Source organism: Emydura macquarii, unplaced genomic scaffold (genome assembly GCF_026122565.2).
Source record: "Emydura macquarii macquarii isolate MOO-44397 ecotype Brisbane River unplaced genomic scaffold, CSIRO-AGI_Emac_v2 contig_916, whole genome shotgun sequence".
Lineage (NCBI taxonomy): Eukaryota > Metazoa > Chordata > Testudines > Chelidae > Emydura > Emydura macquarii.
The window spans coordinates 73,664-144,893 of record NW_027131053.1 but is presented as its reverse complement, the minus strand read 5'-3'; the positions used below and the strand labels follow the sequence as shown (position 1 = coordinate 144,893).

At 49.6% G+C, this 71,230-nt stretch overlaps 3 protein-coding genes across 3 annotated transcripts; 1 reads left to right on the top strand and 2 right to left on the bottom strand.

Moving 5' to 3' along the window:
- The first annotated feature begins 23,185 nt into the window (after positions 1 to 23,185).
- On the top strand, positions 23,186 to 33,910 carry LOC137149938 (olfactory receptor 52P1-like). Its single transcript, XM_067543588.1, has 2 exons — positions 23,186 to 23,979; positions 33,766 to 33,910. The coding sequence occupies exons 1-2, from the start codon at positions 23,186 to 23,188 to the stop codon at positions 33,908 to 33,910; spliced, it is 939 nt and encodes a 312-aa protein (XP_067399689.1).
- A 9,786-nt stretch (positions 33,911 to 43,696) lies between these two features.
- LOC137149930 (olfactory receptor 52P1-like) lies at positions 43,697 to 44,635 on the bottom strand. The gene has a single exon (XM_067543582.1). The coding sequence runs from the start codon at positions 44,633 to 44,635 to the stop codon at positions 43,697 to 43,699; it is 939 nt and encodes a 312-aa protein (XP_067399683.1).
- Positions 44,636 to 65,477: 20,842 nt separating this feature from the next.
- Positions 65,478 to 66,416, bottom strand: LOC137149929 (olfactory receptor 52P1-like). The gene has a single exon (XM_067543581.1). The coding sequence runs from the start codon at positions 66,414 to 66,416 to the stop codon at positions 65,478 to 65,480; it is 939 nt and encodes a 312-aa protein (XP_067399682.1).
- Positions 66,417 to 71,230: the final 4,814 nt, after the last annotated feature.

The following is a 71,230-nucleotide window of genomic DNA, read 5'->3' as shown; positions in this document are numbered from 1 at the left end:
CACTTTGAGACTTGTTAGAGTTGTTCTGCACTGCCTAAACTCCAGAGAGAAAAGATAAGCCAAGTGTTAGATGTGCTCATTTATCTACCAGCATTTCTGTGCTGTTGCTCATTGTCATAGAATCAGGGCATCTACTGCTTCTCCCGGCTGATGAGCCTGTTCTGAATCCCTGAGACCATGATGTGCACGTGGACAGGCTCTTGAGCATTTTTGTTTCAAACGTAGTATTTCCACACACAGTAACAGTCCCTCCCATCCGATAGCCTCTCTCTGACAGAGTGCAGCACAGATTACCCCAGCTGAGTCATAAACCGTTCCGGGTGCAATATCCTGCCATGGGGAAGTGCAGCTTCCTGAGCCCTCTTTAGTGATCAGCACGTGCCCTGAAGCCTGTGGACTGACGGCCTTTGTCTCTTTATCTCAGCTAAAGTAACTGTAGGTGCTGTCATTGGGGTGGGAAGTGTGGAGGGAGACGTTTAGAGGCGAGTGAGGTGCCCATTGTCCATCCACATTCAATGGGACTCTGCTGGTCACTGCCCTTGTGCCTTTGACAACCTCCCCCTGGGGTCTAGTGGATCATGTGCTGGTCTGGGACTCTAGAGACCTGGTCAATTCCTAGCTTGGGCCCAAGGGTCCTGTCTGACCTTGAACGTGTCATCTCATAATCTACTCTGGGCCTCAGTTTCCCCTCTATAAAATAAGGAGAATACTTCCCTTTCTCAGGAGGTTGTGAGGATGAAAACCTTTTGATTATTGGGCACCCATATGGGGACCAGCAGTGAGGAGGGTCATATGAGGTCCCAGAGGTACAGCCATGCTTCTTTATCTCCACCTATTTCCTTTATCTTATTTCAGGAGTACACCCCACAGTGATCTGGATACTGCACACCCTTCCCCACACACTGTGCGTTCCTCCCCCCATCAGTTCAGGAACAATCCTATGCCCCTGTTCTCCCCCTCCAAAACTCCTGCTAAATCCCCAATCCAGTCACGTGTAATTTTATTTAGTCTACAAGTTTGAGAGTCTCCTCGTATCATTTTCACTGGCTTCTCAGCGTCTGTGCTCCCATTTTCAACTGTCCATAATGTATGGCTGTGGGGAATGACATAGCCCAGGGGAAAAAAGGTCAGTAAATTTTTGTAACTGTTGTTCTTCAGGAGGCGTGTCTAATGTCCATTCTAATGTAGGTGGAAGATTTCTCCATTAGTGGTATCCATTGGATCAACTCTAGTGCTCACTTGTTTCACGCACTCATGGCATTGGTACATGGAACTCTTCTGACCCTCCGCGTGCTCAGATCCTTCTGGCCAGCTAACTCCAACAGAGGAGCAGCCAGGGGGGTGGCTGTCTTGGAATGGACATGGGCAACACAACTTGAAGAACAACTGTGAAGAAAGTAGAGAAGAAAGCACCTCACCAGGGGCTAAAATGGGGGCCCCATAAGCCTTGATAGTTCTAGAGTGAGATCCCAGACTAGGATCTGCTGGCACATATGAGGTTACAGCCTGTCCAGGACCTTGAGAAAATGGCTGGCAATTGAGTTGGTGAACACAGATCAGCAGTTGACTAACAAATGGAATGCTGAATCACAGCCAGGTGGATGCTCATCGATGACACCGATAGCCCCTGCTATTTAAGTGTAGTAAGCAGTCCAGGATGAATGGCGTGGATGACTGCAAGGGTAAAACACCTTTATGCACAGGCTCGATCGAGAACCTCTTCCACTTTCCCAGGTACATCACTCTACTGGATTTTTTTCTACTCCCTAGACGGATCTCTCTAGTGGGTCCAGACCAGACCATGTCTAACGAGTTCAACCATGGAGCTTCCAGAACTAAAGATCCAGAAGAGTGGAGAGCCAACCTCGATGAGGCCAGGCTGGGGCTTTATCACGATCATGCAAGTTCCTTCCCTCCTGACCTTTAGCAGAACTCTGTGTATGACTGTAGTTGTTGGAAACACACAGAAAAGAAATATGGAGAGCAATATCCCTGCAACCAAGCCCAGGCTAAAGGTTCAGAAAGAAGCAGAACTGCAGATACTTACTACTGTGGCTTGTTTTAAACAAGCCTGGATGGGAAACACCCCATCTTTGGAAGATGTTCTTCACGGTGTCCCAGTGAATGGACCACTCATGATTGGAGAAGGATCTTCTGAAATGATCCGTTTGAAGTCTCTGTGTGCCCAGAAGACAAGAAGTCTCAAGATGGATTGAGGGGGACACACAGAATTCTCACAGAATGGGATCCCTGGACAAACTGACCTTGGGTCCTGCCACCAAAAGACAGTATCGGTTACTTGAAGGAGGAAGTGTGACCACCATGTCTAAGCATTCCCTGTCTTAGAATCATAGAATATTAGAGTTGGAAGGGACCTCAGGAGGTCATCTAGTCCAACCCCCTGCTCAAAGCAGGACTAACTTCAGCTATATCATCCCAGCCAGAGCTTTGTCATACCTCAGCTTAAAAATCTCTAAAGATGAAGATTCCACCATCTCTCTAGGTAACTCATTCCAGTGCTTCACCACCCTCCTAGTGAAAAAATTTTTCCTAATGTCCAACCTAGACCTCTCGCCCTGCAACTTGAGATCGTTGCTCCTTGTTCTGTCATCTGCCATCACCAAGAAAAGCCTAGCCCAATCCTCCCTGAAACCCTCTTTCAAGTAGTTAAAGGCCGCTATCAAATCCCCCCTCATTCTTCTCTTTTGCAGATTAAACAAACCCAGTTCTCTCAGCCTCTCCTCATAAGTCCTGTGCTCCAGCCCCCTCATCATTTTTGTTGCCCTCCGCTGGACTCTCTCCAACTTCTCCACATCCTTTTTGTAGTGGGGGGCCCAAAACTGGACACAATATTCTAAATGCGGCCTCACCAATGCCGAATAGAGGGGAATAATCACTTCCCGCGTCCTGCTGGCAATGCCCCTCCGAATGGAGCCGAATATGCCATTAGCCTTCTTGACAACCAGGGCACACTGCTGACTCATATCCAGCTTTTTATCCACTGTTACCCACAGGTCCTTTTCTGCAGAGCTGCTGCCTCGCTCGTCGGTCCCCAGTCTATAGCTGTGCATGGGATTCTTCCTTCCTAAGTGGAGGACTCTGCACTTTTCTTTGTTGAACCTCTTTAGATTTCTTTTGGCCCAATCCTCCAGTTTGTTTAGGTCACTCTGTATCCTATCCCTACCTTCCAGGGTATCTATCATTCCCCCCAGCTTAGTGTCATCCGCAAACTTCCTAAGGGTGCAATCTACCCCATCGTCCAGATCATTAATATAGATGTTGAACAAAACTGGCCCCAGGACCGACCCCTGGGGAACTCTGCTTGTGACCGGTTGCCAGCTAGACATGGAGCCATTGATCACTACTCATTGAGCCCTATCCTCTAGCCAGTTCTCTATCCATTTTATAGTCCATTCATCCAACCCATACTTCTTTAACTTGCTGATAAGAATACTGTGAGAGACAGTATCAAAAGCTTTGCTAAAGTCAAGGTATATCACATCCACCACCTTCCCTACATCCACAGAGCCAGTCACCTCATCATAGAAAGCAATCAGGTTGGTCAGGCATGACTTTCCCTTGGTGAATCCGTATTGACTGTTCCTGATCACCTTCCTCTCTTCCAAGTGCCTTAAAATGGATTCCTTAAGGACCTGCTCCATGATTTTTCAAGGGATTGAAGTGAAGCTGACCAATCTGTAGTTCCCTGGATCCTCTTTCCTCCCTTTTTTGAAGATGGGCACTATATTTGCTTTTTTCCCCAGTCTTCAGGGACCTCCTCCTATTGCCACGAGCTTTCAAAGATAATAGCCAATGGCTCTGAAATCACCTCAGCCAACTCCCTCAGCACCCTCGGGTGCATTGCATCCGGCCCCATGGACTTGTGTATGTCCAATCCTTCTAAATAATCTTGGACCTGTTCATTCAGGACTGCGGGATGTTCGCCTCCTTCCCATTCTGTACCACCCAGTGCGGCAGTCTGAGAGCTGATCTTGTCTGTGAAGACAGAGGCAAAAAAGTGATTGAGTACCTCAGCTTTCTCCACATCCTCCGTCACTAGGTCGCCTCCCTTATTCTCTAACGGGCCCACACTTTCTATAATCTTCCTCTTGTTGGCAACATGCCTGTAGAAACCCTTCTTGTTCCCCTTCACGTCCCTTGCTAGCTGCAACTCCAGTTGTGCTTTGGCCTTCCTGATTTCATTCCTGCATGTTCGAGCAGTGTTTTTATACTCCTCCCTAGTCATCTGACCAAGCTTCCACTTCTTGTAAGCTTCTTTTTTGTGTTTAAGTTCGCCAAATATTTCTTTGTTAAGACAAGCTGGATGCCTACCATATTTGCTATTCTTTCTGCACATCGGGATGGTTTGCTCATGTGCCCTCAATAAGGTCTCTTTAAAATACAGCCAGCTGTCTTGGATTCCTTTCCCCTCATATTAGACTCCCAGGGAATCTTACCCATCAGTTCCCTGAGGGAGTCAAAGTCCACTTTTCTGAAGTCCATGGTCCATATCCTGCTGTTCTCCTTTCTTCCTTTTGTCAGGATCCTGAACTCGACCATCTCATGGTCACTGCTGCCTACGTTGCCACCCACTTGTACTTCCCCTACCAAATCTTCCCTGTTTGTGAGCAACAGGTCAAGAGAAGCATGGCCCCTAGTTGGTTGCTCCAGCACTTGCACCAGAAAATTGTCTGTCATACTCTCCAAAAACTTCCTGGATTGTTTGTGCTTTGCTGTATTGCTCTTCCAGCAGATGTCAGGGTGATTGAAGTCCCCCATGAGAATCAGGTCCTGTGAACTGGAAACTTTCCCTAGTTGAGTAAAGAAAGCCTCATCTACCTCATCCTCCTGGTCTGATGGTCTATAACAGGCACCCACCATGACATCACCCTTACTGTTCTTGCTTCTAAGCTTAACCCAGAGACACTCAACTGACTTATCTCCAGTTTCATACTGGAGCTCAGAGCAATCATAGTGCTCTCTTACATACAGTGCAACTCCTCCACCCCTTCTCCCCTGCCTGTCCTTCCTGAACAGTTTATACCTATCCATGACAGTGCTCCAGTCGTGTGAGTTACTCCACCAAGTCTCAGTTATTCCAATCATGTCGTAGTTTCTTGACTGTGCCAGGACCTCCAGTTCCTCCTGCTTGTTTCCCAGGCTTCTTGCATTTGTGTACAGGCACTTGAGATAAGTAGCCGATTGGCCTACTTTCACAGTATGAATCAGGAGGCCTCCCCTGCTGCACCTTCCTCCTTCTGCTTCCTTGTGGTGTCCCTCTTCCCCACTTTCCTTTGGGCTTAGGTGTCCGTCCCCCGTCGAACCTAGTTAGGTTAGCCAGCCTGTCTGTGAAGATACTCTTCCTTGTCTTCGTTAGGTGAATCCCGTCCCTTCCTAGTAATCCTTCTTCCTGGAGCAACATTCCATGATTGAAGAATCCAAAGCCCTCTCTTCGACACCACCTGCATAACCACACATTTACTTCTGCAATACGACGGTCCCTACCTGGGCCTTTTTTTCCTGAACAGGGAGGATGGATGAGAACACCACTTGCGCTTGAAACTCCTTTATCTCCTTTCCCAGAGCCACATAGTCCACAGTGATCCGCTCAAGATCATTCTTGGCAGTGTCATTGGTGCACACGTGGAGAAGTAGTAAGGGGTAGCGGTCTGAGGACTTGATAAGTTTTGGCAGTCTCTCTGTCACATCCCTAATCCTAGCTCCAGGCAAGCAGCACACTTCTCTAGTTTCCCGGTCCGGACAGCAGATGGATGACTCCATCCTCCTTAGGAGGGAATCCCCGACCACCATCACCCTTCTCTTCCTATTGGGAATGGTGATCGTGGAACCTCCGTCCCTAGGACAATGCATCCCTTGCCTTCTGATCAAATGGGTCTCCTTCTGATCTATTCCCTCTGAAGGGTCCTCCAAATTATTCTCCGCCATAGTACTTGTGCAGAGAGGATGAAAACGATTCCTTACTTCTATCTGCATGGTGGGCACATAGGTTCTCTTTCTTCGGGAGGTCACATGCTGCCAATTTTCTTCCCCGTTCTTCAGTTTTGCCTGCCTGGCCTTCTCTGAATCTTCCTTACAATCTGCCTGTGCCCGATGGAGAAAGACATCGTTTTCTTTAATGCAACACAGGGTTGATATTTGGGCCTCTAGTCCTTTAAACTTCTCTTCCAATAAGAAAACCAGACTGCACTTGGTACAGATGAAGTCATCTCTGGCCTGTGGGAGGAAGACAAACATAGCACATCCAGTGCAGGTGACAACAACAGATCGCTCCCTCTCCATATCTTTCCTCTGAGAGCCTCCTCAGATGCTGTATTTCGTGCTCAGCAACATCTGAGAGGCAAAAACCCGCTGTGGGCTCCCTCCTCAGGCAAACTCCCTCCTTCTGTTAGCCGCCCGTCTGTTCGCCACTCAGCTGGTTCGCAGCTGGCTGCTTTTAATGAGGCTGGAGCAGTTGCCCCACCCCTGCAATTACCCCTCAAAGCCCCGCCCCTGTAATTAATCCCTCAAAGCCCACATGAATGAAAGCACTCCCAATCAATCAATCAATAAATCAATCAATCAAACACACCCTCAACTGCCAAACGGTCCCTGTAACTGCACCAATCACAAGCACACACACACACGCACACAGTCAGCTGTAACTTGCACCAGTCACACAACTGGTCTCTCAGATACTCCCACCTCTAGCACAGCACACACAACACAGCTCCCCTCACGTAGCACTCACCTGGGCTCCTCTCAGACAGATCCCAGGCAAACTCCCTCCTTCTGTTAGCTGCCCGTCTGTTCGCGGCTTCATAACAAATGAAAGCAAGGTCCAGCAACTGACTATACAATTTATCAACAACTAGCATGAATTGCTCCTTCCTCTCAGATTTCGGTGTTCAGACATAATGAAGGCACCCTCAGAAATAATTCTTCTGAGCAAAAATGCTCACCCAACACGCAGAGCAGCCACCTTTTGTGTGCTCACCTTGTGCTCCAGGAGGTGAATCCTGCCTTCCCCCTACATCTCTTCTGTATCCCTACTGGCCCCTAGCCTTTCTTAAGTCTTACAGTGTGTGGCAACCACCTCTCACAGGTCCCCATTGCCAATGGTTCTCTTGGAGGTCATTGGTGACCCAGCCCTCCGGCCGAGCCAGATACGCTGTCCCCCATTCCAGGGTATACAGTCTTTAGTTCTTTTCACGGTCCTGTTATGGGGGCATAGGACTAAGGCTTCCTTTTGGAGGCACTGCCTTCATCGACAACCCAACAGGGGCCCATCTCGTTCCCTCACTTCGTCTGTCCTTTTGGCAGTACTCCCTGGGCTCAGTCTGCAACCAGAACATCTGGGCGCATCACGGTACCCTCGCCTGGAATGGCTAGGTTCTGAGCTTAGTACCCTGGGCTAAGTGTTCCCGCACTGACATGTTCATGGTCCTGCCACTCTTCTAGCCAGTCAGGCACCCAGTCTTTGGCAGCCTTCTTTACCCTCAGTTCTGTCTGCAGTGACCTGTCTCAGGGCAGCCGATCTTCTAGCCAGCCAGACATGAGGTCCTCCCTCTTTGAGCTTCAGGCAGCAACTGAAGGAAGGCTCTGCCTCTGCTCCTTCCTTTTATATGCATATGGCCCTTCTGGCCCCTGATTGGCTGCTCCTCTGCAGCCATTCTATGCTGCCTGGAGGACTTCTTTTCTGCTCTATCCTGGGACAGGGTGAGGTGGGGCCTCCAGACCTAGTCCACTCCGTTACAAATACCATGCATCATCAACATCCCCTTCCTCTCTCCCCTCTAGCAGAGTCCTTGTTTCCCTGACAAGGCTGGGCACGGGATTCCTGGGAGGCTCGACCCCAATTCTCGTCATACTCACTTAGGACAAAGGCTAGGGTGGCTCTCTCCTCCCTGGCCATGTCCCTGAGCCACTGATCACTACATTCAGTTCAAACCTGATACAACTTGTTAAACAGCAGCTGTAAGAAAAATAAGGAAAAAATGGGGAAAGTTAAAAGAAAGAAAGAGCCCTGCCCTGTGGGCATGGGAACCTCCTGATTGGCAGTGTCTTGGATGACACCCTACCTATGCTGCTGTGCTGATGCCAGGAATAAGATGCCTGCTCTGGTGGTGGCCAGACGCCCTCAGACTCTAGCCGGGTCACTGAACGTGTGATAAAGAAGTTCAGCCTTGTAGTTGCTTCCTTTGTCTTTGATGAACTGACGCTGCACTTTCAGACAGCCAAACTGAGCAAGAACCCTGCTCACACGGGGATCGATGGAAAGCCACCAAGAGTCAGAAAACTGCACTATCGTCAGTGCCGCCTTCTCCCCAGCATCGGCCCCCCATTAGGGTAACATCTCCCCCCACTGCCCATTCAAGTCCAGCCAACAAGGCTTCTGCTGCTCTCCCCAGCCGCTCAGCTGCCATGTTACTTCTGGCCCCTCTGGTTCTGGCTGCTGCTGCTCTGCCACCAGCTCCACTCGGGCGGCTGCTCTCTCACTAGCTCTGCCCTAGGCAGGGTTGCCAGATTTCTACTGCGTCCATGGCTTAAAGTCCCTTAAAAACTAGCCCGAAACTAGCCCAAGCTAGTCATTAAAACAAAGCTTTTGTTATTAACACATTGCTCTGTACATCAAAAAATAAATGAAAGTTTTCATTACAGACGCACCTTTATTTATTTTATCCAAACCGCAGCAGGAGTTGCTCCACATTAGGACCAAAACTTTGAGTGGACAATCACATCCAAAATCAGAACCTCAGTCCTGGTACTTGCATCCTGCCGGAGGGTTGGCGGATGTTTCAAACAAAACAGCGAATGGCGACAGCCTGGCTACTCATGAGCGCCCCTTGTGGATTTTCCCAGCTCTCCTGAATTCAGGACCTGCCCCCACAGCCTGATTACTTTAAACTCCCACTCCTTCCTGGGCAGTAACGTCCTTCCCCGGTAATAATGTCATGTAAAGAATATCCTCCACCAGCATGGGAGGAAATGGAGAACACTCAAATGTGTTTGTCATCACTTCTGGAACTCCACTTGATGGGAATGAGGGGCAATGGATTTGCATAGTATATCCTTGCAAGGAATCAGTTGGCTGGTGGAAGCCAGGGTGAGGCCACGATGCTTGTGGGCTGGTTACTGGTGCAGGGCCGTGAGCCATAACAGCACCGTGTTTAGGTCCCTAAGATTACAAGGCAGGTGGTGACAGGCCCCTTCACTGCTCTATGTGATGCCCAAAATGTCACAGTTTATGCCACTGTGCAGCAGCTAAGCATGGTGCTGTCTGGAAAACACCGAATCCCCTTGTTGACAGAGGGCATATGGGAAACTCTTCACAGACAACAGGTAACAGAAAAGGGAACTTGGATAGTATAGATGTGGAATGCCTGAGCTTGTGTCTTTGTTTATTTTTTGTGTGACTCATTTATGTTTTCTTTTCCTCACTATTTCATCTTTGCACCTTTGATTTTTCTATTAAATAAACTTTTGGTTTATTTTGACCCCAGTCTCTGTCCAATGTGTGTCCCAAAATGAACTGATAATTGAGGGCAGAGTTCATGGCTTTTTTGGGGATGAAGCAGAGGGGGTAATTCCAAGTGTAATTCCAAGGCAACTCACCAAAATGCCTTCCAGCAGAGAGAAAAAAACTCTGGACTGTGACCTGACAATGAGTATATGAATCTCACATCTGACACTTCCAATGCTGGAAAGAGACCTTTATGATTCCCCCGTACAGTCCCTGCAGACTCTTAGGTTGGCCAGGAATCGGGGACAATTCCCTGCATTACGTGAGCAATGGGAAATGCTGAAAATAGACCCTGGAGAATTTCAGCCTAAGTGTCTCCCCTGGGAGAGACAAAATGATTCACTGATAACAGAGGCTCAGAATTGCTAGAGTTGTCCCGCGCTGCTAAAACCCCAGAGAGAAAAGAAGAACCAAGAGTTGGACGTGCTCATTTATCTATCAGCATTTCTGTGCTGCTGCTCATTGTCATAGAATCTGAGCATCTGCTGCTACTCCCGGCTGATGAGCCCTGTGCTGAATCCCTGAGACCGCAACGTGCACGTGCACAGGCTCTTGTGCATCCTTGTTTCAAATGTAGGATTTCCACACACAGTAACAGTCCCTCCATCCGATAACCTCTCTGACAGAGGGCAGCACAGATTGCCCCAGCTGAATCATAAACCCCTTGGTGCAACATCCTGCCACGGGGAAGTGCAGCTTCCTGAGCCCCCTCCAGCGACCAGCACGTACCTTGAAGCCTATGGGCTGACGGCCTTTGTCTCTTTATCCCAGCTACAGTAACTGCACAGGCTGTCACTGGGGTAGGGAGGGTGCAGGGAGATGTTCAGAGGCAAGTGAGGACTCTGCTGCCCACTGCCCTTGTGCCTTTCACAACATCCCCCTGGGATCTAGTGGATCATGCGCTGGTTTGCAACTGTGGAGACTCAGTCAATTCCTGGCTCGGCCACAGAGCTCCTGTGTGACCTTGGACGTGTCATCTCATAGTCTATTCTGGGCCTCAGTTTCCCCTCTGTAAAGTAGGGAGAGCACTTCCCTGCCTCAGCGGGTTGTGAGGATAAAAAACCTTTAATTGTGGGGCACCCATATGGGGACCAACAGCGAGGAGGGCCATATGAGGACCCAGAGGTAGAGCCGTGCTTGTTTATCTCAAGCAGCATTCCTGCTTATTTCAGGACTCGGCTCCACTGTGATCTGAATACTGCACACCCTGCCCCGCACACTGTGCGTTCCTCCCCCCAACAGTGCAGGAACAATCCTGTGCCCCTATTCCCCCCCCCCCCCCAGGGTCCTCACAACTCCTGCTAATATCCCCAATCCATCCTTGTGGGAACTTTATTTATCTACAGCTTTGAGAGTCTCCTTGTGTCATTTTCATTGGTCTCTCAGCATTCATGCTCCCATTTTCAACTGTGCATAAAATACAGCTGTGGGGAATCATGTATCATCCAGCCCAGCAAAAACAAAAACAAACAAAAACAAAAAACAGTTCCTGACCTTTCATAACTGTTGTACTTCAAGATCTGTGACTCAGATACATTCCAATGTAGGTGTGTGTGTGTGCCATGTGCACCGCTGAGAGAAGGTTTTTCCTCTAGTGATATCCGTGGGTCAGCTCTCATGCTCTCTGGAGTCACCCCCTCATGATACTGGTATATGGGACCCTGATGACCCTCCACCTGCTCAATTCCTTCTTCCCACCTAACTCCAACAGAAAGGCAGGCAGGGGGATTCCTGAAATGGACATTAGGAATACATCTGGAAGAACAACTGTCACCAAAGGTTAGGAACCATTTTTTTTTCTTTGAGCGCTTGCTCAGGTCGATTCCGGTGTAGGTGACTCCCAAGCCGTTGTGCAGGAGAAGGATCGTTGTTCATTGGCACGCAGACTACAGAACTGCTCTGCCAAACATGGCATATCTCTGGCTTACCAAGTGAGGGTGTAGTGCTATGCAAAGGTGAGGTATGAAGACCACTTTGCAGAGGTCCTGGACCGGGACCTGTGCCAGGAATGCTGCTGAAGAAGTTTGTGCCTTTGTGGAATGTGCTGTCAGGTTAGAAGCAGGTACGACCTCAGGTAAGCTGTTCTGGTGCCTAACTCTCCTTATACTCAGAAAATGTTTCCTAATATCCAAGGCTAATCCCCCTTCCTGCAAAGGGAGCTCATTACGTCTCATCCCACCCACTTGGAGTACAATTAATTACCCTCCTTTTTTATACCAAACTTTTACAGATTTGAAGTCAGTTATGTTCCCCTTCAGCCTGCTCTTCAGAAGATTAGACATGCCCAGTTCCATCAACCCTTTCCTCAGTGGTCAGGTTTTCTAAACCACTTGCCATTTTTTGTTGCTCTTACATTTGTCCATCTCTTTCCTAAAGCACGGTGCCCAGCTCTGGACACAGCACTAACTGTGGTCTCACTAGTGTGGAGTATAAGTGAACAATGGTCTCCCATGTCCTAGGTACAACACTCCTGTTAATACACCCTAGGATGGCATTGGCCTTTTTCACAACTGCATTACATTGTCGACTCATATTCATGATTCACTATAACCCCCACCCAGAAGCCCTTAAGCAGTACTACTGCATAGTCAGTTATCCACACTTTATAGTTCTACATTTGATTTTTCCTTCCTAAGTGTAGTACCATGCATTTCTCTTTATTGATTTTTATTCTATTGAATTGTTTTCTGAAACAAATCTAAACATGTGTAAGGAAACTTAACACCAAACACGATATTCTTCCCTTTTTTGTTGTAAAGTTATTGTGTAGTTGCTGTGCACTGTGTGGCGCGGGTAGCTAGTTTAACCCTCTCGTGGGTACTCTGCCCTCTTCGGCTACAACTATGGCATGCGTGGGTGGGAGCAAGGGGGGAGAGGGCCTGGTCCCACCCTCTGCCCCGGGCCCTGACCCAGGGACCCTGTGTGGAGTAGTCTTCAAACTGCCCAGTCCATGATTTACTCCCTTCCCTGGGTCGCCTGCCCTTAGCCCACTGCTCTCAGTCTGCTTCCAGGAACTGGGTGGGGACGGGTTCTCCCTCAGGCCTGTGCCTTGGGTCCCTGGCCGTAGCCAGATAAGTACCCCCCCTCTCATCTCTGGTACCTTTGGGGTTGCAATATGTGGCAGTGGTTGCTCCAAATCCTGTAGCAGCTCCACTCTACTCTGTCTCCTAACTCCCTTCCAGCTGTCCTGTCTGCCTGACAGGGAGGCTTTTAACTGCTGGGGCAAGCTCCTTGATTGGCCTCAACTGGCTTAATTGGCCTAATTGCCCCAGAGTAGCCCCAGCTGGATCACCCAGGAACAGGGATTTGTTCATTCTGGGGCTAATATAGACCCCCTCTACTACTCTCCTGTAGCTATCAGGTCTGGCCCTGTCACAACTGTTAAACATCACTTTCCACCTATGAAGAGGCTGCATTTCAGTGGGTTACACAGAGCACTTTGAGACCTAGACAAGAAGTAGCTATTTTTGTTTTTTCAAAGTCCTGAATATGCCACTGAGTGTTGCACTAAAATGAGATGCAGATTTCTCAGATTTCCTATGAATGAATCATCACAAACTGACTTCCAGTTAGTGAGGAAAATCCATCCTTGAGGCCAAGAGTTTGGGTGTTTCCCTCAACAGATAAATAATTAATGACAACACTATCTCCTTTCTCTAGCAGCCAGTGTTGAATACTGTAGAGGAGGACCTCAATAAGACCCCATGCAGAGGGAGCAGGTTTGCATCCTGACCCCAGCTGGCACTCAGTTTATGCCCTGAAGTGTGACGATAGTTCACCCTTCTCATCACATCCTACCTAAACTAACTACGGGTGTGTATATTCATAGAACTGTGTCATCCTTTTCTGGAATTACCTCAGAAGAAACTCAGTTTCCCTGCACAGACAACTGGGACAGGACGTGCAGAACACCTTGAAACCCCAAACACACACAGAAAAGAGGAGGAAGGTGGAAGGCAAACACCCAGCGCTGCCCCTGCCCCGACCCCGGCCCCACACACGGCGTCTGTGGGGTGTGAGGGATGCTCACAGTCTGGGTCACACATCGCAGGCCCTGCCCAGGCCTGGCTGTGGTCCAGGGACGCCGTGGGTCGCACATGGGCTCTGGGGCAGCCACACGCCCCAGGCGCTAGGGGCAGGGACCTTCTCCCAGCATCAGCCCCCCCGTCAGGGTCAGAACCCCTGAGTCCGGCCTGCGCGGCCTCTGGGCTGGGGTGTCTCCCTGCGCCGGGCCCTGCCCAGGGCCAGCCCCACGTCGCTGCCCAGCCGCTCACTGATGCACCCGGCCCAGACGGCCCCAACCCAACCCCAGCCACAGCCCGGCCCGGCCCCGCTCTCTGCCCAGCCCCTGACACACAGAGCGGCTCCATCTGAGGGAGTGACAGCCCCTGACACACAGAGCGGCTCCGTCTGAGGGGGTGTACAGCCACTGACACACAGAGCGGCTCCGTCTGAGGGGGTGACAGCCCCTGACACGCAGAGCGGCTCCGTCTGAGGGGGTGACAGCCCCTGACACGCAGAGCGGCTCCGTCTGAGGGGGTGACAGCCCCTGACACACAGAGCGGCTCCGAGGTGGTGACAGCCCCTGACACACAGAGCGGCTCCGTCTGAGAGGGGGGGTGACAGCCCCTGACACATAGAGCGGCTCCGTCTCAGGGAGGGGGTGACAGCCCCTGACACACAGAGTGGCTCCGTCTCAGGGAGGGACTGACAGACTCTCACATGTGGGAAATCCCAGCCTGCTGCTTCTTTACAGGCCTGAGTCCAAGGCCTTTTAGTGCAGGGCAGGGCCTGACTCCCCTCACTCCCTGCCACCCTGTAGCCTGATTTTATGGGTATTAATTTATTGAATAGGGTAATAGGTTTGCCAATTAATATGATTAAAGGATTATGAGGTTCGTATCCTTAATCAGGCTTCAGGTGAGTTTTATAAGGACCCCGGGTACAACACAGGAAAAATTCCAGTGATAACCAATATTTGTATAATTTATAAATGTATTAAGATAACATAAAATAATAAACAAATGACTGATATAGAGAAAATAAAATGAATAATCAAATGGATAATGGATTAATACAATCTCAAATGTAAAGACTTATTTGATAGATATATCTATGATATGCTTTAAACTAGTATACTCACACCCTTCCTGGACTTGGAGTTGAGTGGAATAAGCACTGCCTCAAAGCTAAGAGCTATAAACTAAGTCTAATATTACAACATGACAACTTTAAGAATATAAAATAAAGAATGAATCTTAACACTAAATAAAACTTCAAGCAGGGGTAGCTGACAGTTAACTGCCCTGATGAGCCCATACTTGGCCTTTCCACCTCCAAACTTTTGGGGTACATATAATCTATTGGCTACTAGGTTCGTACGTATTATTGACTTATCCACATCCTTTTCCAGGTGGTCTTTTATCTGACCTTTGCTATTTCTAGCTTATTGTGGATTCTGTGGTGTTTTTGTAAAGTTTCTTGGGCGTAACCGGGGACAGCCCCTTCCCCTTTTACTGTCCCTTGACTTGTCTAGGGTAAAGTTTATCACCATATATGTCTTATCCTGTTATACATTGATACTTATCTAAGCCAAAGGTTGAATATATATATATATATATATACTAACGGTAGCTGTCATCCAGGATGTGGCCTGGAAGGCACTTTGCATTACAGCTGAATAAGATATCTAATTTTATTATTTAATCACACAATCATATCAAAATATATATGAAAAATATCTCTAATAATAATGCAAGCGAGCAGGCTAGTTCTATAGGCTACAAATCCCACCATTGATGGGGTGGTTGCATAATAAACCCCATCACACAATGTGGGTCTGAATGGTTAGTTGTTTGAGGGAATAATTTCCTCATTTCTTCATACTGCTCGCGGAGGAGGAAGAGTATCATAGTGATCTGCACTCCGGTACCTGACCATCATGGAGACATATTTGTCTTGATCAGAATTTTGTCCCTGATTGGTTCTGAAATTTTGCTTGTATTTATTAATTTTATACTGCATGAATCCCAATAGGATGAAGATAATTTCTATTGCAATTCCCGTAATTTGAATTTTACTCAGGGAACTTTAAGTTTTAGTAGCTCTATCCCCCCTGGAACTCTATGAGGGGAGCAGTACTGTCTCCTGCCTTGGGGGAAATCCCTGGAGGATCCGGGTGCTCACTCCGTCCCAGCCTTCCTCCCCAGAGCTGCCCTTCTGCCTCTCTTCTTCCCCCCTCTCTGTGATTAGCCCTATTCCCCTCAGCTGTATGGCCCACACGTGATGGTGAGGTGCTTGAGGGGCTGTTTCTGGTGCCCCATCAAGGGGCTCAGTACCAGGTCCTTTACTCAGTGGGCAAGGCCCGATGCTATTTCTACAGGGCGATGCCCTGACCTGGAGGCCTGGATGCCTGGGACCCCCGAGACCCTGGAGGGCGCTGGCCCGGTCAGCAGCAGTGACCCTAGCCAATCAGTCCCTCTGGTCACCCCTCCTCCTTCATCGCATGATGGCACCCCCACTCGGGTGCTGAGGGTGGCACCCTCGGAGCACCCAGACGAGCGGGTGGGCCCGCCAGGCCTGAGAAGGCGAGGGAGCCAGGGCCAGCACTGTTGGGTGCCGGTGGGGACTTCCCCCAGGGGGATCCCTCTCCCTCCCCACTGCCCTGCCCCTGCCTTCCCCAGCCCCAACCCCTGTGCCCTTGCCCCCCAGTGCTGTCCCCGCTAACCAGGTGCTCGTGCAGGGCAAGTGTGGCAAACGCAAGGCTCTATCCCAGCCCCCCTTCACTGCGGGGTGCTGGGGGAACTCCTGTAAGACCACGCAAGGGGCTGCTGGTGCCGAGCCCTTCTCCACTCCCCGGTGGGTGGCAGTGGCCAAGGCAACCAAAGCAGCAGATGTAGGCCGCACCATCTCTCTGGGATCCGTCTCAAGGGGGACCCGGCAGGAATCCCCTGACCCCTTTGTTACCTGGGCCCCCCATTGGCACCGCGGTAACCGTCACCGCGGCTGCTGCTGGGGAAGCACTTATGGTGGCGGGAAGGGATCTCTGCTCTGTATTGAATGAGATCAACCCCTAAGTCTGGACCCAGATTGCTGGGGGAAGACCATCCTCCCCCTATGGGGTGTCCCAATTTAAAACGGTTCCTTTTACCATATCCTATTTATCTGCAGAATGTTTTGTTGAAATTGTAGGACTTTTTGTGTGAAATCAGTGAATCCAACTGCAGGCCAGTTCTGAACATATTTATACGTTTATAGTAAAGCTACTGAAATGGTTAATGGATCAAACCATTTTCATTAAAAACGCCTCATTATGGATTTATTTTTTTTAATGGAAAAAAAATGAAAATAGAAAATAATGAATCTCCAAACCCACAATAATAAAACACATTTCATAGGGCCTAGGTATGGCTTCCTGGGACTGTGCAGAGAGGAGCATCTGCAGGAACAGCTGTGGCATTCCCAGGGGAACAGAGCTACCCCCAGCAATGCAAAACCTGGGATCCACCAGGACGAGGGACAAAGAGGCAGGAAATGAGGGAGTCCTGCTGACGTGTTACGGAGCAGCACAACAAGGACTATGGATTTTCCTCAATAACTGGAAGTCAGTTAGTGATAATTCATTCATAGGTAGTCTGAGAAATCTGCAAAGTCACCACTGTCAGATTGACTTATCTGGATCAACTGAGTGGTCAGTGAGGATCCGCTCAGTCGATCCAGAAATCGACGTTAGTAATCCACCCCCGCAAGTGCAGCAAAGACGGCACGCAGAAGAGAAGTCAACGGGACTTACGCAAGTTCTTTGTGTTCTTTGCATAACTCCCGCCAACTGTCGCCGAATCACAGAGGTAAGTGTAGACCAAGCCTAAATAAAGTTCCCACGAGACTGGATTGCGGATATTAGCAGGAGTTGTGGGGATTGTGGAAGAGGAGTGTTCCTGCACTGACTGGGGGAGGAACGCACAGTGTGCGGGGCAGGGTGTGCAGTATCCAGACCACGGTGGAGTGGAGTCCTGGAATAGGCAGGAATGCTGCTTGAGATAAACGAGCACGGCTGTACCTCTGGGGCCTCATATGGCCATCCACACTGCTGGTCCCCATATGGGTGCCCCAAATTAAAGGATTTTTATCCTCACAATCCCCTGAGGCAGGGAAGTGCTCTCCCTATTTTACAGAGGGGAAACTGAGGCCCAGAGTAGATTATGAGATGACACGTCCAAGGTCACACAGGAGCTCTGTGCCCGAGCCATGGATTAATAAAGTCTCCTGAGTTCTAGACAAATGCATGATCCATTAGATCCCTTGGGATGGTTGTCAAAGGCACAAGCACTGCAGGGAGCAGAGTCCCATTGAATGTGGAAGGACAATGGCCACGTAACCTGCCTCTGAACATCTCCCTTCGCCTCCACCCTTCCTTCCCAGTGATAGTCTGTGCAGTTACTCTACCTGGAATAGAGGCAAAAGCCATCAGTCCAGAGGCTTCAGGGCACGTGCTGATTACTGAAGGGGGCTCAGGAAGCTGCACTTTCCCATGGCAGGATATTGCACCATGAGGGGTTTATGACTAAGCTGGAGCAATCTGTGCTGCCCTCTGTCAGAGATGCTATCGGATGGGAGGGACTGTTACTCAGTGTGGAAATCCTACGTTTGAAACAAGGATGCGAAAGAGCTTGTCCACGTGCACGTTGTGGTCACAGGAATTCAGCACAGGGCCCATCAGCCGGGAGTAGCAGCAGATGCTCAGATTCTATGACAATGAGCAGCAGCACAGAAATGCTGAGAGATAAATGAGCACGTCCAACCCTTGGCTCTTCCTTTCTCTCTGGGGTTTTAGCAGTGAAGGACAACTCTAGCAAGTCTGCAAGACTAAGTTTCCCCTGACAAGCTGAGCCTCTGTTATCAGTGAATCGTTTCTTCACTCTCGGGGAGGCTCTTAGACTGAAATTCTCAAGGGTCTATTTTCTGCTGTTGCCACTGCTCATGGAGCGCAGAGAATTCTCCCAGAAACCTGGCCAACCTGAGAGTTCACAGGGACTGTACGGGGGACTGATATAAGTCCCGGTTCAGCACTGCGAGTGTCAGACGTGAGGCTCATACACTGATTTTCAGGTCACAGTAAGGAGATTTCCTCTCTCTGCTGCATGGGATTTCGGTGAGTTGCCTGTTTCTGCAATAAAGTTAGTGCTAAGGGCTTGGTTAATGTTCAGGTCAAGAACCATTTGGGCAGGAATTCTCCAACATGGAGACTAAAACTGTTTAGTATTGTCAGAAAAGCCAAGTGATTTAAAATTGGAACTAAAGATTTGTTGTAAAGAGTTTAGACAAATATTTGTTTTTAAGATTACTTCCGTCTCTTTCATTGTGTCATTCTCTCTTTCTCAGTATCTTCCTTTTTTTGGTCTCTGTCCTTTTTCCTCTGGTTCGCTCTCACTTCCCAATTCAGCAACTTTACTGCCTTGTTAAGACTCTGCCCTGTGTATGTGTGAGAGCAGAGTTTTCACAACACAAATGAGTCACACAGGGTTTTACAGACTGGCCAGATTCTGCTCTCACATTCTGTCTTCAGCAGCTCACTCCAGATTCACAGTGGCATCATTGAGAGCAAAGTCACGTCCCCTTGTTTTGAAATCCCCATCATTGATGCACTGTCTCAGAATGTCACATAAACCGGGGCTCTTCCTTATCATAGAATCATAGAATCATAGAATATTAGAGTTGGAAGGGACCTCAGGAGGTATCTAGTCCAACCCACTGCTCAAAGCAGGACTAACCTCAGCTATATCATCCCAACCAGGGTTTTGTCAAGCCTCAGCTTAAAAACCTCTAAGGATGGAGATTCCACCACCTCCCTAGGTAACCTCTAAGGATGGAGATTCCACCACCTCCCTAGGTGACTCTTATGACTCTCCCTAGGTGACTCTTATGACTCTTTCAGTATCCTAACAAAATAGCTCTCGCTGTTCCCGGAGGACCTGACATCAGAATTTTCATAGCAGGGAGCCTAAAATTCCACGCTTAAGGGTGACATCTTGAGATCAGTGGCAAAACTTCCATCAGGGCCAGGAATTCACCCTAAATCCACACGGAGGGCCTTAAATAAATGGACTGATTTTCACTAGCCATGAGCCTCTAATAACTTCAACTTCTGTCATCCTGCAGCCTCAAAGGATGGGTGAGGTCATCTGGATCAGGGAAGAACTGACAAGAGAGTAGCTGAAATCTTAAACTCACAGCTTAGAGGTTCAAAACCGTTAGAATGAACAATTTTTGTAGGGGGGGTCTGCTCTCTCTGTTCCCCGGCATCTCTGCTTCTATAGAGTATGAAAAGCAACATAATGCAATAAAAATTAAAAAATGTTTTTGGGTAGAGGAAACTAGGCAGTGTTGGAAATCCCACTGGGGTAGATTCAGGCACACACAGTGTGTGTGTGGGGGGGTGGGGAAGGGGACGGGAGGACGACAGGACATGCAGTATCCAGATAGCAGTGGTGCAGAATCCTGAAACAGGGTGAAATAGGGAATGGACATGCTGCCTATCTCACACACCAAAGAGGTGTAACTACTAGGCCTCCTGCAATCTCCCAGGGCAGGGGGGTGTCTCAGATTGTAAGGTAATGTGGGCATACTGTAGTAGATTGTTTCTGACACCTTCTCCATTCAGCCCATCCACCCTCCTGTGACCAATCCCGCAACATTTTCCTGGGAACTTTAGCAATTGCCAACTTGGAGAAGCAACATGAGGAAGGTGTGTCTGGGTTTCTAACTGGCAGGAATTCATTAAAGGTTTATGTTGTTTTGAGGAGGAGTTACTCACACTGGCTCTTCCGCCAGTGCTAAAAAATGAATTAAAATAACTTCTCTCTCCCTAGTTGAGATTCATCATTTTTAGCTAATTACCCCTTCATGCCATCAAATTTGTTCAGAGTCACTGCTTCCCACGATACAGTCCCCCATTGTGTAAGCATCACCCACCTTATTTATTCTTCGACGTATATGTATATGTAGCTCTATTAGAACATATTTTGTTTGTCTCGACCCAGTTTACTAAACAATCCTTATCGCTCTGAATCAGTGATCTGTCCTCTTCATTATTTACAATCCCCCACTTTTTTTCTGACATCTGCAAACTTTATCAGTATTCAAGCATGAGAATACAGAGAAAGATCGGGATATCACACAGGAAGATCTGGATGACCTTGTAAACTGGAGTAATACAAAAAGGATTAAATTTAATAGTGGAGAGTGCAAGGTCATGTACTCAGGGACTAATAACAAGAATTTCTGTTATAAGCTGTGGATGTATCAGCTGGCAGTGACAGAGGAGGAGAATGATCTGGGTGCATTGGTTGATCAGAGGATGACTATGAGACAACAATGTTATATGGCCGTGAAAAAAACTAATACGTTCCTTGGATGTATCACACGAGATATTTCCAGTAGAGACAGGGAGGTGTTAGTCCTGTTATACAAGGCGCTGGTGAGACCTCCTCTGGAATACTGTGTGAAGTTCTGGTCCCCCATGTTTAAGAAAGCTGAATTCAAACTGGAACAGATGCAGAGCAGGGCTACAAGGATGATCTGCGGAATGGAAAGCCTACCTTATGAAAGGAGACTCAAAGGGCTTGGCTTGTTTAGCCTAACCAAAAGAAGGCTGAAGGGAGATATGATTGCTCTTTATATATACGTCAGAGGGATAAATACCAGGGTGGGAGAGGAAATATAAACTGGCCATCAGGAAGTTTAGACTCCTGTTTATAAACATCAGAGGAGTAAAGTTCTGGACTAGCCTTCCAAATGGATCAGTGAGGGCAAAAAACCTTGCTGGCTTCAAATCTGAGCTTGATAAATGTATGGAGGGGATGGTACGATGGGACAGCCTAGTTTGGGAATTGACTGATCTTTGACTACTGGTGGTAGATATGCCAATACTCTGTGAAGGGATGTTAGATGGGGGGTTCTGAGTTATTACAGAGAATTCTTTCTTGGGTGTCTGGCTGGTGAATCTTGCCTACATGCTCAGGGTTTCGCTGATTGCCATATTTGGAACTGAGAAGGAATTTTCCGTCAGGGTAGATTGGAAAAGGCTCTGATGCTCTTTCACCTTCCTCTGTAGCATGGGACACAGCTCACTTGCTGGTGGATTCTCTGCACCTTAAGGTCTTTAAACCATGATGTGAGGATTTTAATAACTCAGTCTTAGGCCACGGGTCTATTACAGGAGTGGATGAGTGAGGCTCTGTGGCCTGCGTTGTGCAGGAAGTCAGACTAGATAACCATATTGGTCTCTTCTCCCCTTATCGTCCATATGTCTATGAGAAGGGTAAGTAGCTGGTTTGCTGATGGGTGTCTCTGGTTACCCCTGTCATTTAACAAAGCAGAATAATGAAACCACTGTACTTGTTACTTTCTTGAAGGCACCCAGGTTCGGTCAGGGCATCCCTGACCATGTTCATACCCTCTTGGCCAACCTCTCAGAGATATGTCTCACCAAAAGCAACAAGGGAAGTAACGGAGCACAAAGTCGTAGCCTGGCATGATAATATCTGTTTACATGGGGAAAATGTTGCTCCTTTCCAAATAAGGAAGTGTATCGTGGAACAGAGCTAATGTCCATCCAGTCCAGTGTCCTCTGTCTCACAGTGACATTCCAGGAACTGCCGAAGAAGGTACGGGTGGGATAACCTGAAAAACATGAGGGTCTCACCTTAACGCCTAACAGCCAGAGATTTTCTTGTCCCCTGAAACACGTGGGCATACAGGGTTCCAAGATGTCCTAAACCTTTCCGATTATTGCTTAGCTCCTGGCCTCAACTTCATTTTGTGGCAGTAACATTCTCTGTCTAATTATGCACTGAGTGAAGAAAGCATTCTTTTTTTAATCAGTTTTGAATTTGCCATGTTTCAGTTTAATTGAATGTCCCCTTGACCTTGTGTTATGAGACAGAGAGAACATATTCATCATATACACTCTACCAGTCAGTATTTTATAGACTCTTCTTAAATCCCCTTTTATTCCTTTCAGTTCTAAGGAAACAATCCTAATCTTTTCAAGCTCCCTTTCTAGGAAAGTTTCCCAAGCCTTCCCTGAACCCCTTTAGTTCTGCAATATCCTGTTTCTGAAGGGTGCTCAGCACCACACAGAGACGTCCGGAGGAGGTTGAAACATTGACTGATTGATCTCATGGCATTATATTTTCGGTATTATTCCCTATTCCACTCCTCCTCTGTCCCAACGTTTTCCTCAGTTTTGTCCATGCTGGCACTTTGAGCAGGGTTTCACAGAGCTGTGTACTGTGACACCAGGTCCCTACCCTGAGTTCATACAGTTAAATTAGAACCTTGTTAGGTGTTTGAGGAGTTCACGTTTTTCTCTTCAATGGGCATATACATTACACTTATTGACATCGAATGTCATCTTCCACCATGCTTCTCATTCACCGGCTTCATTAGCTGCTTCTCAGGACATCTCTGGACTGGATTATGGCCTAAAAAATTTGGTGCCATCTGCAAATGCTGCCATCTCACTGCTCACCCCCCTTTCTAGATAGTTAATAACTATAAAATATTTACCGTGCTGTTTGATACCAAGTGAGCCCCTCACTAGGCTTCTCTCCCTTTACAGGTATCCTGAGCATTCCTGAGCCTGATCGGCACTTTGATCATCTTATGGCAGCTTTTAACCTCACCCACTCTGATCCGTCAACATTCATCCTAGACGGCATCCCGGGCCTGGAAGCTGCTCACATCTGGATTTCCATCCCTTTCTCTATGTTCTTTCTTATCACCCTGTTGGGAAATGTCACAGTTCTGTTTGCTGTAAGCAAAGAGCAGATCCTGCACAAACCCATGTTCCTGCTGCTCTGCATGCTGGCGCTCACAGACATCGGCATGTCTACCTGCGTTGTGCCGAAGGCACTGTGCATATTTTGGTTCGGTTTCAAAGGCATCACTGTGGATGGCTGCCTCACCCAGATGTTCTTCCTTTACGTGTTTGCTGTTACGCAGTCAGCCGTCCTTGTGACAATGGCCTTTGATCGCTATGTCGCCATATGTGACCCTCTGAGATATGCCACCATCCTCACCAACATACGAATTGCTAAGCTAGGGCTAGTGGGTTTGATACGAGCTGTTCTCTTGATTCTGCCCATGCCCCTGCTACTGCGCAGGCTGCCATTTTGCACCAACCGCATTATCCTCCACACGTACTGCGAGCACCTCGCTGTGGTGAAGATGTTGTGTGGTGACACCACAGTCAACAAAATGTACGGCCTGGTGATAGCATTTGTGATCATCGGGTTAGACCTGACACTCATTGGCCTGTCTTACGGGCTGATCATTAGGGCCGTCCTCAGGATCTCCTCCAAGAACGTCCACCGGAAAGCCCTCAACACCTGCACAGCCCACATCTGTGTGATGCTGATGTCTTATACTCCCAACCTCTTCTCCACCCTGACACACAGGTATGGTCAGGGCATCTCTGCCCACGTTCACATCCTCTTGGCCAACCTCTATCTCCTTGTGCCCCCCATGCTCAATCCTATCATCTATGGGGTCAAAACCAAAGAGCTTCGTGACAAAGTAGGAAAATACATCTGCAGAATGTGATCGTCTGGGCCACTCACTTTCACCTTGTGTGACAGGAGGGGGAAAGGATGTCTCCTTGTTAATCAAGGGTGCTTTGTCCCAATTTATTTGAGCTCAGTGTTGAGGAATTTACGAGTTTCAGAAATTCCTCACACCTAATATCTTAGCGCTGCCCTCTCCGTTCCTAAGTTCCATCTCTCCAACTATCATCTGATCTCTTAAAAAATCAGCTGCCCTCCCCGAGCCCTACATATCCTGTCACTTGGCTTTTCTGTGACTTGCAGACCACCAGCTCTGATGACTTCTCATATGATCTCAGACATATCTTACAGGTTCGATCAGGGCATCCGTGCCCGTGTTCCAATCCTTTTGGGCAACCTCTATCTCCTTCTGTCCCCCATGTTCAAACCTATCATTTATGGGGTCAAAACCAAAGAGCTTTGTGACAAAGTGGGAAAATACATCTGCAGAACGTGATCGCCTGGGACCAAAGACTTTAAACCTGTGTCACAGGAGGGGGAAAGGATGTCTCCTCATTAATCAAGGGTGCTCTGATCCAATTTGGCTGAGCTCAGCCTTGTGGAAGTTCACAGTTTCAGAAGTTCCTCACACCTAATGTCTTATCACTGCATCACCAAGCACTGCCCTCTCCATTGGTAACTTCATTCTCTCCAACCATCACCTGAAGTCTGTCAGAATCACCTGTCATCCTCCAGCCCCACATACCCTGTCACAAAGCCTATCTGAGACTTCCACAACACCACCTTTTTCCATCAGTATGCTTGTTGATTCTCACTATTCCTCACTCTCCTCCACATTTGACTCTTTTGCCCCTCTCTGCCATCACAAAGTCCCCAGCTGTGCCATCCACCAGACTCCAACAATCCCTTCCAATCCTGAGTCTGCCCAAATCAGTCTCTCTGAATTCTTAAATAGGAGATACTTAGACTTTTTCCCTTTGCTTCGTACCCCCAAAGGCATGAAATCTCCCCTCAATTATCAGTTTATTTTGGTACACACATTGCACAGAGACTGGGGACAAAATAAACAAAAAGTCTATGTAATAGAAAATCCCAGATGCAAAGATGAAGGATGGAAGAGTCCCATGCACTTTTAGAGATAGGGATGGCTGGCTAGGCAGCAGTTTGGCAGAAAAGGACATGCTGAAATAGTGAGGATAGATAGATACATAGATGAATTACACAGAAAATAAACAAAGACATAACCTCAGGCTTTCCAGTTCTATACTCGTCAAATTCCCTTTTCTAGTGCAAGTGACCTGTTGTCTCTGAAGAGTTTCCCACATGTCCTCTGTCATCAAGGCGATACGGTGGTTCCGACAGAGCACCTCACTTACATGCTGCAACGGGGCACAGTCTGTGACATTTTGGGCATCAACTAGACCAATGAAGGGGTCTGGCACCACCAGCCTTTTAACCGTGAAGATGTGAAAGCTGTGCTCTTAAGGCTCACGGCCCTGCACCAGTAACCAGCCCACAAGCATCATGGTCTCACCTTGGCTTCCAGCAGCCGACTTACTCCATGCAGGGTGATGCCAACAGCCTCTGCAAATCTGTCTCCCTGAGTTCTCAATAAAAGAAAGTCCCAGAAGGGAAGGGAAACATTTTGCTCCCATGCTGGTGGAGGACATTATTTGAAGGACATTACTGCACGGGAAGCAGTGGGAATTTAAAGAAATCTGGCTTCAGGGGTAGGTCCTGAATTCAGGAGAGCTGGGACTATCCACAAGCGTCGCTCTGGAGCAGCCAGGCTGTTGTCATTCACCGTTTCTAGTGTGAAACATCTGCCAACCCTCCGACAGTGCACAAGTACCAGGACTGAGGCTCTCATTTTGAATTTGTTTGTCCCCTCAGAGCTTTGTTGCTAATGTGGAGCAACTCCTGCTGGGGCTTGTAGCACAGCTTGGATTAAATAAAACAAGCTGCGTGTCTGATGAAAGCTTTCCTTTGTTATTTGATGTAGAGACCAATGTGTTCATAACAAAAGCTTCGTTTCAATAACTAGTTTTGGCTATTTTGGGGCTAGTTTTTAAGGGATCTGAGCCATGGACGCAGTAGAAATCTGGCAACTGTGTTAGGTCAGAGCTAATGAGAGAGCAGCCGCCCGAGTGGAGCTGGGGATAGAGCAGCATCAGCCAGACCCGGAGTGGCCAGAGAAGCAGCCCAGAAGGCAGAGCTGGGATGGAGGCAGAGCAGCTGTGCTGAGCCAGAGCTAGGGAGATGGAGCAACCTCTGACCGTGCATGGTGAGCAGCTGGGGAGAGCAAGGCCCAGCGCAGGGAGACATCGCCAGACAAGTAGGCCTTGTAGGCTGGCCTTGGGTGGGAAGAGACGTGACCCAAAGGGGGGCCGATGCTGGGGAGAAGAAGCCACTGACGATACTGCAGTTTTCTGACACTAGGTGGCTTTCCATCGGTCCCTGTGTGAGCAGGTGTCACATGGGCTGGCTTGAGTGGGGGGCATTTAGTAATTGTGTGACATCAGTATGGCAGAATCATGATAATGCGTGTGAGATACGTCATGTCAGGTACAGTTATAAAGAATATATCGTGCTGAGTAAAATGCTAAGACTTATGTTCATGTATTATATGTAAAATGAAAATTATGGGTGTATTGATACTTCTGTATGTCAATTTGGGCTGGCTGGGACACACCCCAGGCAGAGAGGCGGTAAGACAATAGCCTGCTTAATGGCCCATTGAAACACTCACAGATGGGAGGGGCCCAAGCACACCTGAAGAGTCAACAGGATTGGCCCATGTGACTCTGGAATCCAGTTTAGTTTTTGTGACTTTCCACAGGCCGCATGGCCAGGGCCAGAGGGTACATAAGATCAAACCACAGAATACACTTTATCTACATTCCTGTTCAGCTGCAGATACACACCTACCTCTGGATCAATTCATTTTGCAGCTGAAGGACTTAGATCCATCCAAGTACTGGATGTGAACCAGAGGAACTGAACAAGCCTGCAACTCTACATTTCTTCCAGAAACCTGATGTACATGGACTTTTAATCATCTGTATGTATGTGATTGCTTTAATCTTTTAACATTTCTCTTATGGTTTCTTTCTTTCATTTTACAAAAAACCTTTAGTTTTAGTTATTAAAGGACTGGTTGGCAGCATGGTGTTTTAGGTAAGATCCAAACTTATATTGATCTGGTGCTGTGGCTGACCCCTGGGGGTCAGAGGGAACCTTTTTAGTATAGAGCATAGAGTTTAAAGAACTGGTGTCTTTATTGGACCTAGTGTTGATTTGGGAGCCAGGAACTGGAATGCAGTAAAGGGGGCTGTGGACAGTTGTGAACTGGCTTTTTCATATCCAGTGTGGGGAAATCAGAAGCAGTTCATGGCTGGTTGGGAAGTCTCGCTTCAGTATCACCCACCAGCGCTGGGAGAATCTGCTCTCCTTTTACAGCCTGCCCTGGCCTTGGCATAATCAGTTGGCTACCCTGGGCACAGACGGGTCACAGCAGGGTTCTTGCTCAGTTTGACGAACTGACGCTACACTTTCAGACAGCCAAAGACAAAGGAAGAAACTACAAGGCTGAACTTCTTTCTCACACGTACAGTGACCCGGCTGGAGCCTGAGGGCCTGTGGCCACCTCCAGAGCAGGCGTCTTATTTGTGGCATCAGCGCAGCACAGCCAGGGCATGGGAGGGGGGCCTGTAATGTGTAAGGGACAGACTGTGACGTTTTCTTACATCCCAGAGACTATCAGTTGGGGGGGTCCCCGTTCCCAAAACGCAGGGCTCCTTCTTTCCTTTAACCTTTCCCATTTTTTCCTTATAACTGCTTGTGACAAAGCTCTTCTCTACTTCGGTGGGTCCATCACTTCCTTCTAGCAGTAGGTCAGGGAACTGCTTCAGCATTTACTGTTCTTCCACCCTCCAGTGGTGGGGGAGGGTAATACAGCTGCTCTAAGATGGCCACTCCCTGCTGGCTCCCAGTCTTGTCTCTGGTTCTCACAGGCCCTTGGCTCTTCCCTGGGGCTCTTGCCCCTCCAGTGAATGGCTTTTCGGGGGACTGGGACAAACCCTCGACTACAGGCCCCAACCCAGGGACCCTACAAGTAGCAGCCTCACACTGTGGCTTCAGGAAAGTTGCTAGCTTCCCTGGCGTAGCCTGTTTTTGGGTGTTTTAGTAATTTGAATGGGGTTATAGGCTTGCCAATTGATCTGATCAGAAGATAAGGAGGTCCTTGTCCCAGAATCAGGCTCCAGAAGAGTTTTATAGGGACCCCAGGGTGCACAACAGGAAGGTTCACAGTGATAGCCAAATTTGCATAATTTTATAAGCTTTTATTAAGATAACATAACTGAAAATACACCTGCAGAATGTGATCGCCTGGGACCACTGACTTTAAACCTGCATGTCAGGACGGGGAAAGGATGTGTCCTCATTAATCAACGGTGCTCTGTCTTAATTTGGTTGAGCTCAGGCTTGAGGAAGTTCAGTTTCAGAAGCTCTTCACACCTAATGTCCTCTCACTCCATCACCAAGCACTGCTCTCTGCATTACCAAGTTCCATCTCTCCAACCATCACCAGATCTCTTTCAGAATCACCTGTCATCGCCCAGAGTCACGCACCCTGTCACTCGGCCTTTCTGTGACTTCCAGGCTCCAGCAATGTCATCCAGTCCTGAGTCTCTCCAAATCAGTCCCTCTGAATTCTTATCTAACAGACACTTGGAGTGTTCCCTCTGCTTTCTCCCCGACAGAGGCATGAAATCTGCCCTCAATTATCAGTTCATTTTGGGACACACCTTGCACATGGACTGGGGTCAAAATAAACAAAAAGTCTATTTAAGAGAAAAATCCCTGATGCAAAGATGAAGTACGGAAGAATCCCATGCACTGCTACCAACTGGGGACTGACTGGCTAGGCAGCAGTTCTGTCTCAATCTCACACCCCCCTCCATAGACATTTGGGACACGATGTGCAGAACAACATGAAACCTTTGGCACTGGACTGTGGGGCTGATCTGTTGACCCTCAGAAGCTAAACTCTTTGGTCCCAGCTGGAACACTTGCTAATGTGGAAAAGCTCCCTCTCAGTCTGGCCATGTCAGGGCTGCCTCCTTTGGCCGGACAGGCCTGGGGTCAATCTGCCCCACCTGGATGAGTCTTTTTGCTTCTCCGCTTAGTACCTCTGTCCTAGAGTGTTGGGAGTGGGCCGTGGTTTGGGCCTGAGGAATGTCCCTGTGACCCATGGGGAAGGTGCAGGCATTGTTAGTCTGACCACCCAGACCCCAGCAGAGTACCTCTCCTTGGCTCCTTCAGTGGAGCTGTAGTCGTGGTGGTGCAGCCCTAGGGAGGAGCCGTATCAGTCCTGCCCCCAAGCTGTACCTGGGTTTTCCTCTGTGGTTCCCCCTGTGGGGAGCAGTGCTGTCTGCTGCCTTGGGGGAAATGCATGGAGGACCTGCATGTATGGGTGATGCTCACCTCCGTCTTCTCCTTCCTCCCCACTGCTGCCCTTCTGCCTCTCCTCTTCACCCTGGGGAAGCCCCTCTCTGTGATTAGCCCTATTCCCCTCAGCTGCAAGGCTTGCACGTGACGTGAGGCACTTCAGGGGCCATTTATAGTGCCCCATCAAGGGGCTCTCTATTGGGTCCTCTACTCCGTGGAGGAGGCTCGGTGATACCTCTACCTGTGCCCAGCAAAGCAGGATGCTTGGGATTCCCGAGACCCAGGAGGGCGCCGGCCAGGTCAGTGGCAGTGACCCTGGCTGTCCAGTCACTATGGCTGCCCCTCCTCCTCCATCGCATGGTGTCACCACCACTCGGACCCTGAGGGTGACCCCCCTGCAGCACCCAGACGATCTGCTGGGCCCCAACAGGCCTGCAGAGGAGAGCGAGATAGGGCCAGCTTTCTTGGGCACCAGTGGGGGCTCGTCCCAGGGGGAGTTCTCTCCCTCCCCAATGTCCTGAAACTGCCTTCCCAAGCTGCATCTCCTGTGCCCTTGTTCCCCTGGTGCTGTCTCCACTGAATAGCCCGATACATTGGGGGACCGGGTGCTCGTGCAGGGGAAGTGCAGCAAGCACAGGGTTCGAGCCCAGCACCTCCCTTCGCTGCGAGGGGCAGGGGAATCCCCTGTAAGAGCACACCGGGGGGTGCTGGTGGCGAGACCTTCAGCACGCCCCGTGCTGGGTGCCAGCGGGTGGCACCAGCCACGGCAGCCAAAGCACCAGATGTGGGCCACACCTTGTCTCCCTGGAATCCCTCTCGAGGGGGCCCCTCCAGGAATCCCCCCGCCCCTTTGTTACCTGGCCCCTCATTGGCACCACGGCAACCGTCATCTCGGCTGCTGCCAAGGAATCCCTTATGGTGGCGGCAGGGGATTTCATCTCCATAATGAATGAGATCGACCCCCTGGGTCTGGCCACAGATTGCCAGGGGGAAGATGACCCACCCCCTATGGGGGGCCCCGATCTCAAACCCCCAATAATAAAAAACATTTCATAGGATCTAGGTCTGGACTCCCTGGGGCGGTGGAAAGAGGAGCATCTGCAGGAACAGCTGTGGCATTCCCACGGGAACAGAGCTACCCACAGCAATGCAAAACCTGGGATCCACCAGGACGAGGGGCAAAGGGGCAGGAAATGAGGAAGTCCTGCCAACGCGTTACGGAGCAGCATGACATGCTGTAGTCGCTCCCAACACCTGTCCTTTTTACAAAGAGCTCGATGCTGTATTGAGCAGGGATTCTCCCACTGCCCCTGCAGTCACCGTGGACTGTTCCCGCCCTGTGAAGAAGGCCATCCCGGGACTGGTGGACAAGGCGATAGCATTCAGCACTGCTCAGGCAGGGGATGACCAGGTGGTTGGGAGGACACTGCCTGAAAACCAGGTGCCTGCTTGTTGTCAGGGAAAGAGAAGACAAAGAACATTCGCCGAACTTGCCTGAAGTGACCTAAGAAGTGAACAATTTTGTACAACATCTTCATTAATGATCTGTACAACAGGGTGGATTGTATCCTCAGCAAGTTTGCAGATGACACTAAAATTGGGGAAGTGGTAAGTATGCTGGAGTGTAGGGATAGGATACAGAGTGACCTCGACAATTTTGAAGATAGGGCCAAACTAAACCTGATGAGGTTCAACAACGACAAGTGCAGACTCCTGAACTTAGAATGGAAGAATCCCCTGTGGTGCTACAGACTGGGGACTGACTGGCTAGGCAGCAGTTCTGCAGAAAAGAATCTGGGGTTTACAGTGGACAAGAAGCTGGATATGAGTCAGCAGTGTGCCCTTCTTGCCAAGAAAGCTAACGTAATATTGGGCTGCATAAGGAGGGGCATTGCCAGCAGATCGATGGAAGTGATTATTCCCCTCTATTCGGCACTGGTGGGGCCACATTTGGAGTACTGTGTCCAGTTTTGGGTCAACCACTATTGAAAGGATGTGGACAAATTGGAGAGAGTCCAGTGGAGGGCAACAAAAATTATTAGGGGGCTGGAGCACGTGAATCATGAGAAGAGACTGAGGGAACTTGGCTTGTTTAATTTGCAGAAGGGAAGAATTAGTGGGGATTTCATGGCAGCCTTTTTAAAAGCTGAAGAGAGTTCCAGGGGGGATGGAGCTAGGCTATCAGTGTCCGCAGATGGCAGAACAAAGAACAATGGTCTCAAGTTGCAGTGGGGGAGGTCTGCGTTGGATATTAGGAAAATCTTTTTCCCTCGGAGGGTGGTGAAGCACTGGAATGGGTTATCTAGTGTAAGGGTCTATTAGCATCTTACTGAAACTGAGCAGGTCTTTTTGGCTGGTATCTCTTGCATCCATTGCCCAGGAGCCCCCAGGCTCTCCTTGCTTGATTCTGCATTGGTTCAGGCTAGCAGCAGCTTTCCTGGCTCCTCACCAGCTGTCCCCTCGGTAGCTGAGTCCCTTCCCCCCTGGCTGAGCGAGGGCAGCCATCCTTCCCCTGTTGCTGTGGCCATGTTCTGAGAGAAGAGGCAGCTGGCCCTGCTCCCATGGCTCCTTTGAGTGGCAGGGAGTGAGGGGAGCCAGGCCCTGCCCTGCACTACAAGGCCCCAGTCTCAGGCCCGTAAAGAAGCAGCAGGCTGGGCTCTCCCACACGTTAGGGTCTGTCAGCCCCTCCCTGAGATGGAGCCGCTCTGTGTGGTGGTATGTCTGGAGAGAGCAGGGCCTGAAACAGACCCAGCCCCAGAACCAGTGCAGAGATGCCAACTCAGGGCAGTGCTGAAGGCAGAGCAGCGGGGCTGGGGGCAGAGGAGAGGCCCAGGGAGCTGAGCCGACCCACAGCAGCAGAGCCAGAGGGGCACCCACAGAGCAGCGCTGAGCCGAGCTGCACTGAGCTGAGCCGAGCAGGGGCTGGGGCTGGGGCTGGGGCCATCTGGGCCGGGTGCGGTCAGTGAGTGGCTGGGCAGCGACGTGGGGGCCCTGGGCAGGGCCCAGCACAGGGAGATGCCCCCAGCCCAGAGGCCATGCAGGCCGGACTCAGGGGGGGATCCTGACCCTTACGGAGGGGCTGACACTGTAGACGCCATGTGTGGGGCCAGGCCAGGGGCAATGCTGGGTGTTTGCCTTCCACCTTCCCCTCTTTTCCATGTGTGTATCTGCTGTCCGGTTGCTGCCTGTGTAACACGCTGTGTGGCTGTGTACTGCATGCACTGATCAGTGGGGCAGGGACGCGCCCGGTGCAGAGTTAGTGCCCGCGGTGGGGCACCCTCGCCCCTGCTCTAAGGGACCACGGCAAGATTGGGGGGTTCAGCCCCAGGGAACCTGGGCCCAGCCTTGTCAGGGTTACGGGGACCCCACCACAGACGAGAGTGGGCGGGGAGCCCTCGAGGTCAGGCCGGCCTCTAGGTAAAGGGTGTGGGGGCGAGGACTCAGATCCTGTCGCTAGCCAACTGCATTGGGATCGTGTGTGAGCCAGGAAAGTCCCCCACAACAGCGGGTCCATTCCCCGCTTTCACTAGGGAGGTTCTGGAATTTCCATCCTGAGAGATTTTTAAGGTGTGGCTTGACAAAGCGCTGGCTGGGATGATTTAGTTGGGGTTGGTCCTGCTTTGAGTAGGGCATTGGAGTAGATGAGATCCCTTCTTGATCCCTTGAGATCCCTTCCTGAGGTCCCTTCTAAGCCTCATATTCTATGATTTTGGGGCGTAGGCGCTGTGCTGGCTCCTAGAACTGCTTCTGCTGCCGGTGTAAATAATAAGCGTATGGATAAAGTGGGAAAGGCAAAGGCAGTGAATATGGGGTTTCAAGGTCTTCTGCACATCCGGTCCCAACTGTCTGTGCAGGGGGAGTGTGAGTTTCTTTTGAGGTAATTCCAGAAAAGGATGACACACTTCTATGAATATGCACACCTGTAGTTAATTTAGGTAGAATGTGATGAGAAGGGTGAACTATTTTCATGCTTCAGAGCATAAACTGAGTGCCAGGTGGGGTCAGGAAGGATTCTTGCTCCCTCTTCATGGGTCGTATTGTACAATTTGGTACATGGCAACGGCTTGAGGTCCTCCTCTGAAGTATTTAACACTGGGTGCTAGAGAAAGGACATAGTGTTGTTATTAATTAAAAGAAAGCCCACCCGAAAGCCTTCAACACCTGCACAGCCCACATCTGTGTGATGCTGATGTCTTATACTCCCTTCTTCTTCACTGCCCTGACATGCAGATTTGGTCAGGTCATCGCTGCCCATCTTCACATCCTGTTGGCCAACCGCTATCTCCTTGTGCCTCCCATGCTCAACCCTATCATTTATGGGGTCAAAACCAAAGAGCTTCGTGACAAAGTGGGAAAATACACCTGTAGAATGTGATCACCTGGGGCCACTGACTTTAAACCTGCGTGACAGGAGGGGGAAAGGATGTGTCCTTGTTAATCAAGGGTTCTTTGGTTTAGCTTAGCCTTGAGTAATTTACCAGTTTCAAACGTTCCTCACATCTAATGTCTTATCACTGCATCACCAAGCGCTGCTCTCTCCATTGCTAAGTTCCATCTCTGCAACTATCACATTATCTCTTTCAGAATCAGCTGTCCTCCCCTAGCCACACATACCCTATCACTTGGCCTTTCTGAAGTCACAGCCCTGATGATTTCTCATATGCTCTCAGACCTATTTTCCATCAGCATGCTTGTTGATTCTCATCATTCCTCATTCTCCTCTCTATTTGACTCTTTTCTTCCTCTCTGCCATCACAAGATTCCTATCTCTGCCCTCCACCAGGCACCAATAGTCTCTTCTAGTCCTGTGTCTCCCCAAATCACTCACTCTAAATTCTTACCTAGCAGACACTGGGAGTTTTCCCCTCTGCTTTGTCCCCCGCAAAGCCATGAAATCTGCCCTCATTTATCACTTCATTTTGGTACACACATTGTACACAGACTGGGGAGAAAATAAACATAAAGTCTATTTCAAAGAAAAATCACATAGGCAAAGATGAAGGATGGAAGAATCCCATGCACTGCTACAGACTAGGGACCAACTGGCTAGGCAGCAGTTCGGCAGAAAAGGACCTGATGAAATGGTGAAGAAAAGCAAACATAGATGAGTTACACAGAAAATAAACAAAGACACAACCTCAGGCTTTCCCATTCTATTCACATCAGATTCTCTTTTCTAATGCAATTTACCTGTTGTCTCTGAAGAATTTCCCACCTGTACTCTGTCTCTCTGACTTCTTAACTAGAAGATACTTGGAATTACCCTCTCTGCTTCCTCCCCAAAAAAGCCATGAAATCTGCCCGTAATTATCAGTTCATTTTGGGACACACATTGGACAGAGACTGGGGTCAAAATAACAAAAAGTTTATTTAATAGAAAAATCACAAGTGCAAAGATGAAATAGTGAGGAAAAGAAAACATAAACGAGTTACAGAGATAATAAACAAAAACGCAACCTCAGGCATTCCACATCTCTACTAGCCAAGTTCCCTGTAGTCTGTGAAGAGTTACCCACGTGCCCTCTGTCAACAAGGGTATTCAGTGTTTCCCAGACATCATCCTGATTAGCTGCCACAGAGTGGAATAAATGTGACATTTTGGGCATCGCCCAGACCAGTAAATGGGTCTGTCACCACCTGCCTTGTAATCTTAGGGACCTTAACGCTGCGCTGTTATGGCTCACGGCCCTGCACCAGTAACCAGCCCACAAGCACAATGACCTCACCCTGGCTTCCAGCAGCCAACTAAACCATGCAGGGAGGTACTAAGAGCCTCTGCAAATCCTTTGCCTCTCGTTCCCATCAAATGGAAGTCCAGAAGTGATGGGAAACATATTCGAGTTTTCTCCATTTGCTCCCATGCTGGTGGAGGACACTATTTGAAGGACATTACTGCCCGGGAAGTAGTGGGAGTTTAAAGAAGTCTGGCTGGAGGGGCAGGTCCTGAATTCAGGAGAGCTGTGACTATCCACAAGGGGCACTCTGGAGCGGCCTGGCTGCCGTCATTTTCTATTTTTAGTTTGAAACATCTGCCAACCCTCCGGCAGGGCACAAGTACCAGGACTGAGGTTCTGATTTTGAATTTGATTGTATGCTCATAGCTTTATTGCTAATGGGGAGCAACTCCTGCAGGGGCTTGTAGCACAGCCTGGATTAAATAAAAAAAGCTGTGTATCTAATGAAAACTTTCTTTTGCTTTTTTTTGATGTAGAGACCAATGTGTTTGTAGTAAGAAGTGAGAGCTTAAGACCTGTAAAACAGGCTAAAGGCCTAAGTGAAAAAAGCCAAGTGAACAGGAGTATAAGTGGAAAAAAACAAGCTGACTGAAATTGGCACAAAAAAGGGCTGATACTGCAAAACATATATATTGCCAAAATATTAAAACGAAAATTATGTAGCAGGTATAGGAGGTACCAAGATACTAACTCCCGAAAATGACACTTTGATTAATAGAAATGACTAAAAGGTGATACATGGAGTTGTTTCGCCCGAATCAGCCAAGTAATGGAAGAAGGTGGGATTAGACTACGTCAAGAGGGTGGCAAGTACCTATGTCAAAGGGGACAGAACAAAATTGTATGAAACAATGTATAAAAGAGGGTGTCAAAGGGGGCAAAGCTGTCCGGTCTAGGGGATAATGGAAAGTCCTGCCGTTGGGACGTGGCCATTGTAACGCCACCTATACGAAACTTATACTCTGAGATACTCTGTAGGTCACTTTTTATTGTGCCGCACGCAATAAACCTGGCCTGGGTGCCTTCGTTGCTCAGGTAATCCGTGGTCGTGTCGATTCATTTGATCGTGAGAGCCGTCTTGGTTTCCTGATCAGAGCTGGGACAGCATCTGCACAGGGACACACGCACACAGGCTACACTGATAAACACCCGTGGCCAACACACCATACCACAGTGTTAATAACAAAAGCTGTTTCAATCACTAGCTTGGGCTAGTTTCGGGCTAGTTTTAAGGGACTTTAAGCCATGGATGCAGTAGAAATCTGGCAACTCTGCGTAGGGCAGAGTTAGTGAGAGAGCAGCCACACGAGTGGAGCTGGGGGCAGAGCAGCAGCAGCCAGAACCAGAGGGGCCAGAAGTAACATGGCAGCCAAGCGTGGTGAGCGGCTGGGGAGAGCAGCGCAGGGCCCTGGGCAGAGGCCCCACTGCAGGGAGACATTGCCATATAAGAAGGCCTTGTTGGCTGGACTTGAATGGGCGGTGGGGGGAGACGTTACCCTAATGGGGGGGCCGATGCTGGGGAGAAGAAGCCACTGACGATACTGCAGGTTTCTGACTCTAGGTGGCTTTCCATCGGTCCCTGTGTGAGCAGGGTTCTTGCTCAGTTTGATGAACAGGTGCTTCACTTTCACACAGCCAAAGACAAAGGAAGAAACTCCAAGGCTGAACTTCTTTATCACACGTTCAGTGACCCAGCTGGAGCCTGAGGGCATCTGGCCACCACCAGAGCAGGCGTCATACTCTTGGCATCAGCACAGCACAACCAGGGCATCACAGGGGATCCTGTGACGTGTAAGGCACAGATTCTGAATTTTTCTTACATCCCAGAGACTGCCAATTAGGGGGTCACTGTGCCCACAGGGCAGGGCTCTTTCTTTCTTTTAACTTTCCCAATTTTTTCCTTATTTTTCTTACAGCTGCTGTTTAACAAGTTGTATCAGGTTTGAACTTAATGTAGTGAGCAGCGGCTCAGGGACATGGCCAGGGAGGAGAGAGCCACCCTAGCCCCTGTCTTAAGTGAGCACGACGAGAGTCGGGGTCAAGCCTCCCAGGAATCCTGTGCCCAGTCTTGTCGGGGAAACAAAGACTCTGCCAGAGGGGAGAGAGGAAGGGGATGTTGATGATTCATGGTATTTGTAACGGAGTGGACTAGGTCTGAAGACCCCACCTCATCCTGGCCCAGGATAGAGCAGAAAAGAAGTCCTCCAAGAAGCATAGAATGGCTGCAGAGGAGCAGCCAATCAGGGGCCAGAAGGGCCATATGCATATAAAAGCAAACAGCAGAGGCAGAGCCTTCCTTCAGTTGCTGCCTGAAGCTCGAAGAGGGAGGACCTGATGTCTGGCTGGCTAGAAGATCAGCTGCCCTGAGACAGGTCACTGCAGACAGAACTGAGGGTAAAGAAGGCTGCTAAAGACCAGGTGCCTGACTGGCTAGAAAAGTAGCAGGACCATGAACATGTCAGTGCGGGCATGCTTAGCCCAGGGTACTAAGCCCAGAATCTAGCCAGACCAGTTGAGGGTACCATGATGGGCCCAGATGCTTTGGTTGCAGACTGAGCCCAGGGAGGACTGCCAAAAGGACAGACGAACTCAGGGAATGAGATGGGCACCTGTTGGGTTGTCAATGAAGGCAGTGCCTCCAAAAGAAAGACTTAGTGCTATGCCCCCATCGCAGGACCATGAAAAGAACTAAAGACTGTATACCCCGGAATGGGGGACAGTGTATGTGGCTCAGCCGGAGGGCTGAATCACCAATGACCCTCCAAGAGAACCATTGGCCAGGGGGACCTGTGGGAGGTGGTTGCCACCCATTGTAAGACCTAAGAAAGGTTAGGGGCCAGTAGGGATGCAGAGATATGTAGGGGGAAGGCAGGATTCACCTCCTGGAGCACAAGGTGAGCACAAAAGAGGTGGCTGCTCTGCATGTTGGGTGAGTGCCATGGTAACTATCCCAATTCTGGTGACGTCCGCCAAGACCGACTCCCAGCAAGTCTCAGTTATTCCAATCACATCATAGCTCCTCGTCTGTGCCAGGACTTCCAATTCCTCCCGCTTGTTTCCCAGGCTTCTTGTGTTCATGTACAGCACCTAAGACAACGAGCCGATTGCCCTACTTTCTCACTATGAGTCAGAAACTGAAATGCCAAAGTTTCTAAGAGAGCCCTGCGCGGGACTAGCCCTCCAGCACCCCATGTGGGTGTGGGATATCATCCCATAGTGGCGGGGGAATCTGGTTCTCTCCTTTAGCCGCTCCGTCTGGGTGTGCACAGCCCTTCTGCATGAGTCCCAGTCACCCGGCGCTGACAGCTGGAGATCTTAAAAGTAGAAACCGACACAACTTGCTCCACCCTTTACATTCTCCCACGCCTCTCGTAGTCTGGGAACCGCTGCTCTAAACAGATCTGAAGGAAAGCCACTGCCCAGGAGAAGCACAAGAAATGTCGGTTGGAATGATTGGCCATTTTTCCAGCTCCTTCATACAGCTCCTCGGCACTCGCAGTGCAGCGTTCAACGTATTTGGCTGAATGATGGTGAGCTAAACAGCAGCTCCCTGTAAGCAATGAAAGTGATTGGAAAGCTGTGCAATTATTCTGTCGAGATGCCTGTAAATATGTTCATGTATAAAAATCTTTCTGAGTCAGCAAGTCTTTCACCGTGTGACGGCCCTCGCTCGGGGTCCATTGGCAAGGGAGTGCTGCTTAGTAGCCAGGGCTTAGGCCTGTGACATGCTAGGGGCTGTGGAAAGGGATCCTGGGCCCTTCCACTGCACTGGGCTCAGGTCAAGGGCTCTTGGAGGTCTTTCAGTGCTCTGGCAGCTAGGGATGACAAGGTGGCCCTCCCTGGGCCACTTCCAGCCACCGTCCCTAGACCGCTGCCTGGGGCAAGGCAAGTTGAGGGGCGTCTGCTCACTAAAAGCCAACTTCTGGCAACTGCGTGTAACAAGGTCTTTCTCCTTTCCTCATGGGAAGCAACTGCCTCCTCCTGGGGTACGGCCCGTCCTGGGCCAGCTCAGTCCAAGGGCTTTCCCCCACTGGTGTAGTCCACACTAAAAAATAAAGGGATCAGTGAATTTCAGAGTCACCAGAGAGGGCAATGCTTCCTCTCAGGATGTCCCTGCAGCAGGCTTCCCTTTCCTCAGGGTGGGACCTTCAGGCAGTTGTTTAGGAGGAGATTCTGCCTTCCCTCAGCTTGTCTCTCCTGGAGTGACCAACACCAGTTCTGTTCTCCCCCCCCAAGAGCTCTTCCCCTGCCTTTGAAGTCCTCCTCCACTTGGTGCATTTGCTATAGGTGCAGTAGACTGGTTCTGGCTGGGCCCAGCGCAGTTCCTTCCCCCTGGTTGCCCAGTGTGGGGTCTGTACACCCCATCACACACCTTCACATAGCTCCTCAGAATGGCACTTGCCTTCCTCAAGTGCTTTTCTTCAGCCTTGATTTGCCTGCCCCATTTTCCTGATAATTTACTTGCTGCATGTCTGTCTCTTTTGAACTCAGTTTGAAACGTGGCTACAAGTTAGTGGCATTGGGAAGCAAGAATGCTGCTTTGTTGAGGTCTGTGTTGTTGGACTGTCACAGTTTTTCCAGCATCTTTCTTTGGTGCACAATGAGAAAAAACAAACTAAAATTTTCCATTCATTTCTTCAATGCTGAAGGCTGGTGGCCTTCAACAGCATTTTTGCTCAGAAGAATTATTTCTGAGGGTGCCTTCATTATGTCTGAACACCGAAATCTGATAGGAAGGAGCAATTTATGCTGGTTGTTGATAAATTGTATAGTCAGTTACTGGAACATGCTTTCGTTTGTTATGAAATTGTTCAAGAGGCCAAATTAACGTCACTCAGGTTTACTGCTAAAATCCAACAATAAAATAGTGCAGGAAAATGGTTTTATACAATACAAGTCTCTGGGAAGCTGTCTCATGTAGTGATTTTACATTCGCCTTACGCAGAACGTGTCCTCCCCAGCGTGACACATTTCTGTTGTTACATTGATGTGATGGTTTTACAAGTTACACGTCACTAAAATCCACCCCATCAGTCTGTCTCAGTTCCCTAATTCAAGCAAGGGGATGATCCCGCTGTGTTGGCTTCTGCATTGCCCTGGTGGAATCAGAGACCAAAAGGCTCTGAGTCCTTGCTCCAGTTCCCTTTACCCGGAGACATGCCTGCCCTCCAGGCCTCCCTTTCCACTATCCCATGTGGCAGAGTTTCTAGAATCCCAACAAAAGGAACCCAGGATTCCTGGGAAGCTTAAAACTCCCAATAAAACCAATTACAATGTATTAAACTGCAGTATGACAGGGTTAGACCAGATGGCTACCAGAAAGTGTTACTATTTCAATTCCGGGAAGTGGGCGGGCCTGTGTTAAAGGCCCCTCCCACAGCCTAAGGAAGGACGGTGGATCCCCAGAGAGTCATGGAAGCCACATGCCCGCTGGTAAGCTGTGGAGTCCTGCCTCCTGGTCCATTTGCCCTCCCTCAGTATAGCCACACAGTTCGGAGAAGGGGGTGAAAGTCGCCCAGGGCTGCGGAGCAAGCTGCACCCTGTCCCTGGCCCCTCAGAGTTAGACAGGAAAGTGTGAAATTTGTCCCACAGCGTAAGGGGATCCAGGGTCACAGAATCCCAGACATCCTCCAGCCCAGTCCCTGTGTCGGCCCCGCAGCCAGCTCAGATGGGCAGACAGGGGCTGATCCCTGATGTGACACCTCCGCTGTGGGTGCTGCACTACCCAGCTCACCCCAGGATCAGTAAATTCCTTTTCCCCGGTAGCTGAGAAGGGCTTTCTCTAGGTTAATTAACACACCTATAGCCAATCGAGGCCCTGCCCAGGCCTTGTTAAAAGCCTCTCTTTCAGAGAGAGGGTGCGGCTGAAGTTGTGGGAGTGAGGGGAGCTACCAGAGTGTGGGAGCAGGTAAGACGCTGTCAGGATCCAGGAGGTTTTCGAAGAAGGAGCAGAACGCTGGCAGGAGAGAACCTGCAGGTACAAAGACTGTGGGAGAGAAATCCTGCCTGAAGAGGGCAAAGGCCCTTATCCAGACCGAAAAGTCTAAGGAAGAGACCTGGCTAGAAGGGAAATATTGAACTGGACATTTGGTTCGGCACTACCACGCCCATTGGGGCTGTCAGGGTTCCAGAGCCTACCCAGGCAAGGAGGCCAGGAAGAGCCCCTGTCTGGGCAGGGTGTGGACATTATGTCAAGTGGCCCGGGGAAGTAACCCTCGGAAGCTAGCAGCTTTCCTGAACCCACTGTTCCAGGCTGCTACTTGTAGGGTCCCTGGGTTGGGGCCTGGAGTTGAGGGTGGGACCGGGCCCCCCACGGGCAATTCATGGAGGGGCAAGAGCCGCAGCAAAGAGCAAAGGGCCTGTGAGAACCAGAGAAAGGACCGGGAGCCAGAGGAGAGTGGCCATCCTAGAGAGGCTGTGTTACCCTCCCTCACCTCTGGAGGGTGGAAGAACACTAAAGGGTGAAGCAATTCCCTGACCTACCACAAGAAGGAAGCGCTGGACCCCCCGAGGTAGAGGAAGAGCTTTGCCACACCACGTATAGGTTAAAACAAGCAGCTATAAGAAAAATAAGGAAAAAAAGGGGAAGGTTAAAAGAATGAAGGAGCCCAGCCCCGTGGGAATGGGGACCCCCAACCGACAGTCTCTGGGATATAAGAAAACTTTACACCTTACACCTCCCAGTTCTCCCTCCCTGACTCTGGCTGTGCTGCACTGATGCCAGGAATAAGACGCCAGCTCTGGCGGTGGCCACACGCCCTCAGGCTCCAGCTGGGTCACTGTACGTGTGATAAAGAAGTTCAGCCTTGTTGTTTTGTCAGTGGCTTCTTCTCCCCAGAACTGGCCCCATCAGAGTCACATCTCCCTCCCCCACCCAAGACCAGCCTACAAGGACTTCTTGTCTGGCAGCTCCTACCTGCAGTGGGCCCTCTGCCTAGGGCCCCACCTTGTTCTCCCCAGCCACTCACCACGCTCAGCTGCCATGTTACTTGTGGCATGGCCGGCCACCGCTATCCCAACTCTGTCCCCACAGATCCCCTCTGATCACACCTTGTGATGGCAGAGAGGGGCAAAAAGTCAAAGATGGACTCAGAGCAGCCTGGAAGGCCTTAGCTTTAGGATCGCGGGTCTCCGGGAGCAGAGGATTTGCATCCACCGAGCGGTGGGGATGACCGAACAAGAATACAAACAGGGCTTTAACTGAAGCAATATGGCTCACTTATTTAGTCATTAATATTAAGTAAAGCGCATAAACATAACTAATACAAACATAAAACCAGAGAAAAATACAAAGGCCTAATATCTTCCTATGCATGCAATCATTTCTTATAATACATAATCCTGTATTGATCGTTTACAGACAGATGGTCGCTTGCAAACTCTCTTTTATAATACACAGTTCTATTACTTACTACCTCGTGCTTACAGACAGATGATCGTTTCTAAACTCCTTGTTACCTTATATAGACAGATAAACAGACAGATGGTCGCTTGTTATCTTAAAGCAAGTGTACTCTCATACATTACCCAGAACGCATTTTCTTCCAAGCCCCTTGGGACGAGTTGAGTCTGATAAGTGTTAGCCGTCCCTCAGACAATGCTGGTTCATAGAAGGGCTCGGTCCAGCTACCGAGGATCCCAGCAGGCAGCAGTCCAGAGTGCGACTGACACTCTGGATTTAAGTAACCACAGGCTGATCACCAAACTGATCAGCTTGTTACGAACCAGTGAACCGTGTCACTTCTGTGGTCAGTGTTGTTACGTCATGTGACATATTTACAGTGACCAGGTTGGCACGTTTTGTTTTTACCCAACCGGCTGTGGTCAGCTCAGTTGCGGTCAGCTCATCTGTTCTTATTTTTACTCTCTATTCGTGCTGTGCTAGCGTCCGGACTGCCCTTATCAGGTCCTTCCAGTCCTTTTCCCAAGCTATATACTTTACTATTCTATCTTAAAGCACAAATCCATTAACTATTCTTTCTATATTCTACAGTCCTGAATTCAGGAGAGTTGGGAAAATCCACAAACCCCATTAACTATTATTTTTATACTCTACGTCAAAGATGGAGGAGAGTGAGGAATGGTGAGAATCAACAACCATGGAAAATAGGTCTGAGAACATATAAGAAATTATGAGTGCTGGTGGTCTAGAATTCACAGAAAGGCCGAGTGACAGGGTATGTGAGGCTGAGGGATAACAAGTGATTCTGAAAGAGATCAGGTGATGGTTACACTGATGGAACTTAGCAATGGAGAGGGCAGTGCTTGGTGATGGAGTGATAAGACAGTAGCTGTGAGGAACTTCTGAAACTGTGAACTTCCTCAAGGCTGAGCTCAACCAAATTGGGACAGGGCACCCTTGATTAATGAGGAGACATCCATTTCCACTCCAATCACACAGGTTTTAAGTCATTTGACCCAGGCGATCACATTCTGCAGGTGTGTTTTCTCACTTTCTCCCAAAACTCTCTGGTTTTGACCCCATAAATGATAGGGTTGAGCATGGGGGGCGTAAGGAGATAGAGGTTGGTCAAGATGATATGAATGTGGGAAGCAATATCCTGACCAAACCTGTGTGTCAGGGTTGAGAAGAGGTTGGGAGTATAAGACATCAGTATCACACAGACGTGAGCTGTGCAGGTGTTGAGGGCTTTCTGGTGGGCTTTCTTAGAGGATATCCTGAGGACGGCCCTGATTATCAGCCCGTAAGACAGGCCAATGAGTGTCAGGTCTAACCCGATGATCATAAATGTTATCAGCAGAGTGTACAACCGGATGGCTGTGGTGTCCCCACACGACATCTTCAGCACAGCGTTGTGCTCACAGTATGTGTGGGGGATAACACGGTTGGAGCAGAATGGAAGCCTCCGCAGAAGCAGGGGCCCAGGCAGAACCAAGAGAACAGATCGTAGCAAACACACTAGCCCTAGCTTAGCGATTCGTGTGTTGGTGAGGACGGTGGCGTATCTCAGAGGGTCACATATGGCGACATAGCGATCGAAGGCCATTGTCACGAGGACGGCTGAGTGCACACCAGTAAGGAAGTAAAGGAAGAAAATCTGGGTGACGCAGCCATCCACGGTGATGCTTTTGAAACCAAACCAAAATATGCACATTGCCTTTGGCACGACACAGGTAGATATACCAATCTCTGTGAGCGCCAACATGCAGAAAAGCAGGTACATGGGCTTGTGCAGGGTCTGCTCGTTAGTGACAACAAAGACAACCATGAAATTTCCCAACAGGATGATGATGTAGAACACAGAGAAAGGGATGGAAATCCAGATGTAATGAGCTTCCAGCCCCGGGATTCCCTTTAGGATGAATTCTGGTGGGCCAAAGGAGGTAAGGTTGAAAGCTGACATGAGATGGTTGAGATGCTGATCAGGATCTGAAATGCTTAGATTCCTGTGAAGGGAGAGAAGCCAGGTGAGGGGGGTTACACATGTGATAACAAATAGCACATTAAACATTTTATGTCTACAAACAATCTAGAAAGGGAAGTGAGCAGTGAGGTGGCAACATTATTCCTCTCTAGTCGGCACTGCTGAGGCAACATTTAGAGTATTGTGTCCAGATTTGGCTCCCCCACAACAGGAAGGATGTGGAGAAATTAGGTAGAGTCCAGTGGAGGGTAATAAAAATTATTAGGGGGCTGGGGAAGATGGACAGATGAAGGCAGGCTGTTCTCAGAGATAGCAAATGAAAGAAGTAGGAGAAATGGTCTCAAGTTGCAGTGGGGGAGGACTAGGTTGGATATTAGGAAAATCTTTTTCACCAGGAGGGTGCTGAAGCATTGGAAAGGGATACCTAGGGAGGTGGTAGTATCTCCATCCCTTGAGATTTTTAAGGTGTGGCTTGACAAAGCCCTGGCTGGGATGATTTATTTGGCTTTGGTACTGCTTTTAGCAGGGGGTTTGATGACTTCCTGAGATCCCATCCAAACCTAATATTCTATGATTCTATTATTTACAGATGACTCCAAATGATTTAGGCCATAGTCAAATCTAGAGATGTTCTCAGAGGAAGCAAACCAAGCCCAGTGAACGAGGAGCGTTATGAGAGATGACGTTCAATGTCAATAAGTGAAAGATATACTCCCACTAAAGGGAAAAAATTTAACTCCTCAATCAACTTAAAAGGTTCCAATTTAACTGTAAGAACTAAGGACAGAGACGTGGTGTCACATTAGACAGCACTGTGATACCCTGCACAAAGTGCAAGCATGGACAAAAACTAAGGAAAATGTTGGGACACAGGAAGGGTGGGATGGGGAATAATACCAAAAATACAGTGCCATGAGATCAAACAGGCAATCCTTCACCCTCCTCTGGACTCCTCTGAGCAGTACTGATCACCCTTCTCAAACAGGATATTGCAAAACAGAAGGGTTCAGGGAAGGGCAACAAGAAAGTTCAGGGGCCTGGAGAAACTCTCCTAGGGAAAGAGGCTGAAAAGCCTGGGATTGTTACCTTAGAAAGGAATGAAAGAAGAGGGGATTTGAGATGGGTCTATTAAATGCAGACTTTTAGAGAAGATATCAAGAATGTGTTCTCCGTGTCTCATAACAGAAGGTCAACAGTATATTCAATTAAAATGAAACATTGCAAATCCAAAACTCATTTAGTAAAAAAATGCTTTCTTCACTCAGTGCATAATTAGAGAAAAGGAACTCATTGCCAGAAGATGAAGTTGAGGCCAGGAGCTAAGGAAGAATCAGAAAGGTATTATGGACATTTTCAAGGATAGTAAGACTCTTCCTTTAAAATGGTACAGAAAAATAAATATCTAGGAAACCTATACACCGTGTTTTTCATGGCACAAGCCAATCTCTAGCTGTTAGGCATTAAGATGACACCCTCATGATGATCAAGTTATGCCCCCAACATCTTGTTCAGCAGCTCCTGGAGTTGTGGCTGTCAGAGAGATGACATTTGACTAGATGAACCATAGATTTGATCTACAATGTAATTCCTCTGTTGGAAATGAGCCAAGTGTTCCCTGTTGAAATACACATTATCTTGCGAGTCTGGTACTTTGTGCTCTGTTACTTGCCTTGTTTCTTTTTGTGAGACATGTTTTTGAATGCACCCAGCTTTCTCTCAGACATAACAAGTACAGTGGTTTCATTATTCTGCTTGTTAACTGACAGGGGTAAGTGGAGACACCTGTCAGCGACCCAGCTACTTACCCTTCTCATGCTTGAATACTGATAAAGTTGGGAGATGCCACAAAAATTGGGGCATCGTAAATAATGAAGAGCTCAGGTCACTGATTCTGAGTGATCTGGATTGGATGGTAAAATGTGTTGAAGCAAACAATATGTGTTCTAATATAGCTAGGTAGAAGTATATATCTAAGAACGGAGAAGGTAGGTGATGCTTACATGATGGGGGACTCTATTGTGGGAAGCAGTGACCCTGAACAAGATTGGAGGGGGGACATGAAGGGGTAATTTGCTAAACATGAGCTGCCAGTGTGACTCTGTGGCCAAAAGAGCTAATGTCATCCTGAGATGATAAACAGGGAAATCTCAGGTAGAGGTAGAAGAATTATTTTACCTCTTTCTTTTGCACAGGTGCAACTCCTGCTGGAATAATGTGTCCAGTTCTTGTATTCACAATTAAAGATGGGTGTTGATACAAAGAGATGGTTAAGAGGTGACTTAACAGACTACAAGTACCACACAGGGAACAAATATTGAATAATGGGCTTTTCATGCTACCATAGAAAGGTCTAACACCATCCAATGCCTGGAAGTTGAAGTTAGACAAACTCTGACTATAAATATGGTGTACACTTTTTGAACAGAGAAAGAAATTAACCATTGGGGCAATTTACCAAGGCTCAAGGCAGATTCTCCATCACTGAGAGTTTCTAAACCAAGGTTGGATATTTCTCTATAAGCTCTGCCCTAGGAATTCCTTGGGGGAAGGTCTCCGGCCTCTGCTATGCTGGAGGTCAGACTAGATGACCACAGTGGTCCATTCTGGCCTGGGGCTCTGGGAACATTTCCCTGTAGCACATACAGGAATCAACTGGAGGCATTTTGCCTACAAGCTACTGCCTGAACCTTACTGAAGGCATTTTTTAAAACTCATTGAGATTAATGGCTAACAGAGCTGGCTAAAAAATTATCCCAGAGAGTACCAGGTCTAGCATCTGCATCCCAGTAGCTGACTGTATCAGCCATTGGCCAGGGCTCCTGCACGTGGCAGCTGTATTTATCTAGGCACTGATTACCCAGTATTGCCAACTCTCATAGTATAATGTGCTTGCTCGTTGTTCCTGTGTAGCAGTCCCTGAAACCCCACATGAGCTTCTGTAGGGTGAAAGGAAGGAATGGAGGAGGAGCAGCCTACACAGCATGTGTACAGGTGAAGAGAACCCATCAGCAGCTCAGCATGTCCAAGAAAGGAGACAGGGACAGACCTAAAAGCTTTTGATACAGTCTCCAACAGTATTCTGATCAGCAAGTTAAAGAAGTATGGTTTGGATGAATGGACTATAAAATGGTTGGAGAGTTGGTTAGATTATCAGGCTTTATGTTTAGCTGGCTGCCGGTAACAAGTGGAGTTCCCCAGGGGTCGGTCCTGCAACCAATTTTATTCAACATCTTCATTAATGATCTGGAGGATGGGGTAGATTGCACCCTCAGCAAGTTTGCAGATGACACTAAGATAGGAAGAGTGGTAGATACCTTGAAGGGTATGGATAAGATACAGAGTGACCTAGACAAAAAGGAGGATTGAGCCAAACAAAATCTGATGAGGTTCAACAAGGACAAGTGCAGAGTCCTGCACTTAGGATGGAAGAATCCCATGCACAGCTACAGACTGGGAACCGATGGGCTAGGCAGCAGTTCTGCAGAAAAGGACCTGAAGGTGACAGTGGATAAGAAGCTGGATATGAGTCAGCAGTGTGCCCTGGTTGTCAAGAAGGCTAATAGCATATTGGGCTGCATTTTTAGGAGCATTGCCAGCAGATCGACGGAAGTGATTTTTCTCCTCTATTCAGCATTGGTGAGGACACATTTGGAGTATTGTGTCCAGTTTTGGGATCCCCACTAAAGAAGAACGTGGACAAGTTGGGGAGAGTCCAGCAGAGGACAACAAAAATGATGAGGGGGCTGGAGCACAAGACTTATGAGGAGAGGCTGAGAGAACTAGTCTTGTTTATTCTGCAAAAGAGAAGAATGAGGGGGGATTTGATAGCGGCCTTTAACTACCTGAAAGGGGTTTCCAGGGAGGACGGAGCTGGGATACTTTAGCCCTGGCTGGGATGGTTTAGCTGAAGTTAGTCCTGCTTTGAGCAGGAGGTTGGACTAGATAACCTGCTGAGGTCCCTTCCAACCCTCATCTTCTTTGATTCTATGACCTGGGGGGAGGGAGGAGATTTCATGAACTCTGAAAGGAGCCAGCTTCCTCAAAATGACACAAAGCTTTAGTGTATTTCCACCAGCTAGAAACCCAGATTTAACTTCCTGATGTTGCTTTTTCATTTTAGCAATAGCTGAAGTTGCCACGACCCTGTATTGCAACTGGTCACAGGAAGAGGGATTGGTTGGATTGAGAAAGTGTCAGAGACAATCTACTACAGTGTGTCCACGTTTCCTTAGAGTCTGAAACACCCACCTGCCCCAGAGATTGCAGGAGGGCCAGTTACACCTCTTTGGTGTGTGAATTAGGCAGGATGTCCATTCCCTATTTTGCCCTGTTTCAGGACTCTGCATCACTGCAATCTGGGTCCTGCAAGTCCTGCCCCACACACACACTGTGCGTTCCTGGGTCTCCTCCAGTGAGATTTCCAACACTGCCTGGTTTCCTTTAAACGAGACACATGCTTTTATTTGTACTGTATTTTGGTGCTTCATATCCTCTATAGAACCAGAGATGGAGGAGAAGAGAGAGAGCAGACTCCTAATTGTCTTACACCTCTACGCTGTGAATTTCAGATTTCATCTACTCTCCTGTCAGTGCTTCTCTGCACCAGATGAGCTCACACGTCCTTAGAGGCCACAGGACGACTCCATTAGAAGTCACAGGAGGCTGATGGCCAGTGAAAATCAGTCCAAGGGAACAAAAAGAGCAGACCCCCACAAAAATTTTTTCACCCTTATTGCTTTGAAGCTATAAGCTGTAAATTTAAGATTTCAGTTTATGCGGCACTCTGAGACAAGGTGGACAGAGAAGAGAGGGAATTCAAAAGACAGGGGCCCTGATTTTCGTCTCAGTGATGCCAGTGTCGATATGGAGTGAGCCACTGAAGGCCGAATGTGAGAAAAGAATCTGGGCAGTCTGTGAAGCCCTGTGTGAAACATTTCTGTTGTGAAATCTCAGGTATCACAGATGCCAACTTCAGAGGCTTTGGCTACACCTCTTAACATGGCAATAATGTTGCTGAATTTGAAACTTTGAGAGAACCTGTGGAAAAACCAGACAGACCTAAAAAAGGGAGATAGGGAGAAAGATAGAAGGACAGAGAACGAGACAAGGAAATTATCTCAAAAAAAAATTATCTCAACATTTTACAATAAAACTTTAGTTCAATTTTAAATCTCTTGACATTTCTGATAACACTAAACATTTTAAGTCTCCATGCATGGGAATTCCTGCCCAGATTGTTCTTGACGTGAACCTTTCCCGAGCCCATAGCACTAACTATATTGCAGAAACAGGCAACTCACCAGAATCCCACTCAGCAGAGAGGAAATCTCCTTCCTGCAAACTAGGAATCAGTGAAGAAATATCACATCTGAAACGCGCATTGTTGGACAGGGACTTTTATAATTCCCCTGTACAGTCTCTGCGGAGTCTCAAATAGGCCAAGAGTGTTGGACAATTCCCTGCTCTCCGTGAGCAGCAGAAAAGCTGAAAAAAGACCCTAGAGAATTTCAGCCTAGGATCCTCCCCTGAGAGTGAAGAAATGATTCACTGATAACAGAGGCTCAGATTGTCAGAGCACTGAGACTTGCAGACTTGCTAGAGTGGTCCTGAACAGCTAAAACCCCAGAGAGAAAAGAAGAGCCAAGTGTTAGACGTGCTCATTTATCTACCAGCATTTCTTTGCTGCTGCTCATTGTCATAGAATCTGAGCATCTACTGCTACTCCCGGCTGATGAGCCCGTTCTGAATCCCTGTGACCATGATGTGCACGTGGACAGGCTCTTGAGCATTTTTATTTCAAAAGTAGTATTTCCACACAGAGTAACAGTCCCTCCATCCGCTAGCCTCTCTGACAGAGGGCAGCACAGATTGCCCCAGCTGAGTCATAAACCGCTCCGAGTGCAATATCCTGCTATGGGGAAGTGCAGCTTCCTGAGCCCCCTTCAGTGATCAGCATGTACCCTGAAGCCTGTGGACTGACGGCCTTTGTCTCATTATCTCAGCTAGAGTAACTGTAGGTGCTGTCATTGGGGTGGGAAGTGTGGAGGGAGATATTTAGAGGCTAGTGAGGTGCCCACTGTCCATCCACATTCAATCCACATTCAATGGGACTCTACTGCTCACTTGTGCCTTTGACAACCTCCCCCTGGGGTCTAGTGGATTATGCGCTGGTCTGGAACTCTAGAGACCTGGTCAATTCCTAGCTTGGTCCCAGGGGTCCTGTGTGACCTTGGACATGTCATCTCGTAATCTACTCTAGGCCTCAGTTTCTCCTCTGTAAAATAAGGGGACTACTTTCCTTTCTCAGCAGTTTGTGAGGATGAAAAACTTTTGATTGTTGGGCGCCCATATGGGGACCAACAGTGAGGAGGGCCATATGGGGTCCCAGAGGTACAGCCGTGCTTCTTAATCTCCACCTATTTCCTTTACCTTATTTCAGAAGTACACCCCACAGTGACCTGCATACTGCACACCCTTCCCCACACACTGTGCGTTCCTCCCCCCATCAGTTCAGGAAGAATCCTATGCCCCTGTTCTCCCCCTCCAAAACTCCTGCTAAATCCCCAATCCAGTCATGTGTAATTTTATTTAGTCTACAGGTTTGAGAGTCTCCTCGTATCATTTTCATTGGCTTCTCAGCATTCGTGCTCCCATTTTCAACTGTTCATAAAATATGGCTGTGGAAAATCACATATCATCCAGCCCAGTGAAAAAAACGGTTACTAAATTTTCATAACTGTTGTTCTTTGAGAGGCGTGTCTCATGTCCATTCCAATGTAGGTGCCTGCCACATGCAGCGCGGGTGGAAGATTTCTCCATTAGTGCTATCCATTGGATCAACTCTAGTGCTCACTGGATTCGCACACTCATGGCATTGGTACATGGGACCCTGATGACCCTCCGTGTGCTCAGATCCTTCTTGCCAGCTAACTCCAAGAGAGGAGCAGCCAGGGGGGTGGCTGTCTTGGAATGGACATGAGCAACACAACTTGAAGAACAGCTGTTAAGAAAGTAGAAAAGAGAGCAACTCTCCGGGGGCTAAAATGGGGGCCCCATGAGCCTTAATAGTTCTAGAGTGAGATCCCAGGCTAGGATCCGCTGGCACATTTGAAGGTAAAGCCTGTCCAGGCCCTTTAGAAAATGGCTGGCAATTGAGTTGGTGAAGACAGATCAGCAGTTGACCCATGAATGGAACGCTGAATCACAGCCAGGTGGATGCTCATCGAAGACACCGATAGCCACTGCTATTTCAGTCATGTAAGCAGTCCAGGATGAATGGCGTGGATGACTGCAGGGGTAAAACACCTTTATTCACAGTTTCAATCGAGAACCTCTTCCACTTTCCGAGGTACATCATTCTACTGGATTGTTTCTACTACCTAGACAGATCTCTCTAGTGGGTCCAGACCAGACTATGTCTAATGAGTTCAGCCATGGAGCTTCCAGAACTAAAGATCCAGAAGGGTGGAGAGCCAACCTTGACGAGGCCAGGCTGGGGCTTTATCACAATCATGCAAATTCCTTCCCTCCTGACCTTTAGTAGAACTCTGTGTACGACTGTAGTAGGTGGAAACACACAGAAAAGAAATATGGAGAAGCAATATCCCTGCAGCCAAGCCCAGGCTAAAGGTTCAGAAGAAGCAGAACTGAAGATACTACTGTGGCTTGTTTTAAACAAGCATGGATGGGAAACACCCCATCTTTGGAAGATGTTCTTCACGGTGTCCCGGTGAATGGACCACTCATGATTGGAGAAGGATCTTCTGAAATGATCCATTAGATGTCTCTGTGTGTCCAGAAGACAAGAAGTCTCAAGATGGATTGAGGGGGTTACACAGAATTCTCACAGAATGGAACCCCTGGACAAACTGACCTTGGGTCCTGCCACCAAAAGATGGTATCAGTTACTGAGAGAGGAAATGTGACCACCATGTCTAAGCGTTCCCTGTCTTGTTCGTACACTGATACTAGCCAGGACTGCAGAGGTCTGAGCCTCAATCTGTCATATTCAACGATGTAGCTGTATGTGGCCATATGCCACTGGCATTTCAGGAAATGTCTTGTGTAGTGGTAGGATGGTTTCTGTGACCATCTATGATAGAGACGCTGGTCTGGAACTAGGTCTCTGGAAGGAAGGCTCTGCCCTGGACTGAGTTAGGACTGCCCCTCTGAAATCTATTATTTGAACAGGTGAGAGAGTTAACTTCTGCACGTTTATTAGTTGGCCTAACTTCTTGAAGATTGTCTGTATCTAGCTGACTTTGGAATCCTCCTGTCCCCTGATGCGGCCCTTGATGAGCCAGTTGTCGAGGTGAGGGTAAAACTGGACTCTTTGTTTCCTCAGAAATGGCACAAGGACTGCAGTGCACTTGTCAATTATGTGTGGGACTGCTTATAGGCAAAAGGGGAGAGCAGTAAACTAGTAGTGACCGTAGTTCACTATGAATTGGAGGAATCTTACGTGACTCTGAAGGACTGAGATGTGAAAGTACGCATCCTTCAAGTCGAGAGCAGCATACAGTCGCTTGGAAGCAGAGAACAGATATTGGAGGCCAAGGAGACAATGCAAAACTTCAGCTTCTTCATGAATCTGTTGGGGTTTCTCAGGTCCAGGATGGGTCCCAGATGGCCTTTAGCCTGTGGGGTTAGGAAATAACCGGTGTAGAAAGGCTTGTCCCTCAGCTCCAGAGGAACCTCCTCTACTGCTTCCAATTTTAGGGGCCTTTGCAACTCCTAGATTAGAAGCTGCTCATGAGAAGGCTCCCTGAAGAGGGGTGGAGAGAGAGGGTGGGAAGGAGGGAAACAACTGAATTGTAGGGAATAGCCCAGTCCTATAATGATTAACACCCTAGTGTCTGAAGTAATATTGGTCAACCCCCAATAGAAGGAGATCCATATACTGTTCTGTTGTGCCATCCTCAGTCACACCTACAAAAGTTCTGATTTCACCTGCATGATTGTCTCGCGAATCCAGGCCTGTGAATTGAGGAAGGACGAGCCCTTCTCTTATAGCTCCTACTACAACTCCTAGTAGACTTTTTACTCAGTTGAGACTGGTAAAAGCGAGGCAAGGTTTGTGGTCTTTTATCCATATTGACTTTGATCCTATTGAATTGTTTTGCAAAACAAATCTAAAACTGTATAAGGCAACTTAAGTTCAAAGACAGTATCCTTCCTTACCTGTTGTAAAATTACTGTGTAGTGTTACCGGTTTAGGAAGGCGCAGTGGTCTTCCTCTGAGCCTGGTCCCGAGGAATGGCCCCAAGGACAAGATCAGGTTGTTCCGTTCCGCTGGCCGGCCAACCCAATAAGGGCTGTAACTACAAAAAGCAGGCCCCGTTGCTCAGTACAGAGAGAGCTGCCACTGGATGCAGACGTGCCGTCCCGCCAGCTGTGGTGAAGGCCTGAACCAGGCCGGGCCTCCACCACAGGCAAATGCCTCCCAGCACAGAGGCCCCAGGAGCGACCCCAGAGGCCCACCACTAAGGGTTGGATAGGGCCTCCGGGCCCTCTAGACTGGCCTAGGCCTACAGGCCCAAAGGACTGGGCCAGAGCTCGGGGCTCGAGTGACTGGACTGAGCCCCCTGAGACTGAGGGCTGGGAGTTCCCCCCTGAGACTAGCCCCGACTTGGAAGAGCTGTCGAACGCTGAGCCCCCAGAGGCAGGACCAGACCTGGAGGAGCTGCCTGAGGCTGAGCCCTAGCCCGAGCCCTGGGACCTGGAGGAGCTGCCCCTCGCAGAGGAGCTCCCTGCCTTGCCACCCGTGGATGAGGAGGGACTGGCTTGTTTGCCACGGGTGGTGTACCGCAGCGACCCTGAGGAGCCAGCGGACTCAGGTACCAGGGGATACGGGGAGGAAGTGGCCCACGGACAGCCATAGGCGTGACTGTACAAGGGACAAGCCCCGTTGGCGTGTTGCAGCTGGAGCCCCGCCAACTGAGTGGCATCGTCTTTGCCACTGCTAGGGCTCTGGGCTGGGACGCAGTGGAGTTGGGTGGGCCTGTGTCCTCCTCCCTTCCCCCTTATCCTTGCCACCCAGAGTGAGAATGCCATCCCCTTCCTTCTTGACTCGAGGACCCTGCTTACTCATCCGCCCCGCCTGAGGGCCGGGATGATAGACGCTTGTCCACCCACCCTGCCAAGGGCCAGGGTGATAGACTGCTTGCCTGCCCGCCTGCCCTGCCAAGGGCCGGGGCGATAGACTGCTTACTCGCCCGCCCTGCATGAGGGCCGGGGCAACAGCCTTCGGTGCTGCCCGCCCTGCCTGAGGGCCTGGACGACAGCCCCTACGGACGCTAATATCCCCTCTTTGTTGGAAGGCGCAGCAGACTTCCTCTGAGCCTGGGCCCAAGGAAGGGCCGCAATGACCAGACCGGGCAGGAGCCTGTTCTACACGTGGTGGAGAATGCGGGCAACCTCCCCCTGATGCCAATGGGGGCTGCCAGTGTCGACGCTCCCTAGGAGTGTGGTCGTCGACCGACCAACAATGGATGCTAACAAGTTGAATAAGTGGTGGACTGAAGCACAGCAGCAGCAGTAAATGGCTCAACTGCAGCAGCAACAGCAACTCTTATAGACACTTGGTTCCCAGCAGCAGCAACTGTTGCGGGACCTGGGGGCCCAGCAACAGGAGCTTCAACGGCGTGTCATGCAGCAGCTGAGTGGCCGTATGGGGCCAGCAAGCCTTGGGCCGGCCGAGACTTCAGGCCGAGGCCCGCCCATCACCTGGTTTCAGCTGCGCCTCACTAAGATGGGACCCACAGATGACCCCAAGGCGTTTTTGGTGACATTCGAGCGGGTGGCCATGGCCACGGGTTGGGACCTGGCCCAGTGGGCCAGTCTCCTGGCCCCCTACTTGACGGGGACCTCCCAGGCGGCCTATCAGGCCCTGGGCAAAGATGAGGCCCAGAACTATGCAACTGTGAGAGCCGCGATCATGGACGCTCTGGACATTAGCCCAGAGACCTACCGATGGAGGTTTCGGGAAAAGACTTTTCCCCCCGGGGCCCGACCTTGGGCCATGGCCCAGGAGCTCTGGGATGCCGGCTGGCACTGGCTCCAACCAGAGCAGAACATGGCACCCTCTGTGGCAGAACAGGTAGTCCTAGAACAGTTTTTACACATCCTGAAGACACAGGGGAGAACCTTGGTGATCAGGCACCGCCCCACCACTCTGATGGGGGGCGTTTTGCCTGATGGAGGACTTTCTAGCCGCTGAGAGGCCCATCGGGCCCATGACTACGGGCCCCAGCTGGGCTGAACCCGTTAGGGCCGGGAAACCTCTGCCCGGGCCCAGACCCCGATCCCCCCAAGAGCCTGGAGCCCAGCCGCAGCTGGCCCCTGAATCAACCATCCCAGTGACCCGGGGACCCGGGGCCCTGCTTCACCTGCAGCCAGCGGGAACACCTACGCCGGCACTGCCCAACCCTGAGCTGCACCTACAGAATGGTGTACGCCGGAGAAGGGCGGGCCCAGGGCCCCTCTGGCCCAACGCCCACCATCCCGGTGGGCCTGGCTGGGAGACGGGTCGAGGCCCTCATCGACTCTGGGTGTGGGCAGACCCTGATCCTGTGGGGCCTGGTCCCTGAGGATGGGAAACCGCTGGGCACGGTTGTCCTGCATTGTAATCACGGGGACTTGCAGTATTATCTGACCATGCCAGTCCCTCTAACCATCAGACTCCAGACCCACGTCCTATCCGTAGGGCTGGCGTCTCGTCTATCCTACCTGGTGATCCTCAGGTGGGACTGGCCCAACTTTGTGGGGGTCCTTCAACGAGCCGCTACCACTGAGGACCCCGATGCTGGGGCCCCCGAGGGAGAATCCCCCCAGGCATCCGATCCACCAGAGGGCAAGGGCCAGCCGGACTCCACCGCTGCGCCAGACCCAGAAACCCAGGAACCAGAAGGCGGGATGGGCCTGACAGATGGAGAGCCGCCACCCTCGGGTGACCCCATGGCTGACTTCTGCCGAGACCAGAGGGAGGACCCCACCCTCAGTCGGGTGTATGAACAGCTGGCTGCGGTGGACAGAACACTGATCGACCCGCAACGAGCCACTCAGGGGCCTTGGTTCGAGTTGTGGTGCGACTGGCTATATCACCTGGAGAGGAACCCGCAAACTCAGGAACCCCACGCCCAACTGATGGTGCCTCGACCCCACTGTAAGGCCGTTTTACGGTTGGCCTATGATGTCCTGGCAGCCAGGCACCTAGGTGTGGACAAGACCCTAGCCCAAGTCCTCTCCTGATTTTACTGGCCGGGCATACACCGGGAGGTCCAGGACTACTGCGCCTCCTACCCTGAATGTCAGCAAGTGGCACCGGCAGGAGTCCCGTGGGCCCCCTTTGTCCCCATCCCTGTGGTCAGGACCCCCTTTGAAAGGTGGCCGTAGAATCATAGAATATTAGAGTTGGAAGGGACCTCAAGAGATCATCAAGTCAAACCCCCTGTTCAGAGTAGGGCAAACTAGAGGTCCCGGGGATTGAACCCAGAGCCTCATACATGCAAAGCATGCACTCAAACCACTGAGCTACCTTAAGGGACTGGGTGGGGCCCCTAGAAAGGAGCGTGGCCGGGTTTCGCTACCTCCTGGTCCTAGTCGATTACACCACCTGGTTCCCTGAGGCCATCCCCCTGAGGAATATCACCGCCCAGACGGTGGCCAGTGAACTCGTTAAGGTGTTCGCCCAAGTAGGGCTCCCCCGGGAGCTACTAACCAACCAGGGAAACAACTTCACCTCCTGATTGCTACGAGAGGTGTGCACCATCCTTGGGATTCGGAAACTCAGAACCTCCATCTACCGTCCCCAAACTGATGGCCTAGTCGAACAGTTCAACCATACGCTAAAACATATGCTGCGAAAGTTCCCACCAGAGGACCTGTGGTGGTGGGACCAACTCATCCCCCCCTTACTCCTTGCCATCCGAGAAGTCCCGCAGGCCTCTATGCAGTTTTCTCCATTTGAGCTGTTGTATGGCCATCAACCCTGGGGGATCCTGGACTTAATGAAAGAACACTGGGAACAGGCTTCCTCACCCTCACAAGGGATGCTCCAATATGTGCCCACCCTACAGGAGAACCTCCGCCAAGCTGGGACTTTGTCCCAGGAAAACCTGCAAGCCGCACAGCAGAGGCAGGCCTAGTCCTACAACCAGGGGGCCCGCACCCGATCTTTTGAGCCCGGGGACCGGGTCCTGGTACTGCTGCCTTCTGCGGAGTCCAAGCTGCTTGTCCGATGGCAGGGACCCTATGTGATCCTCCGGGCCATAGGGCCCATGAATTATGAGGTCCGCCAACCCAACTGGAGAAAAAAGAGGCAGGTGTACCACGTGAACCTGTTAAAACCCTGGCGGGAACGAGAAGGACTCCTGATCAACCTTCAGACCCCTGACCCAGAACTGGGCCCCCTGATACCTGAACAGGAGGAACCAGGGGAACCCCAACTGGGGGATGCTCTGAGTGGACCCCAGATCCAACAGGCGAGGCACCTGATTGAGACCTTCGCCACCACCTTCACCGCCACTTCTGGAAAGACCGACCGGTTGTACCTTGTCATAGAGACTCGACCCAGTGAGATCGTGCCAACAGGGGCCCGCTCACTGCCCTGCCACCTTCAAGTGGCGGTAGAGGAGGATGTCCGGGCCATGTTACGCCTGGGAGTCAACGAGCCCTCGACAAGTGAGTGGCAGAGCCCGGCGGTACTAGTGCCTAAGCCCGACGGATCCCGATGCTTTTGTATTGATTTTCGGTGCGTCAATGAAATTTCCGAGTTCGACGCGTACCCCATGCCTCATATTGATAAGCTACTTGACCGGCTCGGGGAGGCCCAGTACTTCTCCATGCTCAACCTAACAAAGGGGTACTGGCAGATCCCCCTGGATGCCGGCTCTCAGGAGAAAACGGCCTTCACGACACCTAGCGGCCTATACCATTTCATCCGCATGCCCTTCAGACTACACGGGGCCCCCGCGACCTTCCAGAGGCTGATGGATCAGCTTCTGGCCTCCCATATAAACTATGCCACCGCCTATTTGGATGATGTTGTCGTCTATAGTTGAGACTGGGGTGACCACCTCAACCAGGTGGCTGCTGTGCTGAGGACCCTCTGTGACGCAGGCTTGACTGCCAACCCATGGAAGTGCCGCATTGGGTGACAAGAAACAATGTACCTGGGCTATACCTTGGGCCAAGGGACCCTGCGACCCCTAATTAGCAAGGTGCAACCTCTGCGGGAATATACGCGACCAACCACCAAGAAACAGTTCAGACAGTTTCTAGGGCTGGCCGGGTCCTATCAACGGTTTGTGCCAAGCTTCGCCACCCTCGCGGCACTGCTTACAGACTCCTTGCAGAAGGACCAACCGCTCTGCATCCAGTGGACCCTGGAACAGGACCAAGCATTTGTCACGCTCAAAGAGGCCCTGTGTCACGAGCCCGTTCTCCACAGCCCCGATTTTACTCGGCCCTTCATACTACAAATGGATGCCTCAGCTGTTGGGCTGAGGGCTGTACTGACACAGGTATTTGACAGGGAGGAGCACCCCATCCTCTACCTAAGCTACCAGCTGTTCCCTCGGGAGGAGCGTTACACAACGGTTGAAAAGGAGGCGCTAGCTGTGAAGTGGGCCCTGGAAGCGCTACAATATTACCTGCTGGGAAGCCCCTTCACCGTTGTTACGGACCATGCCCCCCTTTGCTGGCTCCAACATATGAAAGAGACCAACGCCCAGGTGATGCGGGGGTACCTTGCCCAGCAGCCATTCGCCTTTACCATCGAACACTGTGCAGGGCGGAACCATGCGAATGCAGATGCCTTATCCCAGATGGACCCACCAGAGCCGGCCAGCCCCGGACACTGGGGGCTGGACTTGAGTGGGGGGGGTGTAGGAAGGAGCAGTGGCCTTTTTCCGAGCCTGGGCCCGAGGAAGGGACGCAAGGACAAGATCAGGCCTTGAACAGGCCAGCAGCTCAGTCTGCCTGGCAACCGGGGAGCCGGCCACCGATAGGTTCTGCCGGCCGGCCAACACAGCATCAGGGGGGCGGAGCCTCATTAAGGGCTGTAACTACAAAAAGCAGGCCCTGTTGCTCAGTAAAGGGAAAGCAGCCACCGGAGGCAACCGTGCTATCCTGCTGGCTGCGGCAAAGGCCTGAACCAGGCCAGGCCTCCGCCCCAGGCGAACACCTCCCAGCACAGAGGCCCCAGGAGCGACCCCAGTGGCCCACTCTAAGGGCTGGATAGGGCCTCCGGGCCCTCTAGACTGGCCTAAGCCTACAGGCCCGAAGGACTGGGCCAGGGCTCGGGGCCCGAGTGACTGGACTGAGCCCCCTGAGACTGAGGGCTGGGAGTTCCCCCCTGAGACTAGCCCCGACTTGGAAGAGCTGTTGAACGCTGAGCCCCCAGAGGCAGGACCAGCCCCCTGAGGCTGAGCCCTAGCCCGAGCCCTGGGACCTGGAAGAGCTGCCCCTCGCAGAGGAGCTCCCTACCTTGCCGCCCGTGGACTAGGAGGGACTGGCTTGTTTGCCACGGGCGGTGTACCCCAGCGACCCTGAGGAGCCAGCGGACTCAGGTACCAAGGGATACGGGGAGGAAGTGGCCCACGGACAGCCATAGGCGTGACTGTACAAGGGGCAAGCCCCATTGGCGTGTTGCAGCTGGAGCCCCGCCGACTGAGTGGCATCGTCTTTACCACTGCTAGGGCTCTGGGCTGGGACGCAGTGGAGTTGGGTGGGCCTGTGTCCCCCTCCCTTCCCCCTTATCCTTGCCATCCAGAGTGAGAATGCCATCCCCTGCCCTCTTGACTCGAGGACCCTGCTTACTCGTCCGCCCCGCCTGCGGGCCGGGATGATGGACTGCTTGTCCGGGGCGATAGACTGCTTGCCCGCCCGCCCTGCCAAAGGCCGGGCTGATAGACTTCTTTCCCCCCTGCCCTGCCAAGGGCCGGGGCAATAGACTGCTTACTCGACCCCCGCCTGAGGGCCTGTACGACGGCCCCTGCAGACGCTAATATCCCCTCTTTGTTGGAAGGCTCAGTGGCCTTCCTCTGAGCCTGGGCCCGAGGAAGGGCCACAAGGACCAGACCGTGCAGGAGCCTCTTCTACACCGGGCACTATTAAACACATCATTTTCCATTGAAGAGCTGGCTCCATTTAAGCGGCAGGTTACTTCTGCATACGTTTTGTAAATCAAATCTAAAAGATGGTGAAGAACATTATGATCCTTTGAGATCAAAGGCAGGAGTTAAATCAAGGTCATTCATGATCACGTTGGATTTCTCCCACGCTGAGTGGTGCTGACATTAGTTAGTGTGGAAATTTCATCCTTGATGCCAAGAGTTCCGAGGATCTCAAAGCGCTTCTCAAACATGAACTAATCAATCAGCACCACATCCCACAGAAGCTGAGTCAGAAATGTGGAAGTGCTTTACCTCAGTTCCCCCCGTGAATCTATGGCAGAGCCAGGAATAAAAACCAGAACACCTGACTCCCAGTTTTAAACAACAATCATGGTTCCTTCCTATCGAAGCGTACTTCCTGTCTCATCATCTGCAGTATCTTTTCGTCGTGTGTTATTTGGCTGTATAGAGACATGCAATTTTTTCATAGGAACTGAGCATCTCCCAATGGGACTGGCAGGTGTTCATCACTTCAGAAAATCAGGCTGACGGGTATTTTCTTTTTCCATCTTTATAAACAATCTCACATATGCTTATTATTTAGACTAGCAGCACAAGCAGTTCCAGAAGCCAGTACAGTGACAGCTAGATGGCAGAGAATATACATGGGAGAGTAACCCCAGGAATGCACTGAATGCAGGAAAAGCTTCAGTCGGAGCTCACACCTTTAATGGCCGTCATAACAAGTGCATAATGAATATAACTATACCCGCCTCTCTTTGTTGTTTACAGGATTACCATACAGAGGCCAGGCACATCACCTCAAAACCTATACATTTCACACTAACATTCTTTGAAGTAAAGGCATGCCAGGGGGAGAAGGAAGATGATGCTTCTTTTCCACCAAGGCCTTACTTAGAAGTGATGATCATGATTTTATAAGCCTTATTTCCAGCACAGATGGCCAATTAACAGAAACAAGATTTGCCCTTGCCATGACCCGTTCCCTGTAAATTAGGCCTGACTACTTGTCTGGCTTTTAACTCTTTACTATCTTACAGGCACCATAGCAGGACCGTGAAAAGAACTAGAGTAAGTGTACCCTGGAAGGGGGACAGCGTGTGTTGCTCGGCCAGAGGGTGGAGTCACCAATGACTCGCCAAGAGAACCATCGGCCGGGGGGCCTGTGAGAGGTGGGTGGTACCCATTGTAAGACCAAAAAAGGCTAGGGGCCAGTAGGGCCAGTAGGGATAGAGAAGAGATGTAAGGGCATGGCAAGATTCACCTCCTGGAGCACAAATAGAGCACACAGGAAGTGGCAGCTCTGTGTGTTGGGTGAGTGCCATGGTATCTATCCAGCTCATCGGGTGTAGTCCACGAGGTCTCAGATTCTGGTGACCTCCGGCAAGACCAACTCCCACCAAGCCTCGATTATTCCAATCACATCATAATTCCTTATCTGTGCCAGGACTTCCAGTTCCTTCCGCTTGTTTCCCTGGCCTCTTGGGTTCATGTACAGACACCTAAGATAAATAGTCACTTGCCCAAATTTCTCAATATGAATCAGACACTGAAATGCCACAGTTTCTAAGAGAGACCTGCACGGAACTAGTCCTCCAGTACCCCAAGGTGGCTTGGGACTCCCACTGTCGCCCCATAGTGATGGGGAACCAGGTCTCTCCTTTATCCTCTCCGCCTGGGTGTGCACAGCCCTTCTTCATGAGCCCCAGCCGCCCGGGGCTAACAGCTGGAGATCTTAAAAATAGAAACCCACACAGCTTGTGCCTCCCTTTACACTCTCCCACGCCTCTCGTAGTTTAGGAACCGCTGCTCTAAACAGGTCTGAATGAAAGCAACTGCCTAGGAGAAGCACAGGAAATGTCTGTTGGAATGACTGGCCATTTTTCAGCTCCTACATACAGCTCCTCGTCACTTGCAGTGCAGCATTCAGCGTATTTGGCTGAATGATGGTGAATTAATCAGCAGCTCCCTGTGAGCGATGAAAGCGATTGGAAAGCTGTGCATTTATTCTGTCGAGACGCCTGTAAAACATGGTCATGTAGGAAAAATCTTTCTGAGTCAGCAAGTCTTTCACCTTGTGACGGCCCTCGCTTGGGGTCTGTTGGCAGGGGAGTGCCGCCTAGTAGCCAGGACTTAGGCTGTGACATGCAGGGGGCTGTTGGCAAGGGACTCCAGATCCTCTCCCTGCTATTGTGGGAAACTTTCCTGGCTCACACACTACCGCTGGGGGAGCTGGCTAATGACAGGATCTGAGTCCTCGCTCCCACTCCCTTTCCCCAGAGGCCCACCTGACTTCAAGGGCTCCCCTCCCACTCTCCTGTGAGGTGGGATCCCTCTAACCCTTGGGGGCTCGATCCACAACCTTGTCGTGGTCACTTGGAACAGGGGCTAGGGTGACTCTTTCCTCAACGGCCACGTCCCTGACCCACTGATCACTACATTAAGTTCAAACCTGATACAACATGTTAAAGAACAGCTCTAAGAAAATTAAGGAAAAAAATGGGAAAGGTTAAAGGAAAGAAGGAGCCCTGCCCTGTGGGCATGGGGACTCCCCCAACTGATAGTCTCTGGGATGTAAGAAAACTTCACAGTCTGTCCCCTACAAGTCCCAGTCGCCCCTCCCACGCTCTGGCTGTGCCGTGCTGATGCCAGGAATAAGATGTCTGCTCTGGTGGTGGCCACACGCCGACAAGCTCCAGCAGGTCTCTGTACCTGTGATACAGAAGTTCAGCCTTGTAGTTTCTTCCCTTGTCTTTGGCTGTCTGAAAGTGCAGCGTGAGTTTGTCAAACTGAGCAAGAACCCTGCTCACACAGGGACCGATGGAAAACCACCTATTGTCAGAAAGCTGCAGTATCATCAGTGGCTTCTTCTCCCCAGGATCAGCACCCATCAGGGTCACATCTCGCCCCAGCATCCGCTCTAGGCCAGCCTGCAATGCCTTCTTGTCTGGCAACATCTCCCGGCGCTGGGCCCTCTGCACACTCGGGTGGCTGCTCTTTCATTAGCTCTGCCCTAGACACGGTTGCCAGATTTCTACTGCATCCATGGCTCAAAGTCCCTTTAAAACTAGCACCAAAGTAGCCCAGGCTAGTTATTGAAAAAAAGCTTTTGTTATTAACACGTTGGTCTCTACATCAAATAAGAAAGGAAAGCTGTCATTACAGATGCAGCTTTCTTTATTTAAACCAAGCTGTGCTACAAGCCCCAGCAGGAGTTGCTCCACATTAGCCATAAAGCTATGAGCAGACAATCAAATTCAAACTCAGAACTTCAGTCCTGGTACTTGTGCCCTACTGGAGGGTTGGCAGATGTTTCACACTAGAAACGGTGAATGACGGCAGCCTGGCAATTCCAGAGCGACCCTTGTGGATTTTCCCAGCTCTCCTGAATTCAGGACCTGCCCCTACAGCCAGATTGCTTTAAAGTCCCACTCCTTCCCGGGCAGTAATGTCCTTCAAATAGTGTCCTCCACCAGCATGGGAGCAAATGGAGGAAACCCCAGAAGGTTTCCCGTCCCATCTGGACTTTCCTTTGATGAGAACTCGGGGAGATGGATTTGCAGAGGCTGTTGATATCACCCTGTAAGGAGTAAGTCGGCTGCTGGAAGCCAGGGTGAGACCATGATACTTGTGGGCTGGTTACTGGTGCAGGGCCGTGAGCCATAACAGCACAGTGTTAAGGCCCCCAACATTACAAGGCTGGAGATGACAGACTCCTTTACTGGTCTCAGTGATGCCCAAAATATCTCAGACTGTGCCACTCTGCAGCATCTAAGCAGGGAGCTGTCTGGGAAACATTGAATCCCCTTGTTGACAGAGGGCACATGGGAAACACTTCGGAGACAACAGGTCACTTGCATTAAAAAAGGGAAGTTGAGAAGTATAGAACTGGAAAGCCTGAGGTTGCGTCTGTTTATTTTCTGTATAACTCGTCTATGTTTGTTTTTCCTCACTATTTCATCAGGTCCTTTTCTGCCAAACTTCTGCCTAGCCAGTCAGTCCTTAGTCTGTAGCAGTGCATGGGATTCTTCCACCCTTGATCGTTGCATCTGGAACTTTTTTATGAAATAGATTTTTTGTTTATTTTGTCTCCAATCTGTGTACAATGTGTGTACCAAAATAAACTGAGAATTGAGGACAGGTTTCATGGATTTGGGAGGAAGGGGGGCGAATCAGAGGGGAAAACTCCAAGTGTCTGCTAGTTAATAATTCAGAGAGATGGACTTGGGGAGACTCAGGACTGGAAGGGATTGTTGGGGCCTGGTGGATGGCAGAGTTAGTGACTTTGTGATGGCAGAGAGGGGCAAAAGAGTCAAAGATGGAGAAGAGTGAGGAATGATGAGAATCAACATACATAGTGATGGAAAATAGGGCTGAGAGCATACAAGAAATCATCCAGGCTGGTGGTCAGGAAGTCACAGAAAGGCCAAGTGACAGGGAGTGTGGGGCTGGGGGATGACAGATGATTCTGAAAGAGATTAGGTGATAGTTGGAGACATAAACTTAGCAATGGAGAGGACAGTGCTTGGTGATGGAGTGACAAGACATTAGCTGTGAGGAACTTCTGAAACTGGGAAATTCCTCAAGCCTGAGTTCAACAAAATTGAGACAAATCACCCTTGATTAAAGAGGAGACATCCTTTCCCCCTCCTGTCATGCAGGTTTAAAGTCAGTAGTCCCAGGGATCACATTCTGCAGGTGTATTTTCCCACTTTGTCACGAAGCTCTTTGGTTTTGACCCCATAAATGATAGGGTTGAGCATGGGGGGCACAAGGAGATAAAGGTTGGCCAAGAGGGTGTGAACATGGGCAGCGATGCCCTGACCAAACCTGTTTGTCAGTGCAGGGAAGAGGCTGGTAGCACAAGTTATCACCATCACACAGATGTGGGCGGAGCAGGTGTTGAGGGCCTTCTGGTGGGCTTTCTTAGAGGAGATTCTGAGCACAGCCCTGATGATCAGCCCGTAAAACAGGCCAATGAGTGTCAGGTCTGACCCCATGATCACAAATGTCAACACCAGGCCGTACATCCGGTTCATTATGGTGTCCCCACACGACATCTTCACCAGAGCCATGTGCTCACAATACGTTTGGGGGATAACGCGGTTGGCGCAGAATGGCAGCCTACGCAGAAGCAGGGGCAATGGCAGAACCAAGAGAACAGCTCGTATCAAACCCACTAACCCTAGCTTAGCGATTCGTGCATTGGTGAGGATGGTGGCGTATCTGAGAGGGTCACATATGGCAACATAGCGATCAAAGCCCATTGTCACAAGGACGGCTGAGTGCATAATAGCAATCATGTAAATGAAGAACATCTGGGTGAGGCAGCCATCCACAGTGATGTATTTGGAACCGAACCAAAGCATGCACAGTGCCTTCGGCATGATGCAGGTAGACGTACCGATGTCTGTGAGTGCCAACATGCAGAGCAGCAGGTACATGGGCTTGTGCAGGGTCTGCTCTTTGGCAACAACAAACAGAACCGTGAAATTTCCCAACAGGCTGATGATGTAGAACACAGAGAAAGGGATGGAAATCCAGATGTGGGCAGCTTCCAGCCCAGGGATGCCATTTAGGATGAATGTTGTTGGGCCGGAGGAGGTAAGGTTCAAAGCCTCCATGAGGTGGTCTAGTCACCAATGACGATTTGAAATGCTCAGATTCCTGTGAAGGGAGAGATGCCCAGCGAGGGGGTTACACACATGTTTCAAATAACATGGTAAATATTAGATAGTTCCAACAATCTAGAAAGGGGAGTGAGCAGTGAGGTGGCAACATTATTCCCCTCTAATAAGCACTGAAGAGGTTACATTTAGAGTTTCTGTCCAGTTTTGAGCCCCCCACTAACGGAAGGATGAGGAGAAATTGAAGAGAGTCCAGAGGAGGGCAACAAAATGATTAGGTGGCTGGAGCACATGACTTACGAGGAGAGGCTGAGGGAACTAGGCTTGTTTTGTCTGCTAAAAGAAGAATGAGGGGGGATTTGATAGCAGCCTTCAACTACCTGAAAGGGTGTTCCAAGGAGGATGGAGCTAGGCTGTTTTCAGTGGCAGCAGATAAAAGAAGTAAGAGGAGTGGTTTCAAGTTGCAGTGGGGGAGGTCTAGGTTGGATATTAGGAAAAGGTTTTTCACTAGGAGGGAGGTGAAACACTGGAATGGTTTACATAGGTAGGTGCTGTAATTTCCATGCCTTGCAGTTTTTAACATGCTATTTGAAAAAGGCTTGGTTGGGATGATTTTGTTGGGGTTGGTCCTGCTTTGAGCAGGGGATTGTACAAAATGACCTCCTGAGGTCTCTTCCAAACCTAATATTCTATGATTCTATGATTTCCATATGATTTCCATTCTATGATTGGCCATAGTCAAGCCCAGGGATGTTCTCAGAGGGAGTTAACCAGGCCCAGTGAATGAGGGGCATGGTGGGAGATGACGCTCAATGTCAATAAGTGCAATATAGACACCTACTGGAGGGAATAACTTGAACTTCTCAAACACCTTGCAAGGCTCCAATTTAAATGTATTAACTCAGGCTAGGGACCTGCTGCAATGGTTTACAGCTCTGTGAAACCCTGCTGAAAGCGTAGGCACAGAAAAAAACTAAATAAAACCTTGGATCACAGGAGGAGTGGGATTAGGAATAATACTGAAAATACAATGCCATGAGATCAATCAGTCAATGCTACACCCTCCTCTGGATTTCTTTGTGCAGTACTGAGCACCCTTCTCAAACAGGATATTGCAGAACTAGAGGGGTTGAAGGAAGGGCAATGAGAAGGATCAAGGGCCTGGGGAAACTCTCCTAGGAAAAAGCATGAGAAAACTGGGATTGTTACCTTAGAAAGGAGAGAAATAAGAGGGTATTTGAGAAGAGCCTATTAAATACTGAGTGGTAGACAGAATATAAAGAATGTGTTCTCCATGTCTCGTAACACAAGGTTAAGAGGACATTCAATTAAACTGAAATATGTCAAAGCCAAAACTGATTACAAAATGAATGCTTTCTTCACTCAGTGCATTATTAGACAGAGAAACTCATTGCCACAAGATGAAGTTGAGACCAGGATCTAATTAAGAATCAGGAAGGTTTTTGGAAATAGAATAATAGAATCATAGAATATTACAGTTGGAAGGGACCTGAGGAGGTCATCCAGTCCAACCCCCGCTCAGACCAGGACTAACCTCAGATAAATAATCCCAGCGAGGCTTGTCAAGACACAGCTTAAAAACCTCTAAAGAGGGAGATTCCACCACCTCCCTAGGTAACCCATTCCTTTGCTTTACCACCCTCCTAGTGACATTATTTTTGCTGATATCCAACCTAGACCTCCCCCACTGTAACTTGAGACCGTTGCTCCTTGTTCTGTCATCAGTGACAACTGAGAACAGCCTAGCCACATCCTCCCTGGAACCCCCTTTCAGGTAGTTAAAGGCCGCTATCAAATCCCCCCTCATTCTTCTCTTTTGCAGACTAAACAAGCCCAGTTCCCTCAGCCTCTCCTCATAAGTCCTGTGCTCCAGCCCCCTCATCATTTTTGTTGCCCTCCGCTGGACTCTCTCCAACTTCTCCACATCCTTTTCGTAGTGGGGGGCCCAAAACTGGACACAATATTCTAAATGCCTCACCAATGCCGAATAGAGGGGAATAATCACTTCCGTTGATCTGCTGGGAATGCTCCTCCTAATGCAGCCCAATATGATATTAGCCTTCTTGACAACCAGAGCACACTGCTGACTCATATCCAGCTTTTTATCCACTGTTACCCACAGGTCCTTTTCTGCAGAGCTGCTGCCTAGCTCGTCAGTCCCCAGTCTATAGCTGTGCATGGGATTCTTCCTTCCTAAGTGGAGGACTCTGCACTTTTCTTTGTTGAACCTCATTAGATTTCTTTTGGCCCAATCCTCCAGTTTGTTTAGGTCACTCTGTATCCTATCCCTACCTTCCAGGGTATCTACCCCTCCCCCCAGCTTAGTGTCATCCGCAAACTTACTGAGGGTACAATCTACCCCATCATCCAGATCATTAATGAAGATGTTGAACAAAACCGGCCCCAGGACCAACCCCTGGGGCACTCCGCTTGTGACCGGCTGCCAGCTAGACATGGAGCCATTGATCACTACTCATTGAGCCCTATGCTCTAGCCAGTTCTCTATCCATTTTATAGTCCATTCATCCAACCCATACTTCTTTAACTTGCTGATAAGAATACTGTGAGATACCGTATCAAAAGCTTTGCTAAAGTCAAGGTATATCATATCCACCGCAAGGTATATCACATCCATTTGCATGGATAGTAAGAATCTTCCTTTATAATAGATACAGCTAAATAAATATCTTGGAAAGCCTGCATGTTTCACGGCACAAGTCAGTCACTAGCTATTAGGCGTTAAGGTGACATCCTCAGGACGGTCACGTTATCCCCCCAACACCTTCTTTGCCAGCTCCCAGGCAGTGGCTGTCAGAGAGAGGACATTTGATTACACGAACCATAGATTTGATCTACAATGCAATTCCTCTTTTGGAAATGAGCCACGTTCTCCCCATAGAAATACACATTATCATGCCAGGCTGGGACTTTGTGCTCTGTTACTTCCCTTGTTTCTTTTGGTGAGACACGTTCTTAAAGACATCTAGCTTTCTCTGAGACAAAAGAAGTGGAGTGGTTTCGTTTTTCTGCCGTGTTAACTGACAAGGGTAAGCAGAGACACCCGTCTGCAACTCAGCTGCTTACCCTTCTCAGGGTTGAATACAGATAATGTTTGCAAAAGTCAAAAAACAATGGGGGATCATAAATAATGAATGGGACAGGTCACTGAATAACAGCAATGAGGACTTGTGTGTAAACTGGGGTGAAGCAAAGGATATATGTTCTAAGGATAAAGAAGGTAGGCAATGCTTACATGTTGCGGGATTCTCTTGTGGGAAGCAGTGACTCAGAACAAGATTTGGAAGGCGTGAAGGGGTAATTAGGTAAACATGTGCTCCCTGCGTGACTCTATGGCCAAAAGAGTTAACGCGATCTTAGCATGATAAACAGGGGAATCTCAAGTAGAGGGAGAGAAGTTATTTTACCTCTTTGTTTGGCACTGGTGCAAATGCTGCTGGACTAATGTGTCCAGTTCTGACGCCCACAATTACAGCTGGATGTTGATACAATGAAGAGGATTCAGAGAAGATTCAGAAGAATGTTTAAAGACTAGAAATCCTGCCTTACAGTGATAGACTCAAAGTGCTCAATCTATTTAGTGTAAGATGGTTAAGGGGTGACGATAACAGAAGTAGAAGTATCCACACAGGGAACAAATATTGAATAATGGGCTTTTCAGGTTAGCATAGAAAGGTCTAACACCCTCCAATGCCTGGAAGTTGAAGTTAGACAATTTCTGACTATAAATAAGGTGTACACTTTTTAAACAGAGAGAGAAATTAACCATTGGAGCAATTCACCAAGGCTCATGGCAGATTCTCCATCACTGAGAATTTTTAAACCAAGGTTAAATGTTTCTCTATAAACACTGTTCTAGGAATTCCTTGGGCACAGGTCATAGAATCATAGAGTTGGAAGGGACTTCAGGAGCTCATCTAGTCCAACCCCCTGCTCAGACCAGGACTAACCTCAGATAAATAATCCCAGCGAGGGTTGTCAAAACACAGCTTAAAAATCTCTAAAGAGGGAGATTCCACCACCTCCCTAGGTGACCCATTCCAGTGTTTCACCAGCCTCCTAGTGAAAAACGTTTTCCTAATGTCCAACCTAGACCTCCCCCCCTGCAACTTGAGACCGTTGCTCCTTGTTCTGTCATCTGCCGCCACTGAGAACAGCCTATCTCCATCCTCCCTGGAACGCCCTTTCAGGTAGTTAAAGGCTGCTATCAAATCCCCCCTCATTCTTCTCTTCTGTAGACTGAACAAGCCTAGTTCCTTGAGCCTCTCCTCATAAGTCTTGTGCTCCAGCCCCCTCATCATTTTTGTTGCCCTCCGCTGGACTCTCTCTAACTTCTCCACATCCTTTTTGTAGTGGGGAGCCCAAAACTGGACACAATACTCCAAATGCGGCCTCACCAATGCCGAATAGAGGGGAACAATCACTTCCCTCGATCTGCTGGCAATGCTCCAAATATGCTATTAGCCTTCTTGGCAACCAGGGCACACTGCTGACTCATATCGAGCTTCTTATCCACTCTAACCCCCAGGTCCTTTTCTTCAGAACTGCTGCCTAGCTCGTCAGTCCCCAGTCTATAGCTGTGCATGGGATTCCTCCATCCTAGGTGCAGGACTCTGCACTTGTCCTTATTGAACCTCATCAGATTTCTTTTGTCCCAATCCTCCAGTTTGTTTAGGTCCTTCTGTATCCTATCCATACCTTCCAGGGTATTTACCACTCCCCCCAGCTTAGTGTCATCTGCAAACTTGCTGAGGGTGCAATCTACCCCATCC

Excerpts from the sequence above, each read along its gene's own strand:
- LOC137149929 (XM_067543581.1), bottom strand. The coding sequence starts at position 66,416 with ATGGAGGCTTTGAACCTTACCTCCTCCGGCCCAACAACATTCATCCTA.
- LOC137149938 (XM_067543588.1), top strand. The coding sequence starts at position 23,186 with ATGGCAGCTTTTAACCTCACCCACTCTGATCCGTCAACATTCATCCTA. Across the intron at positions 23,980-33,765 it reads TTCTCCACCCTGACACACAG|ATTTGGTCAGGTCATCGCTG; the intron begins GTATGGTCAGGG and ends CCTGACATGCAG.
- LOC137149930 (XM_067543582.1), bottom strand. The coding sequence starts at position 44,635 with ATGTCAGCTTTCAACCTTACCTCCTTTGGCCCACCAGAATTCATCCTA.